This window comes from Citrus clementina, unplaced genomic scaffold (assembly GCF_000493195.1).
Source record: "Citrus clementina cultivar Clemenules unplaced genomic scaffold, Citrus_clementina_v1.0 scaffold_9, whole genome shotgun sequence".
NCBI classification, from domain to species: domain Eukaryota; kingdom Viridiplantae; phylum Streptophyta; class Magnoliopsida; order Sapindales; family Rutaceae; genus Citrus; species Citrus x clementina.
Window position 1 is genome coordinate 25,482,775 of NW_006261964.1, and position 72,089 is coordinate 25,554,863.

At 32.5% G+C, this 72,089-nt stretch overlaps 4 protein-coding genes across 5 annotated transcripts; 3 read left to right on the top strand and 1 right to left on the bottom strand.

The window, feature by feature from the left end:
* The first annotated feature begins 10,546 nt into the window (after positions 1–10,546).
* Positions 10,547–17,599, top strand: LOC18031756 (1-acyl-sn-glycerol-3-phosphate acyltransferase 2). 2 transcript variants are annotated; one of them, XM_006421390.2, is made up of 11 exons: positions 10,547–10,968; positions 11,488–11,610; positions 12,237–12,276; positions 12,393–12,466; positions 12,614–12,673; positions 13,271–13,348; positions 13,509–13,667; positions 15,202–15,327; positions 16,462–16,554; positions 16,815–16,901; positions 17,005–17,599. In XM_006421390.2, the coding sequence occupies exons 1-11, from the start codon at positions 10,888–10,890 to the stop codon at positions 17,245–17,247; spliced, it is 1,164 nt and encodes a 387-aa protein (XP_006421453.1). In that variant the 5' UTR covers positions 10,547–10,887; the 3' UTR covers positions 17,248–17,599. The 2 variants fall into 2 exon arrangements, with proteins under 2 accessions (XP_006421453.1, XP_024036961.1); XM_024181193.1 differs by lacking the exons at positions 12,237–12,276; positions 12,393–12,466; positions 12,614–12,673.
* A 1,586-nt stretch (positions 17,600–19,185) lies between these two features.
* Positions 19,186–36,133, top strand: LOC18031377 (DNA-directed RNA polymerase I subunit 1). The gene is made up of 21 exons (XM_006421391.2): positions 19,186–19,374; positions 19,643–19,812; positions 20,130–20,289; positions 20,396–20,716; positions 20,989–21,246; positions 21,344–21,514; positions 22,587–22,752; positions 24,468–24,652; positions 25,613–25,876; positions 26,844–26,932; positions 27,014–27,161; positions 27,287–27,505; positions 27,856–28,284; positions 28,377–28,521; positions 30,381–30,589; positions 31,608–31,810; positions 32,048–32,246; positions 32,466–32,713; positions 33,759–33,899; positions 34,053–34,860; positions 35,317–36,133. The coding sequence occupies exons 1-21, from the start codon at positions 19,357–19,359 to the stop codon at positions 35,911–35,913; spliced, it is 5,148 nt and encodes a 1,715-aa protein (XP_006421454.1). The 5' UTR covers positions 19,186–19,356; the 3' UTR covers positions 35,914–36,133.
* Positions 36,134–36,252: 119 nt separating this feature from the next.
* LOC18032016 (protein LST8 homolog) lies at positions 36,253–40,776 on the bottom strand. The gene is made up of 12 exons (XM_006421393.2): positions 40,676–40,776; positions 40,486–40,602; positions 40,277–40,396; positions 39,829–39,930; positions 39,614–39,726; positions 39,434–39,503; positions 38,339–38,416; positions 37,665–37,781; positions 37,482–37,576; positions 37,306–37,385; positions 37,145–37,204; positions 36,253–36,638 (listed from the first exon to the last, which is right to left on the bottom strand). Exons 3-12 carry the CDS (start codon positions 40,382–40,384, stop codon positions 36,511–36,513), a joined length of 951 nt encoding a protein of 316 aa, XP_006421456.1. The 5' UTR covers positions 40,385–40,396; positions 40,486–40,602; positions 40,676–40,776; the 3' UTR covers positions 36,253–36,510.
* A 20,032-nt stretch (positions 40,777–60,808) lies between these two features.
* LOC18031431 (zinc finger protein WIP2) lies at positions 60,809–62,887 on the top strand. The gene is made up of 2 exons (XM_006421394.2): positions 60,809–61,588; positions 62,267–62,887. Exons 1-2 carry the CDS (start codon positions 60,899–60,901, stop codon positions 62,702–62,704), a joined length of 1,128 nt encoding a protein of 375 aa, XP_006421457.1. The 5' UTR covers positions 60,809–60,898; the 3' UTR covers positions 62,705–62,887.
* Positions 62,888–72,089: the final 9,202 nt, after the last annotated feature.

A 72,089-nucleotide genomic window follows, 5' to 3' on the forward strand; every position in this document is an offset into this window, starting at 1 on the left:
AGCATTATTTATTTATATATTTGTCATTTCCTTTTCATTATGATTAATAAATACTCAATTCACATAATAATATTTTTGTTCTATTGTTTGTCATTTTCATTTAGGTTTATACATGTGATGTGTCCACACACTGCTGAGGCACTTTCTGATAATTTAATGGAGTGCTTATTAGATTGGAATATTGATGGAAAATGTGTTCTTTAACAGTTGATAAATGCCACTACTAACGATGCTATGGTTGACATCCTCTTAGACAAACTTTCTAATTCATTGTTATTAAATGGGAGGTTGTTTCATATGTGTTGTTGTGCACACATCTTGAATTTGATAGTGAATGATGGGCTAGATGTCATTAGTGAAAGTATTGAGAGAATTCATAGTAGTGTTTCTTATTGGAAAATGACACCCAAAAGGCATGAAAAATTTATGAAGGGTGTTCGTGAATTAAAAATTTCAAGCACCAAGCAATTGATTCTTGATTGCAAAACGAGGTGGAACTCTACCTATTATATGCTTGACACTGGTTTAGTTTATAAAGACGTGTTCTCTCGTTTAAAACCACGAGAACCTCAATATAAATCATTGCCTAGTGAAGAAGATTGGGAGTTTGCAAAAGAAATTTGTTGTAGGCTTGAATTATTTGATGAAGTTACAAAATTGTTTTCTGGCACGAAATATCCTACAATGAATTTGTACTTTTATTATACTTGTGAGATTAGAATATCTATTTATGAGTGGATAGGTTCTAATAATGATAAAATAAGGATAATGGCAAAGAAAATGTTAGAAAAATATGACAAATATTGGAGTGTGGTTAATGAGTTAATGGCAGTGGCAACTGTTTTGGATCCTAGATATAAGATGAAACTAGTAGAATACTATTTTCCTATGCTTTATGGATATGATTGTGAACATAGAATTGGGAGTGTCCGTAATTATTGTTATGATTTAGTGAAAGAATATCAGTTAAAGTCAAAATCATATGGACACGTTTATCAATCTAATGAGCCTTTGATTACTCAATCCCCAATGGAGGCATTTCATTTAGGAACGGAACAACGTCGAGCTAGTTTTGAGACATTTATTAGTCAAAGTACTAGTACTGACCATGTGAAGTTTGAGCTAGATTATTATTTGGAGGAATCTGTCCTGCCTCGAACTGATACCTTTGACATATTGGGTTGGTGGAAGGTGAATGGATCTAAATATCCTACTTTGTGCAATGTTGCTAGAGATATTTTGGCTATTCCTGTATCCACAGTTGCATTTGAATCTGCATTTAGTACCAGTGGTAGATTTATGACACCACATCGCAGTAAACTCCGTCCAAATACATTAGAGGCTTTAATGTGTTGTCAAGATTGGTTGTTGGCTAAAGATGTTGGTACGAATTTTTATAATTGAATTATTTATTTTATGTTAACTATTTTTTGTCTAACTAATTTAATTTTTGTGCTCAGAATCAGATTCATTTTCTTCAACACATACTAGATTGATATATTCAGAAGATGTGGACATGGATGAGGTACAATTAACTATATCATTCCTATATTTAGTTAAATATAGTCATAATAAAAATGATAAAGTATTAAATATAAATCATATTTAACTTATATGACATTATCTAATGTTGTAGGAATGATGGTGGCTGTGCTGTGATATCAAAACGATGGAGACAAGAATATTATATTGATCTTACTCTTGCATTTTTTTATTACCTTTCTTATTTTCTTGTTTTGCTGTAAAAACATAAAATACAATATTTATTAAACTTTTTAGACAAATTATATAATTTAATCGTTATCAATACATTTTAGTCTTTAATTTTCATTCCAAAAAATAAATGCTCTTTTATTGTAAAGTTTTAGAATTCATGATGGATTTAGAGCAGATTTGGATTTTAATTTTTTTTCTGGATTTGGAGCGGATATATATATTTATTTATTTATTTGGATTCGGATATGGAGCGAAAAACATGGGTCTTTGATGGATCTGGAGCAGATATGGATCTTAATTTTTATTATAGATCTGGATTTAGAGCAAAGTAGATCCAATCCATATCTGCCCCATTGTCATCCCTATCTACGAGTCATACGTGTGGTTTAGAAATTTTTTGTCTTATTTCACATTTAGTTGGAATTTAGGTTATGTAGTTTAGGTCAATTGGCTCAACTTAAATCTAATGTGAAAATGGTTAAAGAGTTGGATTATTGGCATTTTATGATTTAGATAGAATAATATAAGGGTGGGCATAAGTTGAGTTTGATAGGGTTAGTGAAATTTTAACATGGTCTACTTTTTAATGAGTTGAGATAAAATCCATCCAACTTTACTAAATAAACTTATTTAATCCAATTCTACACAAACCTTATATCGTCTGGTTAAGTTGATTAGGTTGAAGGTCAAATCAAAATTTTAAATTGAACAGTGAAAATGATATGAAACTTGAAATGAAACTTATTAAAATCAAGTATAAATCTTTTATAACATGAAATTTTCATTCACTATCTAGTGTACGATAAAGAAAATTAATAAATTAACTATCTTTAAATTAAGAAAATTTCCACAAGAAGCATATAGACTTTATTTCTCATGCATCTCCTTTTCCAATTCCAAATTTAGACTTTTTAGATAATTAGCTAGCATCATATACAAAAATAAAATGAAAGTGATATATAATTATGTGTCGTTAAGTATTCACTAAAAAATAAAAAGAAATTAAAACCAACTTACTTTTATATTAATCCTATAAAATAATAAATTTACTTATAAGAGAGTGTGATTTTGGTTTTGGAATTGTAGTCTAGAGCAGCAAATGCAAGAATGAAATAACCTCTTCTATTAAAAGATTAAAAAGAATAAAAAATTAGATAAGCCATTTAAGTCTTTATAATTTTGCAATTGAAAAGAATAACACATGTTAAAATATTTATACAAATTGTAGTCTTGAATTACTATTCAATTAGGCCTTATCCAAAAGGCCTTACCCCAAAATTTTTGTTTTAAAAATTAAAAATGTATTAGTTATTTGAGGTTTTTTAGGATCAAAAACCCTCGGGGATCCCTTTTTATTATTTGGAGAGGAAATTGGGATCCATTTACGCAATTTTGATAGGGATGGGGAGGGGATGGGGACATATGCAAAATATCGGGAATGTGTACGGGGTGTTAGTCCCCTCCCCTACCCTCCCCATTGCCTTCCCTAATTTAATTCTTATATTTTGATTTTAAGTGGTTGTTTATTATTTATATTTTGAAAAAAATCCCAAGATGCTCCTACAATTAAATTAATAATAAAATAAAAAATAAAGTAAATTCTTTATTAGTATTTTATGTTTGGGGTTAATTTGATAACTTAAATGCTTTAAAGATAATTATTAGCTAGACATTAAGGTATTAAGTATAACTTTAAGTTGACTGTTATTAATTAATTTATAAATAATTATCAAAAAGATTAGTACGCAAAAATACTAATTCTTTTAGATTGATAATTATTGGTCAATTTGTTAATTAACTTTGTTTATTGATAAATTCATTAATACTTTCAAGATTGTAGCAAAGTATTATTATTGTAACAGCAAAGAAAAATAAAGGTAAGAGTGTTACATATTTAATAGTAGGTGTGTTTTAAGATATCTTTCAAACTATAAGGATTAAACATATATTTAAATCAAAATATAATAATTAAACAAATATTTATCATGTTATTTATCTATAAGAGAAGTATTTTTCGTGAGACAGCTTTCACTAAATTTTTTTGATTTATTTGTCAGCTAAGTATTTTAAATATTGTAATTAATAATTATTAGATAAGAAATAATATATTTGATAATTTAATCTTGGCTATACACTATTATAAATGGTTGCATGATAAAAGATTAGCACAACTCACCTCAAAATTAGATCCAAATTCACTCTCGCCATATCTCTATTATATAATTATTTAATCACGCACTATTATATCTAATTAAGGAGTCTCAATTTGAGTTTCAGTTAGAGATGGCCAACGAGATGTGCCATGCCAGCCTGGCCCATCAAAGGAAGCCCAGTGTGCTCGTGCTCGTGCCGTGTCATGCCCACTATGTGTTTCGTGTCGTACCGTACCTAATTGTTTTTACTTAGGCCCGGCCCAATACATGTGCCATGCCCACTCGTGCCGTGCCGTGCCTAGAAAAAAAAGTCCACTAAGCATTTTTTCTTGTTTTAAGAGCACATGCCAAATTATTGTCTTATTTTTTTAAGCCTATGTACTTTTTTTGGATCCATGTGCCTTTATTCAAATTTAATAGAATCAAAAATTCAAAACTCAAGTCCATATTTAATAATAATAAATTAATAATAATAATAATAGGAGAATATAATATTAGTTACTAAATTTGACTCTATGGTATTAGAATTATTTTTTAGTACTTAACAATAACAACAATAATAATTTTTTAAGGGTTAACTTAATTGTTAACTTGGAATTACGTAGAGTCATATATCATAGTTTATAATAATATTAATACATATTTATAAAATCATGATATTTATAATTGTATTTATTAAAATCATGATATCAATTATTTATTTAATAAATTATAAACATAAATCAATTATTATTTTTTAAACTAAGAATTAAATAAATTTTAAAAAAAAACTTAAGCTAATAAAATATATTAAAAGATTCAATTTCAAGTTATTTATAAAATCATAAAATTTTAAATTTATTTTTATTAAAAAATGAAACGTGCTTATTACGTGCTTTTTCGTGTACTGTACTTTGTCTCATCTCTAATCGTGTCGTACTTTTAAAGCCCACGTGCCTAAAATTCTAAGACCAGCCCAGCCCACCCACGTGCCATGTTGTACTGCGTGTTCTACCAAAACGTGCTCCTGCCGTGCCGTGCCTCGTGTGGTCTGGCTCATTGACCGCCTCTAGTTTCAGCTGAGATAGAATTCATCTATTAGATAGTAAAATACAGTATCGCTTTATCAATAACCAAGTTTATTTAAGTTTTTACTAATTCAATTACATGGGAGGTGAAGAGTGACGAGTCAAGCGACTATCCTCCAAAGCTATGACCAAGATAATGTTAAATAATTAATTCTAGAGCATTTTTTATAATGCAGAGATAATGTAACGTGACCAAAGATAATGCGGTTGGAATTTATATTATATTCTAATTTTTTATAGCCCATCCCTTTGGCACGATTGGGTAACTACATAATTTCTCATCTTGTTTGCTCAATGGGTTTCATCCTCTAACTAAACCCCAATGAACAAATAAGAATATCTTGTTATTTCTTTTGACACCTACGTAACTTACAGAAATAGCTTTTATTCACACTTCCGGAACAAATCCCTTCTAAAAAGTTTTTCTTGAACTCTTCACTGTACTAAAAACTTAGGCCTGATTAGTTTCATATTGTTAGATTTATTGATTTTCTTGAACTGTTCTAAAAAATGAAGTCTATTCACTTAGGTTTGTTGAATGATCCACGGTGGATTTGTGATAGGCCATCATGAATGTCCAACTATGAGATACAAATAAGCTGATGGGCTTTTATGAATATTATTGAATTGTGATTAAAGTGGTTTATGTTCAAGAAAGTAGTTATTTAAATTTTAGATTGCTTTGAATCAATTATGGAAGATTAATTTTCATGTCAATAGAAAGAGAGATTAATGAATTCTACCGATGTATATATAAATTATGGTGTAGAAGAGTGTGGGTTTGCTACGGGAAGAAATTATATGCCTTTCAAATGAGGGATACGATTGTAAATTAATTGAGGGGTGTAAAAAGATAGCTGAGGGGTGGTAATAGCTCAGAGCGACAAATAGATATATAAGCCCAATAGAAACAACTTATAATTAAAGCCCAATAACACATCTGTTTCGTAATGGGTGTGGGCAAAATACCCGACGAATTGCATCTAAAAACCGAACTAAACCGGATTGATAATTTCAGTTCGATTTTAAATTTGAAAAAAAAAATCAATCAGTTTAGTCTATAAACACCCCCCCCCCCTCTAAAAAAAAACGACAAATACAAATGATTTAAATAGAAAAAATCGAACCAAATTGAGTTTGGTCCGGTTTAAATTTTTGAATAACTTAATTCAATTCAACCGGATTCAATAAAAAAATTGAACCAACCGTGCCTATCCTTAATTTCTTATATGCGTCCCTCTATAAGAACTTCATTTTTATTAATCAAATTGAATTATTTATTAAATAGCCTTGATAATTGCGATCCAAGCATACTGAGAATTACTCTTTTGTTCATTCTCACGGTGACTATAGAAGAATTATCATTAGATTTGTTATCTCATCTATGTTCTTTGGGCTTCATCTTATGTTTACAAACCTTAATTCTCTTTGTTTGAGGAGATAAATTTTTGTGAGCTCATGTTTCTTGTTGAAGTTAATTTAACATTAAAACAAAAATCCAGAGCAGGATGATGGTGTCATTTTTATAACTTCAAATATTAGCTATACAAAATCAATGGACCTCCTTTACTCTAGTGGGAGAATCCTTACGCACACTGGCCCTCTAAGGTTTAAAAATTACCTCAATAGTATGTCAGTATTAAAATATATATTAGCTATCTAAGGAAAAATATATGTTTTAGCACATGAAAATGAATTATTTGAATTTAATGAATTAAATTTTACAACTTATTTCTACCCATAGTGTTTTCAAATGTTGAAAAACCATAAAATATTTTATTTTGATGGGATATCAAATATATTGTGCTTTAAATTTAATTGACGGAGACGGTAATAATAATTTTTTTTTCAATTAGTGGGATACAATTGAGTTTAAATGTAACTAAAAATGTCCTTGTGAGTTTGAAACCAAACCTCTTGTTTTTTTTTTTTTTTACATAAGAAAATTTACCAAATCAACTAGTTAGCAGAGCTAAAAAAAATTAATAATTTAAATTTCATGAATTAAATTTATATTTCCCTTTGACCTTCGTGAATTAAATTTATATTTTTCTTTAATATATATATATATATATAAATGTACAAAATTTGAAATCTATTAAGACTCTAGATACAGACACTTGTAGTATAGTCTAGACGTTTGCTAAATATTTAACTCAAAAATCTACTCTCACTAATTTTCAAAGGTAAATCTACTATTGGCCAAAAGGAATGAATATAGACGCGAGCTCATTAGTTCAACTTATGTTAAAGGCATGAGTATAACTCTTTCGGCTACAAGCCCAAATGGCCATTTGACGTATAACTTTTGCATTTCAATTGTTGAATAACTATAAAATATTTTATTTTACGATAGCTTTGTTGTGCCCGAAATTTACTCAATCCATGTAGTAGAGTTTAAAATGTATTTTTATTTTTATTTTTCCTGAAAAATACAAGAGATACCACATATTGACCCATTGATTTGCCATTTCAATGGAACATGATGTGATTTCAATTGACTTTGGAGTGAACAAGGCCGTTGGAGAAGGTTAGAAATTAATTGCCAAATATAATAATAATAATATCCACCATAACCTTTTTCCACAACCATCTTAACTAAGTGACCGAAAAAATGGTTGGCCAACTCATAAAAATTCCGCATAGAAAAGAGTGCACACTGCACACATCACTTACAATAAACAATTAAATTTGTAGTCGAAGCAGGTGCATTGCTTCTAGTTATAACCAGCTTACTAAATATTAATGCACTGTGGATAACACCATGTGTGTGTATATATTATATAATAGTTTTCTGTTCAGAAATTTTAAAGTGTCGAAAAGTTTGAAAAAATTTTAAAAACTCACGGTTTTTAAGTAATTAATATTATAAAATTGCAGAGTTTATCAAATTTTTTTAAACTTTTCCACACGCTAAAATCTTGAATTGAAAAATTATATATATATAGTGCTATTTACACGTCTATCCTTACTTTAAACTTATTTTTTATTTGTTTATCTTTTACAAAGTCAAGTTAATTCACTACCCTTATGAATAAATTAACACAATTCTATTATCTGCCTATCTTCATAAGAAATTCTAGAATGCCTTTGATATATTATAATGAATTGATGCATGCATGACATGTATAATTGAATTTAATATAACCACCATTTACATTATGATTTTTAAAAATAAATACGCACATGTCACAACATTATTAACTTGTTATATGCCTAACATGGTTTCTATGATATATTCTAAATTTTCTCTTGGATAAAGATACATGGTGTTTTGTCTCTTAATACATTAAATTTTATATTTTTATATCTTTTAGTTTGATCCTCACAAATTAAATACCCGAAACATCCAACGCAATCCTATTACTTTGTGTGAATAATATTATTGAAGTTGTGAATTAATTAAACAACTCGTAGCGTCATTCACCATAAGCTGAAAATCTATCCCCCCACATGATTTTCTATTGATATGGATTAGTAACATAATTTCTATAATTTTGTTGTTAATCTATTGATTAATCTAATGCTGTCTCGGTCACCAATGACCAATCCAACTCAAGGCACGAAAAATCTTACAATGAAAATGACAACAATTTTTGTCAAAACCAACACGGAAAGTCGAAACACGCCAATTCCACTAACTGCTTCTTGTACTTTGTACACGTGGCTTCACGCCAAATAGGGGTATCATAGTGTCGTCACACAATAATAATAATAATAATAATGTAAGTAACTTATTTGTTAGGTTGTTTGTTTGCCTAATCCAATATTCCAATGCCTTAATTTTTCTAGAAGCAAAGCATTAAAACTGATATGGGTAAGGGTAGATTTTCTTTAAATTTATTTAAAGTTGATTTCCCTGATTTTCAAGTCAGATTTTTTTAAAATTGAGAAAAGGTGTTAGATTGTATCTTGGAACAACGACGCGCAATTAATTTTGAGTTTATCAAATGGTGACGTATTTATCGAATAATAACATATCATTTATTACATTACTTTATAAATAAATTAAGTATTTAAATTGAATGAGTATAAAATTAGTGAAAAGTAAAAAATGAAAACAAAAAAAATTAGCGATTGGATTTGATGTTTGCTGATTGAACAAAGGTTTTATCTTCATTGTTGTTGGCTCGCTCGTTCAAATTCCCAACAAACAATACCTGTCCAATTTTAAGCTGGCCATGCAATTGCGTATTTATTTATTCTATATATTATATTTTATTATTATTATTGTCTTTTGTTCTTCTTATTCGATTCTGACCTTTGGGGTTTTGCCACAGAGGTAAGAGGTTGAGATTGATTTGACAACCCAATCAAACTAAAGTTCAAGTTTATTTTTTTCCAAAAGGAGATATTATTATTTTATTGCAACACAATTAGGGGTTAATTGTTTTTTTTATACTTAAAGTATGAATTTTAATTATTTTCAAATATTTAAAGTTTTTAATCTGTTTGTTTTTTTAATATATTGTAAGATGATTATGTTTGAATAAAAAAAGTTAAATATTCTGATTTTTATCTTAATAGCGAAACATCTGAATGAACTTTAATATTTTCTCAATAATACCCCTATAAAATATAATTATTTCCTACCATATAAATTATTCTTGTATTTCTTATTTATCTATTTTCTTTGTACCTAAAATTTTAGGGGAAAAAAAACACTACTGTCATCTTAACACATTTTATTGCTAGTTTATTATTTGAATTAATCCTCGTTGTATGTCATCTCATGCTGATAATAATAACAAACTCGCACATAATGCGTTTATGAGCCATGTGAATTGCCTATCTAACAACCACTTCCTAATATAATTTTAAAAAAAATTACATAATGATATTACTATATAATGTCCCATAATATAAAAAAAAAAAACAAATTTGATAAGGGCATAAAATTTGGTTTGAGCTTCAAGAGTGATGTCACTCATTACAAAACCTATCCTAAGATTTCGTTCTAAACAATGTAGCATCTATTGTGCGGACAATAGAATTTTATAAAAGTTACAATAATTTACTAGACAATTTTCATTTATTTGCATATTAAATATCACATAACTTAAGTTAGAAGATATTATTTAAAAATAATAATTTTCAGTGTTTATTCAGAATGAAAAAATAATAATTTTTTTAACTCCTTATATCTTTTAAGATTCAAACTTGGGTAGTTAGTTGAATAAAACTGTTTAAAAATTACTTGGTTAAGCTCTTAGAAAAAAAACTTTAGTCTTAGTTGTTTCAATCTCATTAATATATAAAGATTATATTAGGAAAAAAAAGTGTAATAACATTTAAACTCTTAAGGTTTATCTCAATAAATAGCTAGACCTTACTAGTTAGAAAAAGACATCAACACCTAATTCTGTTAGTAAATTTTATCTATTTGTATAGATATAACTCATTGTAGCATACACATTAATTTTGGTTTGAGCTTTTATCTCCATCCAAATTCAAAATAGACAAAATTCACCAAATGGGAATTGGGAAGGGATTTAGATGTACATTTCCAAAACGGTGGGCCCCAATTATTAATTAAAATAAAAATTTGGGGGTCTAGACGTTAATATGAAAAATATCTTTAGGAACAAACATGAAAGAATTCCCAAACCCAGATCTGATCCGACCCGACCCGCTGCCGTCTAATAAATGATGGCTGTTCTGCAAAACGAGAGGCTAAATCTGATATCCATTTCTCGAAATGTGAAAACTCGCCTTTAAAGCTCAAACACCGTCTTCTTCGTGACCTCTATCTCCCCAAATTTATTATAAATATTACAATAAAAACGATAATAAATGATCTCATCAATTAATTTCAATTTCAGCATCTTATTTAAAATCTCAGATTTATTATAATCTCTTCTTGTTTTGCAAAGCGAACCCTCATTCTCTCTCTACAAATCAGAATCACAACACAAAAAAGAAAAAAAGAAAGGAAAAGAATAGCAGAGGCCATGGCGATAGCAGCGGCAGCTGTCATCGTCCCATTGGGCCTTCTCTTCTTCATTTCAGGCCTCGTTGTCAATCTCATTCAGGTAGTGTTTTTTTTTTTTTGAAATAAACATACTGATCGAAATTTGTTTTTTTAAAGTTAATTTTTTTATTTATCTTGTTATTCGTTACAGATTTCATTTTATTAAGCATTTCACTACAATTTTTTAAGAGATTTAGTTATCTATTTGATAGGCTTAGAGATTTGTTGTATTATAAACTGTGTGACTTTTGTTTGTTTCTTTAGAAAATGCGGTGGTAGAAAATTTGTGGAGCTTAGCGGTTTTGTTATGTGGGGCCAAATTGAGATGCTTATTATAATTATACTGCTAGTTAATTGAACTCAATCATCCTAGGATTTCCTATTTCGCATTTAACATAATTTCTCTAAATTTTGTAGTGATTAAGCTGAATTTTAGTTATATGTTATTGTTATTAAATTATTTCTGTCTCCATGGATGTGAAGGCTTATGGCCTTTTCATGAATTCATTTACAATAATTTCTCATTTTGGGGTTATGATTGTTATGAACTTATTGGATTGGTGAACTCAACTTGTTTCAGGCAGTTTGCTTTGTGACTATTCGCCCTCTATCGAAGAACACGTACAGGAGAATCAATAGATGGGTAGCGGAATTGTTATGGCTGGAACTTGTATGGATAGTTGATTGGTGGGCTGGAGTTAAGGTGCTAACTAATTCCCATATCATAGTAACAATTTATTCATATGCTTTTCAGATTTTTTTTTTTTTTTTTTTGGGTTCATTTTGTTATACAATGATCAATGTCTGTCAATTGTGAACTTTGTACTTTGTTTTCTGCATTGCATCTTCTAGATCACATAACTTCCACTTTCAATCTTTACCTCGTTAGCATTTATAAATGATTGAATGTCTGAGCAACCACCTGGTTATAAGCAGGGAGAATTTTTCTATTATGTTCTTTTATTAGTCTGTTGCATTCTTGCCATTGTGAAGAGAAAACTATGCGATAGAATGGTTGGCATGGCTGATGGCAGATATTAGTTTATGTTGATATTAGTAATAATCCTGCAAGATTTCTTGGGAAATCTTGATTACACAAGGATTGGCAAACTTTCTTAGCAAAAGGGGGAGGATGAAGAAGAAAAAGAATATGGGCATACTTCAGCCTTATTTTTAAAGCTTTCATCCTTCTTGATCCAAGACATTGATAGTTTGACGAGTCAGTATTCGATTACACCTTTTATAACATATAAATGGAATTGTTACCTTGCAAGGCTAGCTTACATGTCCTCTAGAAATTAGTTTCTGATTCTATGCTTCTGGCTGCAGATCAAACTTTTCGTAGACCGTGAAACGTATCGATTAATGGGTAAGGCTAAAGTTTCCATTGACAATACATGTTGTATTTGTGTTTACCAAGTGCAATGTAAAGTTGTACTAAATAACTTATTTATTAGCTTATGTTGGAATTATTAAATATCCCAGGTAAAGAACATGCACTTGTTGTTTCCAATCACAAAAGTGACATTGACTGGCTTGTTGGGTGGGTTTTGGCTCAGGTACATAATTTATCTGTTGCAATGTTGTTCTTGTGTGTACACCCACATGCAAACATTTTTCACATGCTGATGCATGGACAAACATTTGATCTCATAATGTGTTACAAGGTTACTGTGCTGAGCTCTTGTTAATTTTACTTATGGCAGCGGTCAGGTTGTCTTGGTAGCACATTGGCCGTTATGAAGAAATCATCAAAATTTCTTCCGGTATGTTCTCATCTGACACAGATTAAGAGTTGGTTGGATTTTCTTGTGTTTCATTCTCTAACCTAATGGCATTCTAAAAATTATGGACTGGAATAGAATCTTTAAGTTGATAATCTATTTTGGTAGATTCGGTTCTAGACTTGTGGTACAAGGCCTCTACATACTATTCAATTTTCAAGTCACTATACTTTTTAAATGGAAGGAGAAGCACTTTCAAACGTATTCATTGTTTTGTCCTGGAAGCAAGACAGAATGTAAATATTTTGTCAAAGTGTTATTGCTTTTTTACTACACATGAATACCATCCTGCTTAACTGGAAAATGAAGCGGCAAATATTGTTTTGCCTTGGCAATTAGTACTTGTTCGTCAAACCTATGTGTTGAATCTTCTCCATGACATGTGAAATGATGAAAATCTGGGTATATTTTGCTTAGTTGTCTTATAATTCTATTATCCCGTCCCTGCTTACTTGTCATTTAGCCAAACGTTTTCACTTATGCCCTTTTTTTTTTTTCTTTCTTTTACCTTTTTTGTATTCCTGAGTGTTTTTATAGGATTTATAATAATATAACATGTATTTCATGTTATACGTGCAGGTCATAGGTTGGTCAATGTGGTTTTCTGAATATCTCTTTCTGGAAAGAAACTGGGCAAAGGATGAGAGCACATTAAAGGTATGCTTTTCAGTAAGTTTGCCACAGATTTATGGTTGCATATTATTTTCCATACTCCCCCCCCCCCCCAAACACACTTTTTTAATCTATCTTATAAGCGTGTCTAGTTTTGGACCTCCACTATTTCCTTCCTTTGAATCTTGTGGTACTATTTCTGCAGTCAGGTCTCCAACGTCTAAGAGACTATCCTCAACCCTTTTGGTTAGCTCTCTTTGTAGAAGGAACTCGATTTACACAGGCTAAGCTTTTAGCAGCTCAGGAATATGCTGCTTCAACAGGATTGCCTATTCCTAGAAATGTTTTAATTCCTCGTACTAAGGTTGATCTCACCTCTTTTTTATTATCTTTGAATATATTTTCTGGCTACTTTCTCCATATTCCAGTAGACAGCAAAATTGAAATAAAATATTCTGTTAAATCATAGTCCTCTATTTGGCATTACAGTGTTTGTGCTATTGTGCAATCCGTCTGAATTGTATTTTGTTGCTAAATTGTGAGGGATAATTTTCCCAGATGATTGACCTAGAAGTATTGTGAATATAAAAATTATACATTTCAATTGTCTTGCCTGAAATTGATTATTGAAAAGTTTGCTGCCTTCCAACTGGTTCAAGACTAAAAGTCTTGTTAACAGAGATCATCCATGCTATATTTGAGTACCGTGGAATTGATTTTGTCTTTCTCTTTGATGACAATGATGAGATTGGACAATTTTCTCTAATATTAGAACTATTTAGGCCAAGGTTAAAACGGTAGTCCATTATGTTTTCCCTATATTATGATGCATCCTATTTGAACTCTATGATTTATTATACATGAGCTGTGGTAAATCCTAAGCAATTTCTGGATTGATTTCCCTGGGAGCACTTTTATTTTGTTGAAGGCGAAGCTATAATCTCTATGAGGTCGTTGGCTTTTATAATTTACTCTTTAAGCTAATATATAGAAAGTAGTATCAGTAACTTGTAATACTATTGCTTGTCGGAAGCATTTATAAATTATCAGTTGATGCTGATTAATCATTACCCAAAAAAAAAAATGTTCACTAAAAAGGGTGATAAAGTATTTAAATTGTGATCGGCCCCTTCAGGAGCTTTTTTTGGAATTTAGTGCCACAAATTTTGAGTACTACTACTGTGGAAAATTAAAGGCTGTAATTTTGCTGTTTTTAACATGTGATTAAGATGTTGAAGGTGGCTGTATGGTGGATTAAACCTGTACTTTTAATAGGGTCTTCCATATCCTCTGAGTTTCAATATTTTGATGTTATTGATTTGTTTCCAAATTGAATTTTGAAATGCTACTTCAAGGAACAAGAATGCACAGACATCTTTTACTGCTGAAATTATTTTCTTTGTTGCTTTATCTCCAAAAAGATGTTTTGTTACTTGGCAGAAGATAACTTGCAAGTTTTACTGCTATTAGGTAAAAAGTTCTGTGTGATTCGGTTTGAATTTTGCAATGGTGCGTTCAATTTATACCATTTCTGTCCTTACAGAATCAGTTGCCTAGTTTCACAGATTAAATTCTGAACTTCTATTTATATGGATATTCACCTACATTTTTGCTCACAGAACAACCTCATGTTGTGTCCAACACACAAAAAGGCCAAATTCTGAATTGTCTAACCAGGATTTTATTTTCTTCTTTTTCATTTAATATTCTTCTTCATCTATCTTAAAACAAAATTGGTTAAATGGAGTGAGTATTTTAGTTAATTGTCAATCGTTGTTGCTTCTTGTAAGATGGAACTCTTGTCAGTCCTCAACCTTGCTGCTGTATTTGCATGGCATTCATCCTAAGTATCTGATTATTGCATGATGAAATTTTAATCTAATATGTGTGGTTTTCAGGGATTTGTTTCAGCAGTGAGTCATATGCGCTCATTTGTCCCAGCCATTTATGATGTAACAGTAGCCATTCCCAAAAGTTCACCTGCACCTACAATGATCAGACTCTTCAAGGGCCAGTCTTCTGTGGTAAGCTATCTGAGATCGAGAAGTAACATTGTAATGCATATCACATATTTCTTTGAGATTTCTTATGGTTCTGCCTTTGAAATTTAAGCTGTTTCACATGATTTCATATTGCACATGACTAAGCTGCTGATTTTACCCATTGGTTTAATAAGCATTTTACTTGGTCACTTATGATCGTGGGTTTTTATGTCCCCATGTGCTTTAAAAGGCACATCACTGGATTCTTTCATGTGTAGATTGTTATTCCTGTTTCTTCTCATCTTTTAGCGGTACACGACATCATGCCTACAATAACAGATCTTTTAGGGATACTTGGCAACATGCCTATGATAATAGATCTTATTCTCATGCAAATGGCTTATTTTTTATGAGGCATAAAATGTAGTCACCAATTTCACTGCTGATGAGAATTGAGAAATGGTGGCAGTTTTAGGGGTCTAATGCATTGTTATTTTGCATAAACTTCCCAGTGAAGTGAATGTTGATTGGTTGAAGTTGAAGTTTGTCGACTATTGTTCGTGGTCATATGATGGCTTAAGTGTTTCTTGAGTCATTCAATGCAAGGATTAGAGTATTAGAAAGAATATTGGGTACAGGTTCAACAAGTTGAATACCCGATGACAAGACATAGATTACTTTCAAGTTTATTGTTGTTGGCATAGGGATGTTATTGGGTTAAAAAAACAGAGAGTTTTACCAAAGCTCTATCCTCTCCTATGTCTATGCAATTCATTTTGATATTGCATTGAAAATACTGATGGGTCAGAGGATTGGGTTATTGGTATTGTCAAGAGAAAATAACATCCTATTTGTTAGCTGAAGCCATAAGGTGGTTTCTTTTCTGCAGATCAATTAATCCATCAAAGTTATTGTAACTGATTAAAACTTTTGAAGTGGATTAGTTGGTCTGAATGAATTCGATTAGACTTTAAATGGTTCTTTCTTTGGTTTTTTTTTTTTTTTTTTTGGGTGTGGTGCTGCGGGGCATAATAGAAAGTCATTCGGAATTTCTCTATGCTTAATTTCTTGCTTATCATTAACTCAAAAATTTGAAATAGTTAGTCATTGTAAATCATATGCAATTATATTGGTATTTCACTTTAGTGAAGCTAATGCCCTGTTTATCTGCTGCAGATGCACGTGCACCTCAAAAGGCATTTGATGAAGGAATTGCCTGAAACGGATGATGCTGTTGCACAATGGTGTAGAGATACGTTCGTGGCCAAGGTGAGTATTATAGAAATAGTCCAGATCCCCTCTGGGATGGCAGTGTTTGTGTAGGTTCTGCTATTCCATGTTTTCTTTAATTGTCTAATGAACCAAATGGCGTAACTGATGTATACTTGATGCAGTTGAATACTCCTTGATGCTTGCTTGTTCAGTTTATTCTACACAGCCTCTATACTCTTGCTTCGTGTGCCTAAATCTTATCATCTGCTTGGTTTGGTAAGCTTTATTTTCAGTCTCCCTGATTTTTTTGCACGTAGGATGCACTTTTGGACAAACATAATGCAGAAGACACATTTAGTGACCAAGAGTTGCAGGAAATTCCCCGGCCAAAAAAATCACTTCTGGTCAGTTACTAATCTCATAAACGAAGGCAATTTCTGATGCGAGTGTATTCCTAGCTAGGTTGGAAATTGACAGGAAATAATTATTATATTCTATTGCAAACAGGTCGTTATCTCCTGGGCATCTCTGGTAATATTTGGGGTTCTGAAGTTTCTTCAGTGGTCTTCACTTTTATCCTCATGGAAGGGCATTGCATTTTCGGCATTTGGCTTGGGTATTGTCACCGTTCTGATGCAGATCTTAATTCGCTTTTCCCAGTCAGAGCGTTCTACCCCTGCCAAGGTCGTCCCATCAAAGCCCAAGAACAGCAAAGAGCCGGAGCAGACCACACAAGACAAACAACGGTAAATCAGTGCTTGATACTCAAGTTTTTGGTGCAAGAGGAAACTCATAGACAACTATATTTTTGCGAACTTATGATACATGTAGGTTACGAGATCTACTTCGAGTAACTTAGTCGTGCATTTCTGTTTCAAATTCATGTCTAGCTATGGCTTTGATACCGGTGTGACGCAGTTTGTAAAGCACATCAATTCATTATTTGCTGGTTAATCAGGGTAATTTTGTATAGACTGTATTTAAAACTGGCTGTTCTAGCAGTGCTCCGATTAGCTAGACCTCATGATACTTTTAGTTGTCGTTTGACCATTTTTACTTCACCGGAGCATTGAAATTCTAAGATGCTGCTTTCGTTGCCTAAGATGCTGCTTTCGTTGCGCGACTTTGCTGTCTTGCGAATGGACTTCAGTTTGTTCAAGAATTTTTGTTAAATGTAGATTTTGTCATTCTTGGAATGTTGAATATATCATCAATACGTTGGAAACTCAAAATAGAGAATGAGGATCGTATACGCGGACAATAGTACATAAATTAACAGATTTTTGGGACGTTCGGTCAACTGGTTGGGTATTGTAGCATCAAAAGTTATGCAGTTTTACAATCAGAAGTGTATTAATATTACTTGGATTAAGCTTATTATGAATTTTGACAACCAGACTTCTGGCATAAATCAGCGAACGAGATACTTGTCTATATCCATTTTTTTTAGAAATTCTAGAATAAATTAGAGGTATTATATTAGTTATATAATAAGTAAATAATGTTATGACATGTGTGTATTTAGTTTGAAAGATCATAATCAAAGTTGTGGTTATATTAAATTCAAATACACACGGTATGTATGTATCAATTAGTTGTAATACATCATAGGTATTCTATAATTTTTTTCCATTTTTTTACCCACTTATAATTGCAACAGGCATTTCAAATAAATGATTATTTGACAATCTAATACCAAAATGTGTTTGGTAAACATTTTTAAAAATAAATTATTTCAAAATGTGGTGATTGAATAATTTATTTTTGTACTAACTTCTAAAAGTTTACAAAAGTGGCTTTTGAAAAATCTATTTTTTTAAGAATATGATTTTATAATATTTCAAACCTAAATTATCCTTTAATTATATATTTTTAAAATAATCCCGAAGTTGAAAAAATATAACTAATTATTATTACTAATAATTTTTAAATTTAACAAAACCAAAAAAAAAAACATTTTTTCATGTTAAAATGTGCAATTTGCATATGATAGCACCCATCACATGCAGATTTTTTCCCTATGTAAATTTTATGAAATAATGTCTCTAATTGGAAATTCTCACTTTAACTAAAGTGTGGGATTTTTCATTGGAACCTATCCATATATATAACTGTATATATAGTTATTATTTAATAAAAGATCTCTCTCTTTTTTTTTTTATTAAAGTCGGGATAAATTAGAAACAAGAAAAATTCACATTTGAATACAATATATTTTATTTTATAATACATTAAAGTACATATTTTTATTGTCTTTTAAGAGATCTCTTATTTTGATAAAGTATGAGATTCCTCGTTTATATATAATTGGTTTAAATGAAAAAGTTATTACACCATATGATGTAATAACATAATAACAATACATTATTACAGCATATGGTGTAATTTTTTTTTTTTGAACTAATGGCAAGAATTAAGCACAAGTCAAAAGTTTTACGGATAGGGACTCACAGGATAAATCTTAGAAAAGAAAATAAATTGGTACATTTGATTGCATAAACGTATGATGATATTCAAATAAACACATGGTACAATTAGAATTTAGAACTCTTTTCCGTCGAAGACAAAACACTTTGCATTGGCTTTAACTAAAGAAGGGAAGGGTAATATCGACATTTCAAAAAAAGGGCAGACCTATATAAAGCTCTATCATTCGACCAACCGGACAGTTAAACCCTGCCTCGTTGGCCCCGGTTTAAAGTTGAAAGGGCGCCCACGCCACAAACCTCTCTTAAACCTCGAACTGTCTCCTCTACCCTACTCCACTCCGCTCTTTAACGTCGCCGTTTCCGCCGCCGATCATTTCTCTGTCTTTCTGTTCAACTAACATCACCGCCGGTCACCCTAGCTCCCGTCAACATGAATCAAACGACAGAGGTCTCTCCCTTTCTCGCATTGCTTTGGTTTTCGTTTTTTTTTTCTTTTTGGCGCTTCGCATTCTTTATCTTCACATGAAATTTATAAAATTAATGCTTATGTTTTTATGAAGCTCAAGTTGCTGAGTAGTAAATGTTGAAATTCGTTTGTTTTAAGTTAATTTAATTGATTTTGAAATTTATTTATTTATTTATTTTCTTTTTAGCCAGTTGAATTTTGAATTCAGTTTTTAGTGTATTATTTGTCTTGAATACGAGCTTTGTTACAGGTTACGACCGAGTCTGTGAAGGCGGTTTGGTTCAGTTTCTTAACAGATGAAGAAGTTCGAAAGCAAAGTTTTCTTAAGCTTACGGAACCTCTATTGCTAGACCGAGTCAGTAGACCCTTGCCCGGAGGATTGTATGATCCAATATTAGGTCCTCTAGATGAGACTTCATCGTAAGTTTCCTCTTCAATTGTACAGTATCCCACTATGCTTGATTTACTTGTACTTGTCTTTAAAATAATCTTAATTTTCCTACAAATTGATTGTATTGTTTTGAACTAAGCCTTATGTTTGTGAGTGTTGTGCCTCTACTTAATTTTTTGGTAAAAACCCAATTTTACTTGGCAACTAATGTTCACAACCGGCTCTGAATTCATTTCTTGATAATTTTGAAGTATATATATATTTTTTCTGAGATAGTGGTTAATATTTTTATGAGTGATACTTTGTAAATTTGTTTGATGCAGATTATTCTTCTTTTTTAATGCAGTTGCAAAACCTGCGGCCAACGTCAGTTTCTTTGTCCAGGTCATTTTGGTCATATCGATCTTGTCGTTTCGGTTTATAATCCCTTGCTGTTCAATCTTCTTTACACTCTTCTCAAGAGGATCTGCTTCTTTTGCCATCATTTTAAAGCGAGCAGGAGAGAGGTAATTTCACTTCAAAGGTGAATAACGGAGTACTTTTTCTTTCCCTTTATATTGTTGCTAACGCCTTCTTTCTATATTCTTTTCTCTCTCTAAATGTTGGTTTAAGGTTGAGAAATGTGTGCGGAAATTGGAACTCATCATAAAGGGTGATATTATTGCTGCCAAAAGTTTAGACTTAGACTTACCTAGTGAATCCTCAAATCCAGAGGACAGTGATGTTAGCAATAAATCCTCGTGTTCTATGGTTACCCCAAGAGGAAATTACGACAATGTTAGAAATTTAAAGCCTCAAGAATGGACTTCTCTTCAGTTTGCTGAGGCAAAGCTGGCTTTACTTCAGTTTTTGAAGATTGAGACTACAAAGTGTGGGAACTGTAAAGCAAAGAATCCGAGAATCAGCAAGCCAACTTTTGGATGGATTCACATGGTATATCTTTTCATATCAGTAATGCTTGGTATTGTTCTAAGAAATTGGGAATTGTGAGTGCTGTTTTATGCTTTTATGGTATCTTTTAGCCTGAAATTTTGTGTACCTTTTGTCTGTGTCAACAAAAGTAAGTGTTTTGTCTTTCTTATGAATATTACAAGAATCATATGTTCTATGTGGTGTTGACTGATCATTTGTTATCTCTTTCCTGCTAATAAGCTTTCTGGACATTGGTAACCAATATTTTTTCCTGTGCAAATTGATGGCTGCAGAATGGTATGCCACATGCTGATATTAGAGCAAATTTAATTAGAGGATGCAACCTAGGGGAGACATTTTCTGGTGGAGAAGAAGAGAAGGATTTAGGAACTTCTAGTGATGTTGATGCCCCTGAAACTCATTCATTTAATGGCGCCTTCCCTGGAACTCAAGATACCGCCGCTAGAAGGCATCAGAAAGGTTCAGGAGCAGTGCCTTCTGGTTTCAAAAAGCAAAAAGATCTATTTTCTGGACCTTTGTTGCCATCCGATGTATGTTCCTTCTTGCCATTAGCCTCCTGACTGTCATAATTGCCTACTTTAATTTTAGTTGTGCATGAATTTGAAATCCATTTTACGTTTCTTGTAGGTTAAAGATATTATCGAGAAATTGTGGGAAAATGAGTTTGAACTCTGCTCATTCATCAGTGATATGCAGCAGCAAGGATTTGGAAAAAAAGCAGGTCACTCTATATTTTTCTTAGGGGTCGTTCTGGTACCTCCGATAAAATTCCGCCTTCCATCGAAAGGAGGTGATTCTGTAAGTACTATTCGACTTGCAAGAGAGGAGATTGTATAATTCAAATCTGTATCACAATCCTGTGTTTCCTCTTCTCGCATTCTCTTTGTTTGCTTTGATTGTGTCTCTATTTAGATCAAATCAATGCAAGTAGTTACTGGTTAATCTAGCATGGTCTTCAGTTACATGGCAACATGAGGTTACTCCACACACAGTTTTCTTGTAGACTGTCAAATCTCTTTAACATCAGATGGATATACAGGTTCCCTTAGTTATTTTTCTATAAAGGGAGGACTCTTATTTATAAATTACTCAACGTTACTTAGGTTAAAGCAGCATGTCTGTGACTTAGGCAAAGTCCAAGCATGTTAAAAGTGGCAGTGCCCTAGATCAGGCTGATGAATGATTATGTGAATTTGTTAAAGAAAATTTGACAGCAAGAGCAGAAAGTGAGTTTGTGTAATTTTAGGAAGAAGAGGTTGTTTCATGCAAGTTTATCAATTGTGTACAGAATTTAGTACCTCAACAATATAATTTAGGAAATTTGTCTGTGCTCTAAAGCAACTGTATGGATGCCATTCCCCTTGTTATGCATATTATGTTGCATATGATCTTTATACCCATCATTTGTGTTTTAATTGGTTGGGGCATCTTAATCATGCATTTACAAACTCTCTTTCACTTTGATGGCTTTTATGTTTTTGCCCCTTTCTTCACTTCGGTTTTTTTATAACCCATCATACTTGCTTTAATTTAGAGCTATATAGAAGCGATAAATCTTAAGTTGTGCTTATTTAGAGCCTGTGGTGGATAAATCTTTCGAGAATTAAAAGTTGAAAAGACGAGATTATCATTACTCATGCTTGATGGTGGCTCCTTTTTTCTAGATTAGCATCATCTTTAAATTTTGTTGGGATTTTCTTCACATGTCAATATTTGTTGGTGTTGCTTCTGAATATGTTTGGTTATTACTGTGTCAGATGCAATTAGCTTTTATCCTTTCTTTACATTGTACTGTTGGGCATTGTGCTCTTTCTTCAGGGATACTTTTTAAATAGCTTCATTTGCTATTGTTGTTTGATTCTTGTTGTAGGTGATGGAGCATCCTCAAACTGTTTTGCTTAGTAAGGTGCTGCAGGCCAATATATATCTGGCAAATGCTTATGTTAACCAGCCAGATAATGCGAAGGTAATTGTTGCTCGATGGATGAATCTTCAGCAGTCTGTCAATGTGCTTTTTGATGGCAAAAATGCTGCTGGTAAGTGTTTTAATCATATTGATTCCAAATATCAGCCAACTTTTTGTCTGATAAGACTTTTGTAGTTGTAGATGTTAGCATTGATGTTGGTTGAGATTTGGCTATATGGAGATGAAAATTATTTTTGATTGAGTGATGAAAGCTGTTTTATTATTTCTGTTTTGTGGATCAAACATAATTAGCCACAGAGTGAGTATTTTTTACTATGTTTGGATTGAGATTTGGCTATGTGGAGATGAAAATTAGTTTAGACTGAGTGATAAAAGTTGTTCTATTATTTTCTGTTTTGTGGATCGAACATGATTAGCCGCAGAGTGAGTATTTTTGACAATGTTTTGTGATAAATAATGGCATTTCCCCATTTTAAATTTTACTTTGAGATTACATCAGCCTCTTCTGTCAATAGACATGGTTAGAAATAAAAAGAAAAAGAAAAAGATGAGCAATCGCTTCTTTAACATGCAAAATCCTTTCTTCAACCAACTTTGCGAAACCTTAAGAAATATTATCATTCTCTTAATCATCTATGACTTTGCAATTGAAAAGTTCCATCTCCTGCCTTGTACAATATTTTGTAGACAGTAGATGCACATAGTTTCCAATCAATAATATGCTGATGGACTTAAAGATTGAGATTGCATATTAGACTAAGCGGGGTTGTCTGATTGACAATACACTAATTTATTCTAGGTTTTTATTATTTTTCATGACAGTATTGGACTAAAGATCTATAAATTGCTTGTAGGAAATTTCTTTAAGGGTAATTATCAGCCAACTACCCAACTTATGGCGAAAGTATTTGAACTTAGTTATTATCATGTGACCACCTAACTTATTGAATAATGACATACAGCTACTCTTCCATTCAAATTTGTTAGGCTTCATTATAGAATCTTAGTAGATTTACTAAAATGACTCCAGGCATCTCAAAATGTATGATATAATGTTTACAATCTTTTACATGCTAGCAATCATGTTAAGAGTACAAAAATAGCTTTTGAGTACGAGTAAAACCTATGAGCTTCTATACAAACCACATTTAGTTTTAAGTAATAATTTTGTAAAATCATATCCCTTACTTTACTAAAATGAGGACCAAGTTAAGAGATATAAAATCTCGAATTCCAATATGCTAAAGGACGAAAAAAACACTCACACACACACACAATAAGATATATTAATTTTTCCTAATTTATAGTAATTCAAATAAATTCATCGTGAATTAATAAAAAAAATTATTTCAAATAATTATTCGAATTCATCACTGTAAAGAAATAAAATATTAAAAATTTATTTTCATACATTTTGATATGCTTACGATCATTCTACTAAGATTCCTTAACGAAGCCTAACGATGTGGATGTAAAAATAGCATTGTTTCATTATTCAATAAGTGAGGTAGTTGCATGAAAAAAATTAAAGTTCAAATAGTTGTGTGCTCGTTTGCCATAAGTTAGGAAATTAGTTGATAATTACTCTTTCATTTTGCCAGCAATTACATAAAAGAACTATTTTTGGTTTTCTTGCATTGATTGTATTTGTGTAAATAGTACGGTCATTTCAACATTGTGTGATAGTGTATCATCCTAGGCACAGCTATACTGTTGTATCTGAGCTATACTGAATGATTCGGTAAATTTTTCTTGTTAATAAATTGAAGACTTTTTACCTTATCAGCTGAGCGGTAACCTCTTTGTTATTAATGGTTGTTTAAGGTCAGAGAGATGTGGCTTCGGGAATTTGTCAGTTGCTAGAGAAAAAGGAAGGATTGTTCCGTCAGAAGTTGATGGGAAAGAGAGTTAATTATGCTTGTCGATCTGTCATTTCACCTGATCCCTATCTTGCTGTGAATGAGATTGGAATTCCTCCCTATTTTGCACTAAGGCTAACCTATCCTGAGGTAAGGGTTGTATATGCTTCTTGATTGCAAAATAAACTGTGTTATTTCTACTTGTTTTTCTATTATGGCAGTATATTTTGAGGAAAGTATTGAAGTATCTCTAATCACCATTATTAGAGATGTGTACGCAAATTTAACTACCTTTGCATACACATATACTTGGAAGAAACTTTTCGATCAAATAGTTAATAATTACATTTGCTCCAGGGGCTTTAATCTGTCACAATTTAGGCTGAATTTGTAGGCAGAAAAAAAAAAGGAAAATTCCTCATACTTCTTTGCATGTTGGTGCTACCTAATTTGTGAAAAAACTCTTGAAGACAGACAAATATTGAGATGAGATGTTAGTTTGGTTGGTGTGTGAGGTTCACTTAATTTTTGAGGTCAAGAGTGCTAGCTTTCTTTGAATCCATGTTTCTTTTAGGCTCTGTCCTGATTGCATGTGTTTGTAGTTAATTTTCACTTGTTACCATTTGATATGACACTACATGGTGCATAATGTCTCCCTCATGCTTCCATATGTCTTCTGAGTCTGTAGCTTGAAACATGTTTGCTCTTTACCTCAAAGTTTGTCTGGAAGATTTAAATAGTCACAGCTTTGACATCCATTCTTTTCCTCTACGTTATATCACAATTACGTATGTTGCCTAGGTTGACATTGTTGTAGCCCAGGAAGTTAAGAATCTACGCGTCAGGAATTGCGTCAGGAATCTGTTAGTTTTTGTTCTTGCCGGGGAGGAGAGCAAGCTAAAGGATCCTTTTTTCAAAAACCCTTTTCAAATAACTGGTGGTTGATTTTGTTGACCTTGATTGTCAACATGTGTATGTTTTGCATGATGTTTTGGAACTTACAATCTCATTTTATTGCACTTTCAACGAGTGCGATAACCATGAGCACTTAAACATCTGACTCTGGTAATTTCTTGCTTCTTTGTTGCTTTGTAATTTTTATGCTTGCAGAGAGTTACTCCTTGGAATGTCGTAAAGTTAAGGGATTCGATCATTAATGGTGCTGAAATTCATCCCGGAGCTACGCACTATCTTGATAAGTTGTCCACTATGAGACTGCCGCCAAACAAAAAAATGCGAATTTCCATAGGAAGAAAACTAGATACATCAAGAGGAGCAATTGTGCAGCCTGGAAAGGATTCTGATAATGAATTTGAAGGCAAGATGGTGTATCGGCACCTACAGGATGGAGATGTTGTGCTTGTCAATCGGCAGGTATTTCACAACTTAAACTGACAATATCTGAACTTCATACTTGTGTGGATACGTTTAATATATTCAAGTCTTGGGCCTCCTTAGGCAAGATAATAGTAATTGCTGGGAGAACCATCAAGTGCTAAATATGTGTGCCTACTGCCTGACTGTTCATAAAAGATTGTAATTTCAGTTCTCAAGTGAAAGTTAAATGCAATTTTTTAGATTTAATCAGGGCCTTACATCTTTTTTTATCTTTCTCTTAAGCTTCAAATTGTAAAGTCTATTTGACAGAGATGTCTTGTTTTCAAATCCCAAAATCCTTCGAATGTTAAATTGAATAGTGGTACTGTATTTGTATGTTGTATTGACACATTTATTTGTATGTTTTTGGATCAACAGGGCATTTGTATTAGTTAAATTATGCCTTGCATGTGAGTGTGTTAGAGTTTCTATTGCTTAAGCCTTTGGGATTCAGTAAGCTTATAGTGTTGGGATCCCAACTCATGTAGCCGATGATGTGCCATTTTCTCTTAGGGTCAGATGATAATTAGTTACTAAGTCTTTTCATTTCTCATCCAAATGGTGAATTTGTATTGGTGCCACATGAGTTGGAATTCAAACTTCGCATATGAACTTTGAAAGTGTTTCAGTACTCTTTGGTAGTTGTGGTTAATGAATTTGATAGAGAAAGTACAAGGCTGTTTCTTAATCACTTGCATTTTATTGGATTTGAGAATTTGTATTTTTGCAATTTTTTTTGGATGTTAGGATTTAGTATTTTCTTTTCCACTCTATCTTTTATTTTATAAAGTATGCTATGCATGTTAATTTGAATTAGATGTCTCTATTTGACCCACACAGGTGCTCCCCTGCCCCTTGCATCACCTCCAACAACAACCCCCCCCCCCCCCCCAAAAAAAAAGCCAAGAAAACCTCTCTCTCCTCCTTGATGCTGTTCTAACTTAATAACATTTTTTTCTTGCAGCCTACGCTTCACAAACCGAGCATAATGGCGCATGTAGTTCGTGTGCTCAAGGGGGAGAAGACACTTCGAATGCACTATGCCAATTGCAGGTTGATTGTTTTACGCACACAAACTGATAACTAGCTTTTCTAGCATATGACCTACTAATTTAATAATTGTTTTAATTCCAGCACATATAATGCTGATTTTGATGGTGATGAAATGAATGTTCACTTCCCGCAAGATGAAGTTTCTCGCGCTGAAGCTTACAATATTGTTAATGCAAATAATCAGTATGTCAGACCTTCCAATGGTGATCCGCTTAGATCATTAATCCAGGTTCAGTGTATTGTATCATGATTATACTTTACTGCTACCTTGATTTTTGTTTGTTCCCTAGTTCTTCACGATACGACCATAAGGGTTGCCAATAATTTATCATTATTTTCTTTTAAATTCTCCAGGATCATATTGTCAGTGCAGCACTTCTGACAAAAAAGGATACTTTCTTAAACCGTGACGAGTTCTGTCAGCTTCTATATAGTTCTGGTGTTTCCAGTAGTGGGCTAGGTTCTTTCACTGGCAAGCCAGGCCAGAGAGTATTAATTTCAAGATCAGAACAAGAGGTGTTGCCCCTTCTTCCTGCAATATGGAAGCCAGAGCCTCTTTGGACAGGAAAGCAGGTTAGTGCTTGATAAACTGTTGAAATGAGTCAAAAGCTGGAAATACTGATCAGTGCTCAGTAGCTTTCATAAGTATATATTTGATGCTTCTGAAGCTTAGGATGTTAAACTTCTGTAACTGTTTGGTTGCTTATTTCTCAAGCAGCAGTGTTTGGTGATTTTCTGTGTAAGCTAGTACTTGACACACTTTGGAAGTAAAATATCTTTTTCCCCCTGGTTTCTGAAAATATGTGTAAAGTTGCTGGAGCTCAGAAAGTGTTCTGAATGTTTCCATTTTTACTAAACATTCTTATTTGGGAATATATTACTGATGGCTTTATTTGTGTTCTCATGTACTTCTGACTTCCTAGGTCATTACTGCTGTGCTGAATCATATTACCAGGGGGCGCCCACCATTTATTGTTGAAAGAGGTGGAAAACTCCCACAAGACTTTTTTAAGACGAGATTTAACGCAGATAAACAGAGTGGTAGAAAGAAGAATGATAAAGGAAAATTGAGCAAAACAAATAAGATGCACAAAGATAAATCAGGCAAAAAAAAAGAGGTTGTTGAAGGTAAACCCGGTGAAGAAAAGGAGGCTGAAAAGAATAAATCAAAGGAAAAGGAGCTTAGTGAAGAAAAGCTTTTGATCTACAAAAATGATTTGGTGCGGGGTGTAATTGACAAGGCTCAGTTTGCTGACTATGGCTTGGTTCATACAGTTCAGGAGCTCTATGGCTCCAATACTGCAGGCACTCTGCTTTCTGCATTGAGCCGTTTATTTACTGTTTTTCTGCAGGTTAGCTGGCTTAAATAGACTTGGATGTTATGATGATTTTGTAGCGAAGTGGGATTGTTTCATCAAACTTCTAATTCATGTTCATGGTTCAGATGCATGGCTTTACGTGTGGAGTGGACGATCTTTTGATATTGAAAGATAAAGAGAGAGAAAGGAAGAATCATCTTCACGGTTCTGAAGAGATTGGCAAAAGAGTTCATCTTGAAGCTCTTGAGCTTGAGGATGGTGCTGAGATAGGTATGTTCTCTTTTAAAACATTTGAAACATATATTGTCTGCAGCAGTTCAAATAGTATCTTGTATCTGTTGTTTTTGAGGACAGTGATAAAAGAGGGCAATGGATTGAAATATTTGAATCAGTTTGGTGCAAGTGCCAATATTAGAGTTATCTGGAGATCTTCTAGAAGTTCTTGAGCCTACTTTTTAGGACATTCAACCAAAATAAAAAGGGGAAACAAACCGAGTTCAGCTATCTTGACTAACTTTGATGTATTTAATGATGTAAATTGCCGTAGGACCTTTTAGGAGATTTTGGGATTTTAATTGTTTTAGAGATTTTTAATATTTTCTATTTTAATTCATGTCTTATTATGTGTTTTAGTCTTTTATTTCCAGTATAATTGTAAACTTTTGATTAAAAAAAGCTCTCTTTTACAATTTCCTTTGGATTATCAAAATCTCTTTTGTATGGTCATTTGGATTAGAGCATCATCTTATGTCGCTGTAAAGCGTTATCAAAATCTCATTGAGTCGTTTGGATTAAAACGAGATCTAATCATGCTTCGATTAGAGCGTAACCTAATTGCATCGGCTTGGTTTGGTCCTAGAACAATATCTAATATTTATTTATCCTATCAATTGCTTCGATTACCCTGCTGCATCATAAATTTTCTAAAATTTTTAGATAGCTCTTATTGTTTACTGCATGCCCTTGGTAAATGCATCTTTATTTTGAAGCTTTTTGTATATGATGTTGATACAGATTATCATCTATGATGTCTTGAGCCATTCTAGTTAACCAGGGGTTATATATATATATATATAGCGAGAGGCATTTGAACCAAACCTCACAACATCACAAAGATCTTACAAGTTGGTCTTCCTTTCTTTTAAATTTTGAAGTAGCGCGTAAGTGCCCCCCCCCCCCCCCCCCCCCCTTCCGCAGCCCTGGTGTGAGTAGCATTTGAACTCCAAATCTCTTGTGCCTCCAAAAAGATCTTATTGATTGAACAAACTAGTACGTATGTTAACCAAACTTAATGGTTTAGGGCATGTACATAAGAAATGCGATTCAGCTAGTTCAGCTTACTTGACCAGCAATATGCTGATTCAATTAATGGTGTAACTTGCTTAATATGTTTTTCAAGAAAACTGTTCTTGGCCATGACCAATTTATAGGATATGTCAAGGACTGCTAAGCTTTTTCATATATCAGTTATTTGAAAAGCAGGAAAAGATCCTTGCATTTCTTTCCTGCCAAATCATCTAAAGTAGCTAACATTATGCAATTCCATGAAACTTAAGCCATATCATCTTTGTCAAAGGCATGAAGCTATTTTGTGAAAAAAGTAGCTGCAAGAAGCCACAATCATCCACCCATTTTCGCTGCCTGAATTAGTTTATAGCACAAACAGAAAACAGCGTTACACAATACAAGAACAGATGATCAAGACTTTTCAAATTTCTTCAAAACATAATGTGGAGAAGGAGATAAATATATTTGGGATGTGTCTTTGAAGAACATCATCTATATTAGTTCTACCTGGAGTTGAAGCTCATGCAAAATATTAAACTTCAGATGGAACTTATGCTTTCCCAGTTGGTCAAATTGACGTCGTTCAGTAATTAGCCAATTAAAATAAAAGTTTTGCAAGAAGAAGCTGCCAGATGGATGAGGTCTTCTAATTGTTTTCTCATTTCTTTGGGTAGAAGGCCTCATTCTTGTTGCTTTTTAGCATCTTGTCCTAATCTGACAATTGCAGTATGTTTCGTATTTATCTGATCTTCATTATCTTCATTTTCCTTTTTTCTCTTTTTCTTGTTCATTTTGTACAACTTTTAATGGAATGGTACTCTTTTGATCTATCTGGTTTGCAGACCCTATAAAATTGAAATCAGAAATCGAGAAGGCTATGCGTGGTGGTGGAGATGCTGCTGTGGCATACTTTGATATGAAGATGACAAGTCAACTCAATAAGCACACAAGCTCTTCTGTCATTAATGATTTGTTATCTGAGGGATTACTAAAGCCTACTGGAAAGAACTGGATTTCCCTTATGACAACATCTGGGGCTAAAGGTAGCAAGGTGAGTTTTGCACTTTCATGATGCCTAGAGTATCAAAAATTTTTATTTTGTGATAGAAAGGCACCTTCATGATGCTTAGAGTATCAAATGTTTTTGATTTTGTACTAGAAAGTAATGATTACTGTCTGATTTTACCATCCGCTTGTACTTTGTTATATCCTGCATTCTCTCGTTCACACCTTAGCAGCTAGTCCAATTCAGTGGAATAACTTATATAGATGTTTCATACTTTTTCCTTGATACAAGTTTATTGGAGATTCATCACATCCATGGAGTGGCTGTTGTTGGCATGGTCATGTACCATGATAACACTATTTAATGAAAAAATGTGTTGATATTACTGCCTTTGATGAAAAGTTACAGAAGCATATAAATCATATAGAAGTTGCCATGCACTGCCAATTATGCTAAGATATGAATTGAACTTCACACTTTAGCCTTCCATATCAATATCAATAAAAAAAAAAGATTAACAAAGCTAAAACACTGAATTGTCTACATACAAAGATCTAACAACACACCTTGCATTCTGGAGGAACGGTAGACAACTTGTCTTTTGGAATTTTGTGGAGGATAGTTTTTCTGATCAATTCTATGTTATATAGGAATGCAACCGGTGATAGTTCTAAAAGTATTAACTGGTACAAGACTTCACTATCTTTGTCAATTGAAACTGTGTAGTGTATTTATTCTGTATAGTGTATTTAATTAGCCCCAATTTTACTTTGGCATGCATCATAGAGATTAATGGAAGCTAGATGTTTCCGGTGTTACTTTAAGGAAATTTGCCTCTGTTTATTATTTATTTTTTAGGGTGTCCTTATGATACATGTTGTAACAATAGGATATCAGATGGTTGGACTGGGTCACAATTTTCTTGTAAACCAGTTGAAACCTGAAAAGATATAGTACCAGGCCCCTCCACCACCACCACCTCCCCTCCCCCCGGGCGTCTCTTCCCCGATTGTCTGATTCTAAGGTATTAATAGCATTCATCATTTGCTCATGCTTTGATCAGGTTAATTTCCAGCAAATATCTTCTCATTTGGGTCAACAAGAACTAGAAGGCAAACGTGTCCCACGGATGGTTTCTGGAAAGACATTACCCAGTTTTCATCCATGGGATTGGGCCCCACGTGCCGGGGGCTTTATAATTGATCGATTCCTTACTGGCCTTCGCCCTCAAGAATATTACTTCCATTGCATGGCCGGCCGTGAAGGGTAAATTGATCTTCATTTTCTTGCCCTTCTTCACATCTTTCTGTGGGCTTTTGTATCTTTTGCCTGAAGTTATATGTTAAATTTATATCATGGTGTACATTCACCAATAGTATCCTAGGTCTGTATATTTCATGTCAAATGAAAGCATTTTATAGGAAGATACGATTTATGGATGTGTATTTATCACATAAATTTTTATCCTTCTTCTTTCGTTAACAAGGTCGTTCCATTTTATAGATTGGTCGATACAGCAGTCAAAACATCTCGCAGTGGATACCTTCAAAGATGCCTCATAAAAAATCTTGAATGCCTGAAAATCAGCTATGATTATAGCGTCCGTGATGCTGATGGTTCTATTGTTCAATTTTGCTATGGAGAAGATGGAGTGGATGTTCATCAAACAAGCTTTATCTCAAAATTTGATGCACTGGCAGCAGTAAGTAGTGTTGTTGATTTTTAGCCCGAAATAATATATATATATATATATGTATGCATATCTGTGTGTGTGTGTGTGTGTGTGTGTAGAGAGAGAGAGGGAGAGGGAGAGGGAGAAATAAATTTTGTGATAAGGGATCCCATACTTTTGTAATGGGTAGGGTGAGGATTTGTGTTACACTTCTAGCTTTTTATACCTCTTTCATACTTCTTTTTCCAGAATCAAGAGATGATTTACAAAAAATGCAGTGGTCAGCTTGATGCATCCAATGCTTATATCATGGAATTGCCAGATGCACTAAAGGACAATGCTGAGAAGTTCGCAGATAAATTCCTCTCAAATGAGATGGCAAAACAAGACTTCTTGAAATTAGTGAAGCACAAGTTTGTATTAAGTCTTGCTCAGCCAGGAGAACCAGTTGGCCTGCTTGCTGCTCAGTCTGTGGGAGAACCTTCAACCCAGATGACGTAAGATGCTTCTTTTTCCTTTCATTTTTTTCTCAATGGATGCTGCTTGATATTTTAGTATATATCTCTTCAAATTGTAAGTGAATTTGCAATTTTTTTTGAAATCATGATTGTAAGTTCATTTGCCATTAGGGTGATAATTAATCGTTGCTCGCAAATTTTGTAGACCTAAGATGATCAATGTTCTTCACTAGTTCACAGCGAACTCAATTTGTTGACCTTCATGTTTACCAGAATTTACTTCCAGTTTTTGGATGATATTATTTGTTGGGTAATAGTTTTAATTGTTCGAAGTTTTGTTAACACAGTGCTAACAAACTTTATTTGTCTAGGAGCTTTTGATATAGCTATTGGCTTTATGTAGTTTTCAAATAGTGGATTGCTCTTTTGACATAATTTATTCAATGAAAAGAATGAACATGTTTCAATTTCAATATACATATATTCTTCAGATTTGCTCTTTCAACAGAGGTAACCATGGCATTTACTTTGAGGTTCATTTCATTGGTAAACCATGAATCAGTTGATGCACTAGAAATTGACTTTAGAATCAGTAGTTATAATTTGACTTTTTGGTTTTGGAGATTGAGCATTCAAACATGAAGGATCGTTGAGGACTGAGCTCAATTTCGTTGACAATTCAGTGTCATTCGTGTCAACAATTATAATTGGAGCTGGACAAGATAATCGTGGCTACTAATAAAGTCTGTGCACATGCAGTTAAAAGATAGCATTTCGTGGGTGTTTTTACTCATTGCACAGTGTCTATGAAGGTCATGCTTGTTGGTGGCACTGTATGAATTAAGTTACGTTTAATTTTTCGGACTTTTCTATTTTTGATCTTTCCAATGTTCAACTAGAAGCGAATAGGCAACAAGCATTCATGGGCATTATCAGGGACTAAATAGAATGCCTTGTACACTGAAACATAGTATAATTCTTTTAAGCATTGCATACTTCAATCCTTTTAAGCATTCACTAAAGTCTGTTTAAATAGACTTGTTATTTTTCTTAAACTTATTTGATCATTGCTATCAATTGTCAGATTGAATACATTTCATCTTGCTGGGCGAGGTGAAATGAATGTCACCCTTGGAATTCCACGGCTACAAGAAATCCTGACCATTGCTTCAAAGGATATTAAGACTCCAGTTATTACATGCCCCTTGCTAGTAGGGAAAACAGAGTGAGTTGCTTACAGTTTGATTCCAACACTCTTGATTCTTCTTTCTATTTTTTCCTGGAGTAGGAGGTGTTTTTTTTATAAAAAAAAATTGAAGTAAAATATTTCTTATTTACCAATCTTAAACTCGTACTTTACCATATTTTCTTTGTGCAGGGATGATGCCAAGCGTCTTGCTGACAAGTTAAAGAAAATCACAGTTGCAGATATAGTGAAGAAAATTAGTGTAAAAGTAAGAGCGTTTACTTCTCATGATGGCCAGGCTTGTACTGTTTATGTGCTTACAATGGAGCTTTACAAACCTAAAAACTATCCTACATACACTGATATCACTTTGGAAGACTGGGAGGAAATATTAGAGGTTGTATTCGTCAGGGAGTTGGAGGATACTATACAGAATCATTTGCTTTTGCTCTCCAAGATTAACGGCATAAAAAATGTTGCATCAGGGTTAACACAAAAGGCTTCAAATGAGACGGATCAAGAAGGTTCAGGCAATGTTTCACAATGTAGGGGAGACGATGATGATGCAGACGATGCAGATGGTGAAGAGGCTGAGGATCTTGGCATGGACGCACACAAGCAAAAACAACGAGCTACAGATGAGAAGGACTATGAGGATGGTTCTGAAGGGGAAATGAATGATGGGGTTTCAGCGGCTGGATTCGGGAGTGAAATTGATCAGGCTGAGAGTGAGATTGATGATGATCAGGCAGAAACTGAGATTGAAGATGATCGGGCTACAAATGAGATTGAGAATAGCCAGGATCAAGCCTCTGAAAATCTAAAACCCTTTACACCAAAGTCAAGCAAGAAAAAGTCCAAGTCAAAAACCAAACGGAAGAAGGCCAGAGCAAAATTAGTTAAGAAGGACACGGATAGAGCAATCTATGTGGCTGCAAGGGGGATGCACTTTGAGGCTCATTTCAAATTTATTAATGAACCTAATATCTTACTGGCTCAGGTATGCTCACATTTCCTCTCTATAGACTTCATTGTAATTGTCTTATCCCAAAGTAAACTAAATGCTTTTTGAGAGATTCAGAATTTGTTAGTTTTCTAGGCTACTGCCTCTCTTTAGGTAAAGCACCATTCCTGCTTTGATCACAGTCTGCATTCTCTTTTGTTGCACTTTGTGCAAATTAAGATGCAGTTGTCATAATAAATGAGACAAAGATCTGTTTTGAAGTTATTTACTCCAATAAATATTTAGCAGGTGTCTTCTCTCTTACATTTTATGCTTGGTATTCAGCTTCCCTTTGTTCAAATAAAATTAAACTCAAATTGAGATGTTGACGAAAATAGATCCTGGAAGCCTTCTCCCTTAATGGTCATTTGTTATTTAGCATTTTGAATGTTCATACACATATACACTCTTCTGATCCTTATCTAAAGTTGCCAGTTTTGTTTTGTATTGTAGATTGCTCGGCATGTGGCAAAGAAGGTTTACATCCAAAGCTCTGGAAAGATTGATCAGTGTCAAGTGACTAACTGCAAAGAAAGTCAGGTGATTTACTATGGAAAAGATCCCAAGAAGAGGGAAGATATTAAGCCTGAAGAAAAAGAAAAGGTCCAGGCACTGCATACAACAGGAGTTGATTTTCATGCGTTTTGGCAATTGCAAGATTTTATTGATGTCAGGTACATTTATTCCAACAACATTCAAGCCATGCTAGAAACATATGGTGTGGAAGCCGCCAGAGAAACCATCATCAGGGAGATAAAGCATGTGTTTGGTTCTTATGGAATATCTGTCAATACCAGACACTTATCTCTGATTGCTGACTTTATGACCCATTCGGGTGGGTATCGTCCAATGAGCCGACTTGGGGGCATAGCAGAATCAGTATCACCTTTCAGTAAAATGACTTTTGAGATAGCATCCAAGTTCATTGTTGAAGCAGCATCTTATGGGCAGGTGGACAAGTTGGACACTCCATCTGCTCGGATTTGTCTAGGGTTGCCAGTAAAGATGGGCACTGGATCTTTTGATTTGATGCAGAAATTGGAGGTTTAATGTACTCGCAAATATATAGTCAAGATGAGCTTTCTAATTTATAATGTAAAAAGTTTTGGCCTACGTGTGTCAAATATTCTCGAAGGGAAATTTATAGTAAAAAGTTTTGAGCTTTTACATTATACCCATAATTTTGTTACTGTCACAGTATCACCAGCTTCCTTTTTGTTTCTGGCTCTACTTTTGAGCTACAAAGGTTTCTGGGAATGTTTGTATTAATCGTGATTTTGTTTAGGTTAACATAAATTTGCCTCGTGAGAGAGCTTGCTTCTGTTAATTACTGCAGTCCACCAAAGAATATAAAACACCATCAGTAACGGAAACCTGTTAGCATCTGCATTAAAATTTGTAACTACAAATGACATTTACAGTGGAAAAGGTGAATATTTTGAAGTCTAGATTCTAAAAACAATATCGGTCCAGATCTTTAAGTTATGGATAAAATATTCAGCACAAATTGTTATTATGCACTCACAATCACCAGAGAGCCAAAACAGAATCTAGGTTCAAGTCGTACAGATTCAGCTGCATCAGGGAGAGGATGATAAATGTTTGCATGGTGGTGCCCTTGATCCAAGCTGATGTCAGATTCTAGGTTCAAGAGGCAGAGGGTTCAGCTCCGTCATGGAGAGCGCAACAAATGGTTGCTTTGTGGTGTCCTTGATACACTCTGATGTCTTCACCGGTTGACATAGACCATAGTCTTGCTGTCGCATCAGAAGAGGCTGCATGGTATGGAAGTGAGAATTTCATTAAAACTACATATAACATAAAACAGGTTGAAGGTGGATCATTAATCTCCAAATCCAACCCCAGTGCTCTATTTTTATTTTTTCAGCTCAGGTTTACAGGGGTGAAACCAGATAATCATTTGATTTAATGAAAACTTAAAACACTAGGTAATGATGCCTCAAGTATTATACAGGTAATATCGGAGGACAGTGTAAGACTTGAGTGCTAACCCAAATAGTTTTAGAAAAGAATTGTTGGCTCGGTTGTGGCTAGACCCTTAGTTACTTGGTACTAATTCTGATGCAACCTCCTTTAACTGTATAAGTCTGTACTCAAGTTAAAAAATTTTCCATTTAGATTATATTTCAATAGCCAAGTACCTGTTATGAGATAGGCAAGTTACTTGGTATTAATTCTGATGCAACCTTCTTTAAATGAGTAAGTCTGTACTCAAAGTTAAAAAATTTTCCATTTAGATTATATTTCAGAAGCCAAGTACCTGTTATGAGATAGGCACCATCTACAGAGAAAACACAGTCCCATACCCATCGTTGATGTCCTGGAAAACATGAGAAACAAAAATCAAAAAATCAATTCTATGATTGTGTCAGCAGGAACTCAACAGGTAATCTGAGTGGAAAGCAATGACAATGAAAATACCTATCAAGGTTTTTTCTAATGTGAAACCATCAACATTCCAAATCTTGACAGTGTGGTCAGAAGATGCAGTGGCCAGATATCTAGAAGATACAACAAAGAAACTAATTACATTACACCTTGTCATAGCAGATTACTACGGAGGATAAAAAGGAATATATGCAGAACAAGGAAATAACCTGTGGGGTTCACAAAACTCCGGAGAAAGGAGACATTTCAGGATGTATCCATTATGTGCTTGTAGTTTATGAAGTGGCTCAAAGTTGGTCATAGTCTGCCAGGGACAAAAAAATGTGTGATGTCCAGGAGTCGCATCTGATTAACAGGGTAACATCACATAGTAAACATATGAAAAAAGCTACCTGAGTCCCACGCATCAAGCGCCAAACATAACATGTTCCATGGTTATTAGCAGCAACTACCAGGCTTCCGTCCCACATAACTGTTAAAGACCTAACAGCTGTATCTACCTCTGGCACCTAAGTTAACAGCATAAATTACAGTAAGAACTTTGCCCCAAAAAAAAAAAATAAATAATTTCCCAGAGTGAGATAGAGTACAATATTGTACAACATCACAGTATTCCTACAAGGCTACAACAGTAGGGATATAGAGTGGACATATAGTGAAAATGAAAAGCTAGAAATTTTAAAGACATTTTCTGGATAAGAGTGAGAGCCAAGAAGCCTCTTTATTTGGATTTGGGCAAAAAGGTTCTCCTCAATGGGAGTAAATATTGCTGTAAATCGAGATACATAACAACAGTACCAAATATGAATGCATCAGGCAAGCCCCCAAGTTCGATAATAGGATAAGCTGAATATTCAATCATTGTTTTCGCTATGTCATATCCTGATGATAAAAAAGAAATGTTCTCAATCCATATTGAAGCCCCTACAGATATTCTCAGAAAATCCTTAAGAACTAGCCTTCTAGAGATAATGATCTACCTTTTGTAAAATAATTCCTAAATGCTAAAAAGGTTTTACTTAAGATCTTAATAATTCTAAAACTAATAGAAGTGAGAAAAGAATACCAGTTCACAACTGCAAGAATTTGCTGTCAAATCCCACACACGAATATTCCCATTTTGGTCGCCAGATATCAGTTCAGTCTGCAAAACAACAGAAACACAATTATGACAAGATTAAACAACCAAGAGCAGTGTGAAAAACAGAAGAAAAGGAAAGAAATATATGTCAATGAGACTTATTTCACAACATGAAAAAAATATTTCAAGCTTTGATTGGGATGGAAAAAATTAAAGGAAATTTTGTACATCTCAATGCACAGAATTTTTTAAAGAGACAGAGACAGGGATCAGCGATGCTTCGAGATTAAGAACTTGCTATTCTATATATCTCTAGCCCCTGTCTCAACACTCTCTCTGTGGTAAAGAAACCTATTAAGTAATATATTCGAAGAAGAAAAGAATAACTAAACCATAAAAGAAAATTTAAAAATCTCAATGAGAATCACTTAACAATCAGAGAGACCAAAAATGTACTTGTTAGTCAATTTTTTCAAGCTAACAAATCAAATTACTGTTAAATCATCAAACTAAAATTCCTGTTAAACCATCAAACTATGGCAGTGAACAGCATTACTAAGTGAAATTTCTTTTAATGACAATCCCCATCAGATATGAAGGGGCTAACCAGGACTCTGCAAGGATGTACCAGCTAATTACACATGAACAATCTGTGAAAGCAGCTATATATATAAAATAGCTTCTTCAACAAACATTTAATGCACACATCTCCTCAATAATATAGAACAAAGATGTCAAGGATTTAATAGAAGCTAATATTTCTAATTTCCCACAACATTACTTAAATTGTGAGAAAGCAATTCAGCACAATAACTATCAAGGTCAATTAATGAATCCAACTATTAATCCAATTGCAAATGAGAATATTCTAAAGTCTAAGTCCTGTTAGATTGCAGGCAAGCCTGATGAAACAGAAAAGGATTAAAGAAAGTATAAACTAAAATCAGCCAATTCTATTCCTTAGTCAGGAATCTACATTTCCCAAAAAAATTATACTTCCCCACAACCTCCAAGCAGCTAATAGAAATCAACACATTCAATGGAAGATGCCCATGGCCGAAAGGTAATATAATACTTTACCTGATTTGGGTGCAATACAACAGTGTTAACAGCAGCACGACTTTCGTATTCCATTTGACAAACTGGGGCCCTGTATTTCACTTCAAATAAGAATGCCTAAAGAATTTCCAAAACTGGAATGTAATGATTAAGGCAACAAGAGATACATCATGACTTCCTGGATAAGGTTAAAAAGTTTACCTTAAATCCCAAATCTTTACCGTTCCATCCTCGGAACCTGAATACATCCAGTTTCCATCACACTGAAACCCCACTGCCATAACATTATTAGTATGCTGATCATAGCTCATCACCTGCCATTTGATTAAAAAAAGGTTCGCATCAAACAATGAAAAAAAAAAAGGCATTTCAATTTTGAAAACAAAATTACATCAAAAGACTAAGAAGATACGCACAGGCTGCGGGCTGCTTGAGGTAACATCAAACAAGCGAATATGTGGATTACCAGCAGCAGCCAGGTAGTGTTTATTTGGAGTTATCTCTAGCCGATTAACTTGCTGCACACATTATATTAAACATTGAATCATCCCACATTAACTCACCAATAATAAAACAACATAAAATCACTTCTTACAAGAGCTGCAAAGTTTAACACATCTACGCAGACAGGACTAACACAATGGAGGTTGACAACGTAAACAAAATGTATCTATATATTGTATTTCTAAACATTGCATGGACAATGTAAACTAATAAAGGTCAATACATTTCTCAATAAGTTAGTGACCGGTATGCATAATAACTCGCAAATTTAAACAAAAGATTAACGAACCAAAACGACATAAAATCATGAGAAATAGGCTACAAAGACCAGAAGAAAATCATACTAAGTGAAGGACGAACCGAATCAGGGTATTGAATGGTACGGTAGCAGCGACCGCTTTTGGCCTCCCAAAATTTGATTGTCTTATCATAACTAGCTGTCGCGAGTATCACTGATGGCTGTGCCATCTTATTCTACTCCTGGTCAACAGTTTAACAACTTGATCAGCAGATAATACTTTAACAACAATAACATTGAAAAAAAAACCCAGAAAAGGAAATCAAGTTACCAAATGCCGGATTCAATTCGTATATAGAAATGAGGATCAATGCTTTTTTTTGGGGTGGGGGGGCGGGCGCGGGGGGCGATCACATATAATGAACTAAGCGAAGTGAACCTCTAAATCCTGCGTAAAAATTAAATTTTTAAGAAAGAATAAAATGAAATACAATAAGAGAGCATTAGTAAGATTTGATTACCAGTAATTATGTGATCAGTGGAGATTCTCGAATTAAGGGTTTTGATTCTTTTGAAGGGTTTATGAGAATTCCAGGAAGGAAGTGTCATTTTTTTTTTTTTTTTGTATGGACTGCACGCATGATTCCACTCTAATTTCCGAAAAAAATATTAATTAATAACATTACAGTCCCTGTAATTTAACATTTTCTCAAATAAAGAAAGCTTAATCATTTACAGCAAATAGGTCCCTGCATCGTTTTAAATTACTGAAATACCCTTGTGATCTTGTACTACGATTATTTGATAAAACATTTGCAGCTACGACTTTTAAGAAACATTTGTTTGATATAAAAAATAATAATACTTTTTTCAATTAATCAACTATTTAAAAATAATTTTTACAATTATAACTTTTTTTTTCTTCATGATTTAAAAGTAACAGTACAATAATATTAGATAAACCGTATTTAAATTTTGGAGAGCACTTCAATCATTGGGTCAAACATCATAGAACCTATTTGATATAAATAAATAAATAAGTACCTTTTTGTGCTGAATATAAAAAATAAGGGTTTCAATTACATTATCGTATTTTAATAGGAAGATCATATTTCTACTCATCAAATTACATAAACACACGCCATTCCGAAAGGTAGTAACAATAGCTATTTAATACAAAGAAGAAAATTAAATAATTAACTAATTAAATTTCCATTAATTGTTTAAAGTTTAAACTTATGGGACAATGCACATATTTTAGACAAATTGGTCATTTTATGTTATATGGGTGAAATAGTTTGATTAAAATTATGAGTTTAGTGATCAACAGTAGTCAAGAAACTATACAAAGATAAGAATCTAATTGATTAGTTATTTAAATTTCTTTCTACATTTTAAATTTTATAAAAATAATGTGATTTTTTTGTTAATAATTTCTTGAAATGAAGTGGATTTACACATATTATGGAATAAAAATATTCCCATCTATTTTAGTATAGTAGATGAAGTTCTACCCAAAAATTCGTAGTTTTAATCTTAAAATACAAGTACAGACCCTAAACATATCATAAATGAACACATAAACTCTTTTGTAGGCCTCATTTGATATTGAAATTGAGTAGTTGTAGTTTAAAAACTATAGTATTAAAATGTTTGGTAAACCAAACTAACTGTTGTAACTTGGAAGTTAAGTTGATTTGACGAACTATTTTTATGATGAAAAACCTATAATATGTTTACTATTTTTGTCAAAATTATTATTTAAAATTTATGTTTATTACACATTATTAATTTTTATTTTATAATTATAACTTTTTTTATAGTGCCTGCAGCTTAAAAGTCACAGCACCTCAATACCAAACAAGATTTTAGTTTGGGCTGCCCCAGTAATGTCGAGTCTGCATATGGAGCTTTCCGTTATTTTTTTTTTTCTTTTCCTCCTTGCAAAACTAATTTAACTATCGATATATTTATTTGAAAATCAATTGCAATTGTAGTAATCCTAGAAATAATATAGAGAGAATATAAGGGATGGGGAATAATAATAATAATAATAATAATAATAATTTGAGATGAAATGCAACTTCATTAATCATATGGAGACTAAATTATCCAAAATTACAAAAATAAGCTACATTCGGCACCAATAGGGATAAAAAGGACTTTATGAAAGTAACTCAATCGTAAGTAAAGTTAAACATACGTATGCCTACTACTTTATAGGATGCACTTTCATTCTAAAATTTAAAGAGTCCTCTTACTCAAAAAGGGCAAAAAGGCTATTATTTACTACTTCTCTGCTAATATCTAATGATGTTAAACGAGGAAATTTTCAGGCCTACCTTGGTCTTGAAATAAACAAGTTCCTAGTTTTTAGCTTTAGAAAGCCATATAGAAAACATACACATGGAGAAAAAGTATAAAAGAAATGTTTCTCTGATAATTATTAAATTTTATGCCTTTTTTTGGATTAAATCATAAAATATTGGTGTTTACAAAGTTAAAAAAAAAATCTATCAAAACCTTCTACAAGACGTAGGATGACCCAAATCATGGAATAAAGTGATGATTTCCCTACCAAATTATGTTTCCGGTTATAAATTAAGTACAAATTCAGATAGATTCGAAAGAAACTATTTTTCATTTAAATGCTTGTGTCTTGGGCCTCAACTCAGTCGGTGGCCCAGGCAGTCCTTACCCTTTGAGCCGCCCAATGTAGTAAAATATATATATATATATTAAAGCATATAAACTATGGAATAACATTAAAAAAATGAAAACAAACTAAAACTATAAATATCATGTCATTAAAAAAATAATCCAAGTCAATTTACTAATTAAACAGGGATAATTAGCTGCATCGACATTATTATTAAAATTCCTATACTCTTATCTCAATTAGGATTTGTATATTAATGAATTCAAATAATTACCTAGAGTCAATTTTTTATCTGTGGTTTCTAGATTTCTTAAGAAATGATTTACATGATGTATTAATTGGGACTTTTAAAACATGCTTTGTGTTTTTTAGTCTAAACTTTTTGTTCAATAATTTGCTTTGTTATATATCACATTCACATACGTCAAATTGCCTTGCCATCCCATCCAATACTTTGACGCATATTCATAGCATTTTCCCAAATTTTTAAACATGCAATGCATGAACTTCATTGATTCAATTTCATACTTAGCTTTCAAGTGATAATCTGTCTCAAGTACAAAGGTTTACCAAATTATAGTCCCAATTTTGAAAAATTATTCTATAACTTTTTGTATGTCTAATCAAAACAATACATTATGGGTGTGTTTGGCACACTGTATTGTATTATTTTAATGCTGGTGTATTGTATTATGTTGTATTATATTAACATTGTATTCTAATAATGTTATACAATGTTTGGTGTCATACTGTACTGTATTAATTTTTTTGTGATTAACTTAAATTATATATTTAGAAAATAATATTTATTAGTACCTAGAATAATACAAAATATAGAAGTCTTAAATTTTATAAATTTAACATTATCTTTTAGTATAAATATTTAAAAAATAAATTTTCCATAAAGATTGAAGCTTATAGCCTTATAATCGACAGCATAACATTTATTTTAAATTAATATTATTTAAATTTATTCATATATAAATATTTTTATTAGTTATATTAAATTTTTATATATTAATTACAATAATATAATTAAATAATGTAATATCAAGTTATATTCTTATTTTTATATATTATTTAAGTACTTATTAATCAATTTGATATATTAATTATTATATAATTAAATAATACATTATTTAGTAATATTTTTAATATAATAAAAATTAAAATATGAATAATAAATTATTAATTTATATTAATAATTCTGATATAAAAATAAAAGAAAAAAATATTATATTATATTATATTAAAAAGTTATATTATTTATTATTATTAAAAAAAAGCAAAAGCAAAAGTAAAAAAAAAAAAAAAGAAGCAGCAAATTCAAAAGCACAAAAGCTAATGCGGCAAATTGCCACATTAGCTTTTCCCGACTCCCAGTCGGGTTTAGCTAATGCGGCAGTTTGCAGCATTAGCATACCCCTTAATCCCTTATAAAATTTTGCCAAACATGATATTGGTATTAAATTAATGTGAACAGTATTTTAATACCCCCTTAATACTATAACCAAACATACCCTATATGTATTACTTCCAATTTCCATATACGGTATGTAGTTTTAAGTCTCTGCATTGCTAAGAATTCCCAAGGCATGTCAATGACATTGCTTGAATTGTCTCTTTCATGTCTTGCATGGTAATCAATTTTATAAATTGTGAATTATTTTTTACCATATTGTCAATGAGTAAGAAGCTCAGTTACAATTTTGTCGGCAACTTTGGGCCCAAGTCTTTTCAATAGTTTTTGACTTTGTTCCTGATGTTATTTCTTTCTCACTTAGAAGGTCTTATAACCTTTTTATATTATTACTTATTATGACACACAGGGGAAAAACAAAGTTTGTTACCTTTCTCTCAATTAGATGTTCTATAAACTATTGCAGCAATCACAGCTTGTTAATATATATATATATATATATATTGAGGTGTAATTACTCCCTTAATCCTTAAGATTTGAGTTAATTATAAAATTAGTTCACATATTTTTTTAAAATTACGCATCGATTTTAATATTAATGCTTGAATGAACCCTAATCTAATAGATAAAAATTCATGTCTAAAAGTATATTTAAAAATATGTCCATTAAATCTATTCCTTTTTTAATTTCTCTATAGAGATTATCAGATTAATTTGTCCAAATCCGATGGACTAGAGTGGAGATTGTCCGTTTATGCATTATTTAATTTGCATACTTTAATCGACTAGGTTTTTATGTGTCAAATTCTTCTTTTTGATATCCTCTTTAGCTTTCCTAACTAGCAAAACGACAATTAGTCATTATTAGTAATTAGCTATCGATCATTCAATATTTAGTGGTGATTTTGATTGCTGCCAATCATTTTTATCTCTTAAGTGGTAAGCCCAAAAGGATAATTCATCAATTCAACTTGAGAGACAAGAGTGAATGGTGAATCTTTTACGGATATGTTAGCCACTTCCAATTTAATTTGGCGTCATATGAGAGAAAAAGGGTAAATTTTTTATTAGTGTCTATATTTTAAAAAATTACTCAAGAGACCCTTATAATTAAATATATTTTACAATGATAAAGTTAGTAATATTTTTTTTTGGAGTGTGCTGGATTTTTTTTCTAATTAAATGCTTTTCTATTGTACAAGAGAATTTATTAATAAGAAATTAAAAATACACCTGATAAGGAATGCAATAAATCTTTCTTCTCAAAACTGTTTATTCTATACAAACGAAGTTATTGAAATTTTGTAATTGCTCTTCTATTTCATTTTTAAAAGCTTAAACTTTGATAAAGAGGCGTGAAAACAAAAGAGTTTGAAGTTGAAAGAAGGATAAACTCTAACAAGAATTTGACGATAATTGAAGAGGTGGCATAACTAATTATTATAGAATTCTTATATAGATTCCGTTAAGGACATTTTTTAAATTAATAAAAAAAATTAGAATGCCCTTACTTTTCATTTGCTTTACAATAAATCTCTTGTAACAATATTTTTGGGATATTAATTAATTTATCTATAAAAAAATAAAATAACAAATTAATCCTAATAATAAAATAAAAATAAATGTAATTTTTATTATTTTACTTTTAGAATTAATTTGGTAAATTAATCTATGTTAAGATAGTGAAATAAAATTTATGTTTAATTAACTTTAATAGTCAAAGAAACCTAAGTAAGAAAAAATAATAGGATTTAACTAATTAATTATATATTTTTTTATTCTATTAAAAATAATATGAACTTGTTGTAAATATTTTAAGAAGTGTTGTAGATTTACAGAAAAATTGGAGTAGAAATATCTCCACCATTACAAAATAATCACAAGTTTCAAATGATAAATTAGATCAAGGGATAATATTGGAATTTAAGGAACAATGACCCCTCTCTCAATCAGAGTTTTTTTTTTTTTAAAAGAGGAATTTCATTAAGCAGCCAAGGAATTACATAACCAGGGAGGAGGAACAAAACTCCACTCTCCCGCACCTGACAAAGAACTCCCCACTCGAGCAACAGTGTGGGCAGCGGAGTTTGCAGATCTACGAACAAAAGAGAACGCCACTTCTCCTAAGGATTGAGCCAAGGCTCTACAATCGGCAATAACAGAGCTAAAACCATTTGGATAGTCAAGCTTATCATGTAAAGCATTAAAGACTAGTAAACTATCCATTTCTAACACAACAGACTTAAAAGAGAAGTTCTTTAGCCAGCTGAGAGCTTCTTTAACACCAAGAGCTTCAGCTTCCCGAGGATCAAAACTACCCGGCAAGATGTTACATTTTGCCGCAATAAACTCACCCCCAGCTGACCGAATTACAGCCCCAAAGCTAATCAACCCTCTTGGCCTAACTAGAGCAGCATCAACATTGCATTTGTACCATCCAGCGCCAGGCTTTTCCCAACAAACAGAACCATGAGCTGAAGAAACAGGCATTGGAGGGGGAAAAGAGTCACTCCTTCGAGCTTGCTGCCAAAAAAATAAGCTCTGACCAGCCACATTCAGCACCGACTGGACCCTCCCATTGACACCTTTCCAAACCTTGTTGTTTCGATTCAACCATAAACCTCAACAAATCATAGCAGCCAAACTACAATCATTTAGAGTACAACGGCCAAACAAATCCTCCATCCATTGAACAAAAGTCAAGCAAGTCCCATTGAAACCAATAACAGAAGAAATCCAGCAGGATTTAGCAAAATGGCAAGTCACCAGGTTATGAAGAATAGATTCTGAAGAAGAGTGGCAAATGAGGCATAGAGTTTGTACCTCAACTCGACGCTGCAACAAGTTGTCTGAAGTTGGGATGACATTTTCCATAGCTCTCCAGAGGAAGTTTTTTACTTTAGCAAGGACAGGGAGCTGCCATAATTTGCGCGAAGCGCTGCTGCTGGAGGGAGGGAGCAATGAGTCTAGCATTCTATAGCAGCTTCTAACCGTGTACAGGCCTTTGGAGTCAGGCAACCAAAACCAAGTATCATGGTCTCGCCTTGAGCCGAGAGGGATGCAGAAAATAAGGTCACGATCCCTGCTGTTGAAGATGTCTTTCACCACATCATAGTCCTATTTTCGCTGGTTAGGCACCATGAGACTGTCAACTGTTACAGCTGTGATGTTTGCTGGAATGGTCGATGAGATGAAGCCGTTGTCCTTGTCTGGTAACCAAGGGGCACTGCCAATAACAGTTTGCCGACCCCCTCCAATTTGGATACGGCTACCTCGAATAATGGCCGGATGAGCAGTCAAAATAGAGTGCCACACATAGCTAGGATTGCTTCCCAGCCGAGCCTCCGCAAACGAAGTGTTAGGGTAGTATCGAGCCTTGAAAAGGCGAGCTACCAGAATATTGGGGTTGGTTAGGAGACGCCAACCTTGTTTACCGAGCATTGCAACGTTGAACATATGCAATCTTTTAAAACCTATGCCCCCATGAGTCTTTGGTTTACACATCCTATCCCATTTCATCCATATAATACCCCCACTGCCAGGCCCTTTTCTACCCCACCAAAAGGAATTCATCATCCGCTCTATCTCTCTACAAAGCTCCATGAGCAAAAGATAAGTGTTCATCGCATAGATGGGTAGCGCTTGCGCCACGGTTTTAAGAAGAATTTATTTGCCTGCTCGAGACAGCAGCTTTTGGTTCCACCCCTGCAGCCGCTTCCAAACTCTCTCTCGGATGTAACGAAAAACAGCTGACTTACTTCGACCAATAAAGGAGGGAAGCCCTAGATAGTTGCCATGGTTAACTGTGCCCCGAACCCCCAAGAGACTGCAGATTGAATGCTTAACCTCTTTGTTAGTATTAGCACTAAAAGAGATAGAGGATTTGTCGAAATTTACTCGCTGACCCGAAGCAGCCCCATACAAAGTTAAGGCAGCCTTCATTACACTGGCTTCTTTGTCACTAGCTTTGAAAAAGAGGAAACAATCATCAGCAAAAAAAAGGTGAGTTAAGCAAGGAGCCCCTCGAGCAATTCTGATCCCATGAAGCAGGCCTGCTCGCTCGTAGTGATTGATAAGAGAACTAAGACATTGAGCACAAATGATAAAGAGATAAGGCGATAACGGATCCCCTTGCCGAAGACCACGATTAGGGGCAATGGGGCCTATTTCCAGCCCATCGCGAGGGATTTTATAAGTGACGGTGGACACACATAACATAATCAGTTTTACAAAATCAGAACTGAAACCTATCTTGAGCATAATAGAAGACAAAAAATTCCACTCAATTCTATCATAAGCTTTTGACATGTCAATTTTAAGAGCTGCAACCCCTTCCCTACCCTGTCTTTTCCTTTTTAAGTAATGCATAACCTCAGCCGAAATCATAACATTATCAGTGATAGATCTACCCGGAATGAAAGCACTTTAAGACTCCGAAATAATAGACCCCAAGACCAACTTAAGCCGATTAGCTAACATTTTAGCAACAATTTTGTAGATAACATTACATAAAGCTATAGGCCGAAACTCAGTAATATGATTCGGGTTGGGGGTTTTGGGAATCAAGATCAGGAGGGTCTCATTCAAGCCAACAGGAAATTCACAATGTTGAATAAATTTCAAGCACGTAGCAGATACATCATCACCAACAATATGCCAAAATTTTTTAAAAAAGGCGGGGTTCATACCATCGGGACCAGGAGACTTATCTGGATGCATGCTGAAAATGGCTTCTCGAACATCAGCTGTACTGAAGTTCTCCAGGAGAGTGAGGTTTTGCTCAGCTGAAATCGAAGGCTCCACCCACTTGAGGGCCTCATCACATAAGCCACCTTCAGCAGAGAAAATCTGAGTGAAGTGATTTGCGATTATCTCATTGATGCCTTCCGGATTCGTGCACCACTGTCCCTGGCTATTTCGAAGCTTTCCAATTGCATTTTGCTTCTTCCGAGCTGAAGCCATGGCATGAAAGTATCTCGAGTTCGAATCCCCTTCTCTAAGCCTAGTGGATTTTGCCCTCTGTTTCCAAAAGGTTTCATGGCTGTGGAGTAATTCGTTGTAGCGTTTCCTAGCTTCAAAAAAACAATCCACGCTAGCTGAGTCACGCTTACCCCGCAACAAGACCATTTTCTTCTTGCAATCCAGCAAGCGAGCACGAAAATCCCGAGAGAAATGGTTGCCCCAACGAAGAAGAGCAGAACCACAAGCCTCAATTTGACTTTGAATGGGTATCCCAACCGACGAACTCCAGCTACCCTTCACAATCTCAATACAATCAGCCTCACGGAGCCAAGTATTCTCAAAACGGAACTTCTTAATCCTCGGAGAGTTCACCACCGGATTTGGGTCAAGAAAAATTGGAAGATGATCAGAGCAAGACGCTTCCAAACTACTAACCTTAGCTTTCGGGAAGAGATGAAGCCAGGAATTTGAAGCAAGGGCTCGGTCGAGCCTCTCCTCAACCCAATCTTCAGAACCCCTCGAACGCTCCCAAGTGAATTGATACCCACTCATGCCCAAGTCAAAAAGCCCTGAATCCGTTACTGCTTTCCGAAAACCATGCATCTTCCAATTCGGGTGACCATGCTTCCCCTGTTTCTCACTTGAGTGGAGGAGATCATTGAAGTCCCCAAGACACACCCAGGGTAGAGAGGAAGAAGAGGCAAGCGAACGCATCAAGTTCCAAGATTCACGGCGACGGGAAGATTCAGGGAAGCCGTAGAAACCCGTAACCCGCCATTGCTTCCCCTCTGTATTCGCAACAGACACATCAATAAAAGTTTTCCCAAACTTAAGTAACTGAACCTTATAATTGGGCTTCCAAAATAAAGCAAGCCCACCACTCCTACCAACCATTTCCACTACAAACAAGCCAATGTAACCCAACTGGATTTTCAGCTGATCTAACTTCTCCCTATTGCACAACGTTTCCATTAGAAAAATAAAAGAAGGATTATGATGCTTGGCCAACTCTACAAGAACCTGAACTGTGCGTGGGTGGCCTAAACCACGACAGTTCCAGCTAAGGCAACTCATTTTTCTCGGTGGGCCTGGTTCGCAGGTCCCACCGCTGGTCCATTTTTTGGGGCATTTACATTCTCCAATTGGGTCGGATTATCCACTTCTTCTTGACCCACTATTAAAAGTGATCCATGATTTGATCTCCTGCGCTTCGCCTCAGAGATGATTAATTGTGAATCGTAGCTATTTTCAATTGATTTTATTGAAACCATGCCCCTAGCAGAGTCACCCATATCCTTGCCATTAATTCCCATTTGGTTACAAGTTATGTCAGACTTAGCTATTTCCAAATCCATAGGCCCATAGCTGTTCAGTTTCTCTTTCCCACGAAGTTTGCTCCCATACTTCGCAGATGTTGTGGTCCCATCCTCACCCACTATCGTACCAACTCCAGATTGTGACCAGTTACCAAGCTTGTCTTCCTCCACCCTTGGTGGCTCTGATCTCAGCCACCGCTCACCGGAGTTTATCATGCCACGCCTAGGGGGAGCTTTCATCCAAGTACCATATGGTCTCTCAGCATTGCTTTCCATGGAATCATACAACGTAGGGCAGTTACGCTCGGTGTGGCCTAGAATGCCGCAAATGAAGCAAAACACATTGAGTCGTTCGTATTTAAAATCCACCCAAAACCACTCTCCTCCTGTTCGTTTCAGCCGCATTCGACGTTTGAGAGGCTTCCTCACATCGAGCGAGACCCTCAGACGCATGTAATTTCGCCAAACACCTTTGAGATTATTCTCATCGGACTCTAAAAACGAACCTATGTAGTTGCCAATACTTTGTAAAATTCTTTCAGACTGAAAACCCAGAGGCATGTTATAGACTTGGATCCAGAATGTGGTGTGGAACAGAGGAACATTATGGGGTTGCTCATCAGCCCCTAATCTGTGGACAAGCAAAATGTGTTGATCAAAGGTCCACGGTCCTGTATTGAGGATCCTCCTTACATCGACTTCATGAAAGAATTGAAACAAGAAAAGTGTCGGAGATAGGTCCTTTATGCAGACACCCTTTCCCGGCCTCCATAAGGCTGCCATGGTGTTCTTCATGGCAGCAAAGTTGATCACTTTACCTGTTAAGAAACGTCCCACAAGGCAAAACCGTGAGTCAACTTTATTTTGGCCATTATCTTCGTCCTCTTCTCCAGCCACCTCAAGTCCTCCCTCCTCCTCCTCATCAAGTTGCAATCGTGCACATTCACTCTGTAAATCAGTAACTCCTCTACTGCTTGAACCAGCCATAGAAAGGCAAAGACAGCACCGGTAGCAGAATGGGAGGGGCACTACGAGCGAGTTCCAAGCTACTTGTCAGAAAGACAAGACGAAAAAACTTGCCACAAGACAAGAAAAATGACGAAAAAACTTTGATATTTTTGAAAACTCGTTGTTCTACAATCTAATCTAGCATGAACGATCTGTGTAACGAAAATTTGTTGTTTAGAATTAGAGAATTAAGAGTCCTCTCAATCAGAGTTATACACCGCGCTTTTCTTGAAATCTTGTGTCACTTGTGCACATATGACACTGTATAGTTAAGATTTAAATTTTTTTTTTCCAAAAGAAAAAGACTTAGCTATTCTAACATTCAATTATAATCCAATAACAATCCATCACATTCATGTATTCAATTGAAAAAAAAAACTCACATTAGGGGATAATCATAAAATTTGGGTAAAAGCTTATTTAGTCCCCGTATTTTAAGATTAGTGTCCATTTAGTCCTCGTATTTTTAAAAATACCTCAAAACATTCCTGCCGTTAAAGTATTGATATCCCTACTATTAGTTTTTATTTCTTTTGGCTTACTTTTATAATATTACTCTTTTATAATAATTTTTTTGTTTGGACATTAATAGAAATAAAATAATTAAATTACCAATTTAACCCTAAAAATAAAAAAAATTATATTAATTTTTTTGCAAGCACCATTTGCACACTTGATAGTTTGCATACAATTTTTGACAATTAAAAATTAATATATTTTTTAGGGTTAAATTAGTAATTTAATTATTTTATTTTTATTAATGTCCAAAAATAATAATTATAAAAGGGTAATATTGTAAAAGTAAGGTAAAAGAAATACAAAGTAACGGTATGGGTATCAATACTTTAACGGCAGGAATGTTTCGAGGTATTTTTAAAAATACGAGAACTAAATGGACATTAATCTTAAAATATATGGATTAAATAAGTTTTTATCCCATAAAATTTAGGTGACTTTAGCATCTTAAAAGAACAAATTCCCATTCTTTTGACCCTAATTTACGAGAATCTTTTCTTTAACGTTTATATATTCCCAATAAAATTTTTAAGAAGGTTATAACTCATTTTAAAGGTTGCATTGTATAATCATCTTATAAGCACCGATTGATGAAAAAAAATCGTATAATCATCTTATTAGCACCGATTAATGAAAAAACCAACAACTAGTATTTTAGTCAAGTCTTTTGAGTACTTCACCTTTATTTAAAAAGAAAAAGAAAAAGAAAAATTACTGCTGATTCTGGGGATTTGCAATGGCAGAGGCAGAGATGTTTGAAAATCTAAGAGCAAAGACATATACATGGAAACTCGAAGTGGTCTTATTCACACAATAAACACACACACTCACTCGTGCTGTCTTGGAAACATAACAGTATAAAAGCAGCAGCATGGGATTTCTAGTCAACACACACTGAACCGAGGACTTTCTGCTCATGCATTCATTTTCGATTTTGTTAATTACCAATATTTTATTTTTATAATATTATTTTTTTAATCCTCTTATCTCATGATCATATTATTAAACTAGGGTTTTTAATACATGCAATCTCTGTACAGCCGTATAAGAAAAAATTACATATCCACATGCAAATGTTATAGTGCTTCCCCCACTCCATGTTCTCCATGTACTGAAAATTTGCTGGCATGTTTGGAATTTGCTTACAGAAAATGCCAATCTAATTGTCCTTTGCTAAGCACAAGAAAATTTTTTAAGCATAAAGCCGTAGGGACTTTGAGCTTATTGAGGAGATTTTGAGAAAGAGAGAGACAGAAAGTGTTTAATTTGGTCGTGCTAATCCATAACATTTTTAGCCATCTTAATTTTCTCCATCTACCCCACAAGAAAATAGCAAGGAAGTTAAGAGGACCACTAATATATCTTACTTAACAGTAATTCCTTTTCTGTTAAGGGGCGTTGAATTGTTTCCTGCCTGATCCAAACATGATTTTTTAAGATGTTCAAGTACAATTTAGAGTTTTGGGAGCAAGATTGGATGAGTATTGCCCCGTGTAAAGAAACTTTTATTGTCCCAAAATTTTGTAATAATTAACTTTTAAGAGTGCATTTTTAAAAGCTGTTTTTGGAAACGTTATTCAATTTTTCTTATAATCTTTTATTTCTTTATTCCTTTACGGCCATTATATAAATCCTCAAGTTTAACAGGAAAAATAAGCACTTATTTAACTAGAGTTTCCTTTTCTACTTTTTTTTTTTTACCTCCAATCTCGTACATTTAACACAACTAGAAAGTTTGCAGAAGAAAATTTAGAGTGCTTCCGCACATCCTCACTCCCATTAGATACTTGCCATATACATATTCTAATCATTTAAGAGTAAGGGAAAATTTGATAATGTTGTACGTTTTAAAATAAATATTTTTAACTATGCTGTAAATATAATTAGGTGTGAAGAAAATCAGTTAAATGTTTGGTGAAATTTATCTTTAAAAGTATTGTGAGTTTTAAAAGCAATTATAAGTATTTAGTAAATCTTAGTGTTAAATTATTTTGAAAATGTAAACGACTGAATTGAACATAATGTTAAATAAAATTAATTTACACATTTATAAATATGTACATGAAATATTTTTTTTATTGTATATATATAATAATTGATAACTAAAATAAATATTTTATTTATTAATTTTATTTCTATTTTATTATCTCAATATAGTTAGTAATAATAATAATAATAATCTCTTCAGAGCTAATGATTTTATTTCCTAATTAATAAGGATAATTTTGGATTCTCATATATATATATATATATATGAGGATGTATATTGGAATTGTCTTAAGTTAAAATTTGATTTTTAAATTTTGATTTTAAAAAAAATTCTCTTTCTATGTAGAATGGGGCAATTTTACAACAACTGATTTCTAAAAAAAATGTACTAAACACCAAAATTAGTTTTTTAGTTTTTCAAAGTCATTTTTTAACCTGTAAAAAACAATCTCAAATAAATCTTAAATACAAGTACGATAATAATCTAATTTATAAAAGGAATATACATTGAAAGCACCCAAAAGCATATAATATTTTAATAAGAAAATTAAAATTTGATTAGGCAAATTAAGTATATGATATTGAATAAAAATTCAATGTTAAGCTAAGTTTATGCTAATCGGCATTGTATGATCATGAATTGAGTGCTGAACACTCATATTCCGAATATTGAAATTCTTATTGTTGACTCAATCCTTAACAAAAACTTAGCTGAGTGCTAACTCCTTACTCTATGATGTTACGTATCGAATAGAAATCAAATAAGGCCATATATAACAACCAAAAAATCCTTTTTCCTTTTTTGCTTTTGAGGAAAAGTAAAAAGTGAAATTTGCTGTCAAGCTTTAATTTATGCTCCAAACAATCTATGCTAGCTAGCTAGATGTAAGGTGAATCCCTTCTTTATGATGGCCACAAATTTGAGGGGAAAAACATGAGTGATGCAGCAAAATGTCCCCTCATCAATACATGCCTTTTGCCCACATTGCCATCAGCCCATCTCTTACCCTAAAAACCAAGTGACAAACATGGTCCCCGCAACATAATCAAAACATTGAATCTCTCTCTCTCTCTCTCTCTCTCTCTCTCTCTCTCTCTCTCTCTCTCCCTCTCGCTCTCTCTCGCTCTCTCTTTCTCTCGCGCGCGTCTCCAAATGAGGGTTTTAATGGGCAATCTGTGGAGCTGATCAGCTTTGCAGCTAGAATTTTTTTTTTCTTTTCTTTTGGGAACATTTGCAGCTAGATTTTGGCCAGTATATTTATGTCTTGTGTTGTACTTGTTTCTGTGAATTCATTCTATACCATTTGCTTCTCTCACCTCCATTGTTAATTTCTTTTCAAGTCATTATATTCTATAAATTCTCAATAAATGCCATCTATGGGTAAAAGTATAATTGTCTCTCTTAGGTTGTTGTGTTTGAGATTGAGATTGGTCAACTGTATTTTAAAAGTTATATTATTAAATCGTTTGGTAAACACTAAGGTGGCGTTTGTTTTTTTGTCTGAAATCTGAATAAACCTGAATTAATTTGAATTCTGAATAAATTTGAATGTCTGAATCTGAATAATATGTTTGTTTTTTCGTTTGAATCTCGGAAAATAAGTATTAAGTTTTTTTTTTCAACTTAAAAAGTTAAAAATATGTACTTTTATATTTGTATCCTTATTAAATTTGAATGTCAAATAAATAATATATTAAATACCACAATATTTTAACATTTATAAGTAAAACTATTTTCAAGTGAATACATAATTATTTTAGAAATTTAATATATAAAATACCATAAATTTTAAATTTTATCGTATATAATATAAGAAAGAAAAAACATGAATATTTTTATGTGGGGTAAATGTCTATGGGTGACTTTTGGGATAGAAATGAAAAATAAATTATAAAGTAAGGATATTTTTTACATTAGCAAGTGATTGGCTTAATTCAGATTTCTCCATTAAGTAAAAAGCCAAAAAATTTGGCTTATTTTATTAAGTCAAAATTATCTAAAAAGTCTCATTAAGTAATAAAAATAAACACCTCTAATTAACTTAATTAATTAAGTTAAGTCACTTTAAGTTATTAAGTTAAAAAAACAAACGCCACCTAAGTATTGTACCTTAAAAGTTATGTTGATATGATTTTTCACTTATTTGATGGAAAATCTATTATATCTTTAATAATTTTATCAAAATTATTATTTAAAATTTATATTTACTACATATTATTAACTTTTGTTTCGTAGTTACAGTTTTTTTTCCTACAAACACCTCAATTCCAAACAGAACGTTAATTTTGCAAATGACCTAATTTTACAAAATACAAACTTGAATAGGGGTCTTAACAAAAATAACGTTGTAGCTAATGCTGCGGAAACAACGTAGCTATAAATTAAACCAAGTCCTAATTTTTTATGGTGCAAACGTATATATGCATTGGGGACTCTATTATGTACGTATCAAGTTATGTTACATACGAGTTAGATTACGATACTTTGGTTCCATGATCAAGACGTCACAGCAAATTTTTCGTTGCAAATTTTCAGTTATATTACAAATATAAAGTGTTCGATTACGTTCCCTATTTTTTTTTTTCATTAAATATCTTATATTTTAATAGAGTTGAAAAATCTAACTCATAACTTAAGATAGGTAATGGCAAATTGGAAAAAATATAGCAAAAAGCTTAGTGCAATGTATTGATGGAGCCGAATTAGCAAAAGCACCGTATTTTTCTCGAATTTTTGAAATACGATGATCGCCTACAAATATATTTTTTTTTTCTTTTTTTATCAGTAATATTTAATAATAAATTTAATTTGAGTCGTCAAAATAGATGTTCTTTCCTATCTATGTCCAAGTGTCTCCGATACAAATGAAAGGAGACAGAACAAAAAAGCATATCAGTAAATCAGTATTTTAAGTTATAGGCAATAAGGGCTCGTAGACATACTTTGAATTTGTCCTATTAGTTAGATTTACTTTAAAAGCAAACTATTAATGCAGTCACACTGTTCATGGCCACTGTACGATGTGCAAGCAGCTAAGATATGCTTCTGTTGAAAGTGAAATATCGAACTAAAGGGAACCTATATCACTATAAAAAAAAATAAAAAATAAAACAAGAATAAAGTAAAAAAAAAAAAAGTACATTTTTGTGTAGGCAAAATGGCATTTTCCCTATTGCCAATTAACTTTTATCTATCATTTACTAATTTTGATTTCAATTATGTATGAAGAAGACAAAGTGAAAAAAAAACGCATCGTACTAAATGCATCTCAACTTTCACCTAAAACACTGAGGATATTATTAGGTCGCAGTACTGGCTGCTATTTCTCTTTCAAGGATGTAATTAAGAGTAAAAAAAATTATAGCTGTTTTGCATTTTCCTTTCTCGATCGTTCTCCATTTTATAGCTGTTTTACTCCTGGGTAAATTTCTCTTTAGCACTCCAAGTTAGGTATTACTTCTCAGTCGATCATCTTATTCTACAAAAATGACACGAAATTATAAAGACTATAATGTTTAGTTTTTACCATCTCGAGTTTAAATAGCATTTAACAATGACATGAATTGATAGTTTGAATCATTAATTCCTAAAAGTACGGTGACCGACTGAGAATTTATACATACCTAAAAAAAGTGATTATATATTATCTTATTAATGTCAAATATGAGATTTAGACCTATAGAGTATAACCAACATCAAAAGAATTGATTACCTTCATGTCACTGCATAAAATTATATGTCTCTTACCGCATTTGCTTTTATTTCAAAAGCTTGGTACTAACAGCTAAAATAATGAAATTATTTGCAAAATGCAAATATGAGTCCTTAATTTTTAATCACTTGACATAAAAATTTATGTTATAATGTAAAATTTAGCATCAGAATTAAGAAGAATTGTGGGGTTTTTTTTTTCTTCTTAAAAAAGATTAGAAAGTTGAACCCTTGTATCGTATTATTATTGTGTTAAATTCAATGTGTACGTGACTATATGTATAGACGCAAAATTCATGCAAGAATTCGATGGAAGCTTGTCAAAGCCGACAGGTATGAGCAATCCAATGGATCTGTTGGGCTACGCTGAAACTGTAATTGTTTTCTGTATGTACAAGTAATTAATTTAAAACTACATTATATATATATTGGAATAGGGAGCAGATTAACGTATGCACGCACATTATTTAATAATGTTATAGACACACATTCATTGGGATGGGAGCCAATCTCAAATTATCAAAGATGATATATCTTTTGGTAATTATCAATTCAGAGATGAATTTGAATAGCCTTTGTTACCTTAAACGGCTCTCGAGATTTTAGGGGAAATTATTAGTTTTTTCAGAGAAGATTATTATAGAAATTTCATAAACGCTACCAAAAATTGCTTCCATTCAAACCATTGCATGTTCCTCTTTTTTTTTCTTTTTTACTTTTTCTAATTTTTTTATTGTAACAACTCTATTTGATGACATATGTTGTGGGTATGTCATTTGTGACATCTAAATTATTAATAATTGAATTTTACCCCAAAAAAAAAAAATTAGGATGGTTCGTTGCATAACATAATTCTCCATAGATGAGGGAAGACTAAAGACCCAATTTGATAATACTGTAATTTTTAAAATAATTGTTATAAAACTAATTAACGACAAAAAAAAATCAGTTAAATATTTGTTTTTTTTTTCAAGTATTGTGGATTTTGAAAGCAGTCATATGTGTTTGGTAAATCTTACTAAAACTAATGTAAGAATGAAAATAGCTAAATTTGACATAATGTTAAATAAAATTTATTTATACATTTACAAACATGCATATAAAATATTTTTTATTATGTATATATAATAATTGATAAATAAAATAGGTATTTTAATTTTATTAATTTTATTTCTTTATTTTGTTATCTCAATATATTTGGTAATAATAATAATCTCTTTAAATTTAATGAATTTATTTCCTAATTAATAAGATAATTTTAGATTTTTATAATATATATGAGGATATATATGAAATTATATTAAATATAAAATTGATTTTCGAAATTAGATTTTGAAAAATTATTTATTACTTACTTCTCAAAATCAGTAGTAAGATGCAATAATTTTGCGAAAAGTGCAAGGCCAACTCTAGAATATTGTTGGCCTTGGACGAAATTTTTTTATGAGATTTCCTTACTTTCACTAGCCTAAACACTTAAAGAAACATTAAAGAATCAAAATTCAATCACTTTTTTTTAACATATTTTAAATATCAATAATCAACAAGATAATAAGAAATTTCAAAAAAATAAAAGTAATCAATAAGATATCTTTTTTACTTCCTTTGGAATTATTAATTGAAGATTTTTTTTTACTTCCAAATTGAATAAATAAATGTAATAATTTTCTTCATAGAAAAGAGCGCAAGAAATTTTATAATGTTAAAAAATTTAAGGGTTTTTTTTTTTGAAATAGATAAATAATTCAATTAGGAAAACTAATAATGAATTAATGATTAAACAATATTATTAATTATAGCTCTTTAACCTGGAGATTATCAAATATAGAATTTGTTAAATTTTTTTATTGTAAGATAATTATTAATTAAAGAGAGCCTAAAAAATAGGCTTTCGTATTATAAGTAATTTAAAAAATCTATTAATTTGAATATGTTAAAGAATTGAAAAAAAAAAAAAAAGAGTCTTCTTAATGGGGTTTAGGTGACCACAATGAGGCATTCTAGATACATGGAGCTATAGGTAACTACCTAATTGCCTAATTCGCATATACTTAAAGCCATTTTTGATAAAGTGATTTCTAAAAAAAATCAAACACCATAATTAGTTTTTAGTTTTTCAAAATCACTTTCAACCTCCCAAAATCAATCTCAAATGGACCCTAATAAACTCTTGAGAGAAATGTGATTCTCTAACTAATTTTACAAGATCTTTAAAGAAAAATTTTCCAGTTGAAATCCTTTTTTCGTTTCTCTATCTCAGTTGTATAAACACATTTTTCTATATTATTATTATTATTATTATGTGTTTTCTTTGTAGTTCTAGTCTTAGATCTTGACAATTACAAATAGTAGCTGAATATTCTTCATTTGAATTAGTTGATATGGTCTGTTCAAGTGGCGGAGGATAATGTGAAAGAGTTGAAAGAGTGTTGCTCATAGAGATTGAATTTACTATGTCCACATTTGGTGAGGATGGTATACAAAGAGATTTGTTAATGCATTAAGTTTTCTCTTTACACATCAATAAGATCTTATTAATTAGTTTGTCCTGTTGGGTACTGCGGTAGATTCTTTATATAAAATACCCCCCATTAGAAAATTGGGCGAGAGCAAGTATAAGGAGCCAACCTCCGTAGAATAAAGCCCTTCTTATTAAGCATTTTTCTTTTAAACCCCTAAGCATTTGTTGAATTCGTGTAAAGGTAGTACCAGCTGGAGGGAGAAAAAAGTCATTAGGAAAAGATGTGAGTGCATTTTAGTCAATATGCTAACCATAATTAATGCATCAAATACGCATATAAAGACTCCATAAATAAAAACCACCATTAACGGTATTTTCCTAAGATTCTATACAAAACTCTTTCTACACAAATTTATTTTCTTTCGAAAAAAAAAAGTCAGATTCTTCTACTGTAATACATAATATATAATAATCAATATAAATAATTAATTAATTTCTTTCACTAGGTAAATTTTATTATTTATCTTCCTTTTTTTTCTTCCTCTCCTTTGTTGCCTTTACTTCTTTTTAATCAACTCTCTCCACCATTCACACACTCTTCAGTCATCTTGTACTCTCTCTCTTTCTCTCTCTATAAAAGCAAAGCAGCACTATTCTTCTCTCTCACAAATCTTCATCATATCATATCATATCATATCACCATGGCTGACCCTTACTCAAATTTCTTCTCTGGTTTGCTCAAGTTCAATAATTCTCCCAACCAAAATTACCAACACTACCCCGCTTCACAACAACGACACTTTGCTCAAACAAACACCTTCGCCTTCAACCAAAACCAAAGTCACCACCCTTATTATTTTCAATATCAAAGCTCACCTCCGTCTCCTCCTCTAAGAGAAGCCCTACCCCTTTTAAGTTTGAGCCCCAGAAGGCATGAAGAAGAAGCTGAAGAAGAAGAAGAGGAAGAGGAAGAGCATCATCAACATTCTTGCAACATTGCTGAAGCTGCCGCAGCCATGGATGTGGACAAGAACAAAGGCAAATTAGTGGAGGAAAGTAATTTGTTTTTCAGTAGTACAAGTTCTACTGCTACTGCTGCTCTTCATCATGAAGATGATGATGAAACAACAGCTGTTACAGTTGCACTTCACATAGGGCTTCCAAGCCCTAGTGCTTCTGAAATGGCTTCTTTGTTATCTTCGTCATCTGAAATCAGTGGTCATGATCATAATGGAGATCATGGTGGTGATGATTCTTCTGCAGGGTACCCCTTCAACAGACTCAACAAGGGTCAGTACTGGATCCCTACTCCTTCTCAGATTCTTATTGGCCCTACTCAATTTTCTTGCCCTGTGTGTTGCAAGACCTTCAACAGATACAACAACATGCAGGTAACCTTTTTTTTTTTTTTCCTGCATGGTTTTGTACATAATGATATCTTTTCTGATCGAAACTGAGACCAAGACTAGTACCTTCTATTTATTTGATTGAACAACACACGGGGCAATATCGTTCCTTATTATGTTTTTGTTGGTACTTTAAAGTCTGTGCTTCCACTGATTCTGCAGGCGTGTGTGTGTGTTGAGTACAACTGAAATTTTTTTGCAGATTTTTTCAGGAGATCTTAATGAAGAGGAACAAGTTTTATCTGTGTAATCAGATTTGTGAACCACCAAAAGTCTGTAACAAAACAATTAATTTAAAGACATCAAAACCCTATAATCAGCTGGATATACCCAAAGAAATTAACCTAAAAATTATTAATTTTTCCATAAATTATTTAAGTGCCTTAAAAACGACATCCTTTCTGTAATATCGCTTCCTCACTGAAGTAAATACTGCATAGGTAGTTCATGTTATCAGATGTAACCAACTAATAGCTTTTGGGAAAAATTGAGGCCGTTTTCACTAATAAATCTCCTTGAGCTCACAAAGAAATCGATTCTTTTAAGTGCCATAACTTAGGCCTTAATATGTGTGCTTGTAATTAATATCCCTTTTGCTGTTTCTGGATCTTTTTTTTTTGTAATCCTTGTGAATCTTTGAATGAATGAATTGTGTTTTTGTAGATGCATATGTGGGGGCATGGATCTCAGTATAGAAAAGGCCCTGAATCTCTAAGAGGGACTCAACCGACCGGCATGCTTAGGCTTCCTTGTTATTGCTGTGCCCCAGGGTGCAGAAACAACATTGATCATCCAAGAGCAAAGCCTCTCAAAGATTTTAGAACCCTGCAAACACATTACAAGAGGAAGCACGGGATTAAGCCTTTCATGTGCAGGAAATGCGGCAAGGCTTTTGCGGTGAGGGGAGATTGGAGGACTCATGAGAAGAATTGTGGGAAGCTTTGGTACTGCATTTGTGGTTCTGATTTCAAGCACAAGAGATCTCTTAAAGACCATATTAAGGCTTTTGGCAATGGCCATGCAGCTTATGGCATCGATGGTTTCGAAGAAGAAGATGAGCCTGCATCTGAAGTAGAACAAGATAATGAGTCCATGCAGTGACATAGATCAAATAGGCGGTACAATTATAATTAATTAAAGTTAGTTTAATTAGAATATTCAGTAATTTGTGAGCTTGATCTTGATCTGTTGGGATTGACATAGCCCTCGGCTCTCCAAGTAAGAACCTATATATATAAGCATCAATTTACTTGGAGAGACACCTTTTTTTTTTTTTTCAATTGTATCTTTTCAGTTCTTAGCTTTCCTAAGAATTCTAGAGTACTAGAGACATATATGCCAGGCTAGGTAATTAAGTTCTTGTAAATTGCTCACTTTCTTTTCAACTAATTTGGATGGCTTCTTTTCTTGTTCTTATTGAGCTTTTCCAGTTTGATCGTCTATTCTGGTAACCACTTATTTATTGAAAAAGATGCAAAAATGGGAAGTGAAACCTAGATATATGAACTTCTATGTATTCATGCCAATTAGGCTGGAGATTCTAAAGACGTTTGATAATTGGTTTGTGAGGAAAGAGGGTGAATGTTAGTGAAACTAACACAGCATTTCCTAATAGAAAGGATTTTAATCAGGCTTCTATTAAAGAGAATTGTATTAAATAATATCAATGAAACTATTTGACCTAAAAAGTTAAGATTATTTATAAGGATGAGAATCATTTGATGATATGATTATATCTGAATTTTAAAGGATTTGTCAATACATATGAATTTATTATTAATATGTATGATTTATTTATAATTATTCTATTTTCATTTATTAATTACCAATCATGTAAATATGTTTGTTTAGATAACATATCAGATTAAAAGTGAATCCTTATCTTATTTTTTAAAAATATTAAAAATATATTTTAATGTAGAGAGATCAGACGAGTGGAAGTTCAAATATGAAATTTCAACTCTACTACTATATTACTAAACTGTTTAACCTCAAAATTTAAACTAATATGCACAGTCTTTTAACAATGAGAAATCAATGCTCTTAATAATCGAGGAATTACAATAGAGAACATTAATTAAAGAAGCGAGTATAGGAAATTTTTCAAGGAAGATTTTTGACTTATAAGCTCATTTTTTCCACAGACCATAAACTTACATGAATTGAAAATCCTGATCAGATATGCTGTCCATCTTTGCTCAACTTGTCATTGAATCTTGCCAACACGAGTGGCTGAAAAAGAATATATAAATAGATCCAGGAAGACATGACATCGAAACCAGAATGCATCCTTTGAAATTAATAATTAATAAGATCAACTGATCTTGAAATTTTTATGGCTAATATATAAGTGGGGTTTTGATCAGCCTTTTACTTTAATAATTCATTTCTTTTAAGATATCCTCATATCAGAGTCTTCACCAAATGCACAAATGGGTGGTGAAGCATGAACGTAAAGCGAGGTAGCAAACTCTCACTGGAAAACAAGACAGGTGATCGGTATATTTTGTTCCAAATGTAGTTGAGAGAGGCTTTTCATCCTGCAAATATATCAGCTTTTTATGATGCCCTTTTGCTTTGGTTAGTGGAGAGACATATGTTTGTTGATGGATGGAACATATACCATTTAAGATTCACTATAACTTGGAAAATTCAAAGCAAATGATTAGCTTTAAGGGAAAGAAAGAGGAAAAAAAAAGACTAGGGTAAATATCAATACCGTTACTAGCTAGCTACACAAACAAGAAGTTTAATGGTATATCCCTATATGGGATTAAACAGTAATGTATGTATTTATTCTGGAATTTAGATCTAGTGTTGATCTTATTTGTGTGTTAATTTTTTCACACAGTTAAAATTAATTATTATCAGATAAAAATAATTAAATCTTGACTATATATAATTACAAATGCAAAGGAGTATAAAATCTTTAAAAATAAACATTATTTAAATCATAACTGTGATCCAAATTTCGGATTCAGAGCATTAGGCATTGAGAGAAAATTAGCAAGCAAGTATGGGCATAGTGCAGGCTAAAGACCGCAACAGAGTGGAGCCCAAACACTGTTGGTTGGGCAAAAATGCAACAAAAATTGCTGCAGATACTGATGCCTCCTACAATGCATACACATCTTGTTCTGATGGATAAACTGTAGAATGAAAGGACATTTCAATGGGTCTTTGACCAAGCTTTCTTTCTCTTTCTCTTTCCCTCTCACTAACACAACCTTGAAATACATAGCCTGCCATTGCTGTTAAATAGTGATGAATTATGTGTGTATGCAAGTTGTTGTGTTCAAGAAACAATAATTACAATGAGGAATACTATGAGCAAAATTCAAAGAGACAAAATTTAATGAATTTTTTTTTTCAATTTATGTAGTCCTTTCTCAGTCTCTTATTTTTCACAATATCAGCCCCATTAGACTGTCAGTTGAAAGCATGTGGGGTTACTAATACCTTTGTATACTGTTCTGCAATATTACATGCAATCTAGATCAAACCAACAGTTACAACTTACAACTAAGAAATATTGATCAGAACTTCACTGCGCACAGCATTTATTGACAATCAATATCTTACCCCTTTGTAGGGGAGATCAACCCTTCAAGAATTGACCCTCTTGGGGGCCACCTCTTTTTCTCCCATTAGCAATAAATATTACTCTCTCTCCAAAGTTCAATCACCCTTTTGTTTTTTTCTCTATATCCCATTGATTGTATTTGTACTCTACATAAAGTATAGTCACTTTCTTGGCAAACAATCTGATTTATAATTAGGGTACAAATTAATGTGTGTATGATCTTAAATGCTTCAGCTGCTCTCGAAATTGTATAAATATATGTCTGTACGTATTTATAATTTCATGCATGTAGACACCACTCATTTCTACATATTAATAATACTGAATGATTACAATACGTATATATGATCAGTTATAATCTTCTGCATTTTTTGTTGTCAACCTTAAGTTCTTGATTATATTCAATTTTTTGTTTTTATCTCCTAATTAAGTTATGATATAATAGTTATTTTAGATGAAAATTTAAGTTAAGCGGAGAGTGGAGAATTGTATCCTGATAATTGATGTACTTGCAGGCATTGCCTTAAGAATAGGTACAACTACAAACAGATCTAATTAAGAACAGCAAAATCTTTGGCATTTTAGCTGAATAGGAGAGAGTTGTAATAGCAGATTAGAAAACATGCATATGCAGGTTAACATAACCAGTATTCCTGTCCCGCCTAACAGTTGAACATACACAGGCTTTAATCCTTGTTTAAAATCCCAAGATCCTTTAATCTTTGTTTTCAAGCTTAATTTTATCATGATCTACATTATTTTTTTTTAATTAGTTGTATAATTTCAGTATGCTTTTTCCAATGACCTTGTCAAGGAGACCAATCTTCCTACATAAGAGAATATGTATACGATTTTATTTTTCCCCTTGTATTCAAATTCCAATACAAAGGGGGGACAGCTTTGTCTCCCTTTCTCTCTCGAATCTCTAAATTCGTATAAAAAATATACATCTTTATCTATATATTTCTCTGTGCCCTTAATTTTAGTAAATAAAATATCCTCTTTTCTCTCTGGATTGAGTAGCAATGTAGCCACATGCAGTTATAAGAAAAATACAATGTAACTAACTTAAACCAATCTTTAGAATTATATATAGACCCAAAATATTATGTACAAGCTTTCAACTCAGCCATGATGGATCGACACATTAAAGTTTGATAGATGTGAAATATGAACATGATCTATATAAAAGCTGGGGCTCCTAAGGATCATAATTTTTTTATTATTATTATAAAAAGAAAAAAACACTTGATTTTCAGTGAAATGATGATCAAGCACTGCCTCACGTACCTACAATAATGTGATCATCAAAGTTGATGGCCCTAACTATAAAAACGCCAATTTTAGGTAGCTTTGATCCTCAAAGTATATGAGACAACTTTCTTTGAGAGGTCCCAATGAACAAAAGGAAAAGTGAAAAAGGCAAAAAAAAAAAAAAAAATCTTGACCCATAATTACGTACCCTTTGAAAAGAAAAGAAAATTTGCATAAATTAATGAAAAAATTATTTAAAACAAAAGCAAACAAAAATCCCTCTTTTGGACTATAATTAGAGAGGTTTTTTTTTGCCCATGATCATTATCCGTGCCATAAGCTTTATTTGATAAAAAATGTTTGTTGTGGTAAAGTTGCCTTGCTTTGGTGCACGGAGATTCTCCAAGTTGTATGCAAATAATGGGTAGATCTTTGTATAGAGAATATTATAATACACAGAAAGATTAAGCAAAAACTTAAAAGAGAAGAAATAGAGCTAGCATACTCACAACAAAGATGCATGGCATAAATATCTAGGCTTTTCTCTCTGCTCAAAGTCAGGAACAAAAGTTGTTATTGACGTTTATTCGATCATGGCAATCAAATCAAATAGGTATATATAATTTCAATTTTTTAAAGGACCATTAGACAATCATGTCTCTACTTGCTGATGAAGATCCTATAAATTTAAAAAGGAAAGGAAAGAAAAGAAAGAACTAAAGCAAAAAGAAACCCATATCGAAGAGCATTGATGTTAAGTATATAATCAAAATCCCCCCACGGGAAAAAGCTCAATAAGTACATCGAAGGATTATTGAGATCGGAGATTCCTTGCAATTTCAACTTGGTAGCAGAATATATAGCAATAATACCTCTGCCCTTTTATTTGACGAAAAATCATAATGACTTGGTCTTGGATATTTTCGGAGTCTAATGATCTCCCCCACGCTTTTTTCTTTCTTTTTTTAACAAAGACAGGAGGGTGGTAAATCATTTCTTTAGTCTCGTATCTCACACAAGATTTTAACTCAAATGATCAGCTGAAAAAAAAGTGCTCGGCCAAGCCTTGGGGCATGACGCTTTTTGTAGAGACTCCAAATCTCTATTCTTAATCCTAGTGAAACTCTCAAATGGCTGAAATTAAGTGGGCATTGGTCTCTCATTTTGTTGTGTCGGATGTTTATTTCTTTCCAATTTCCTTTTTGTTTTATTGCTCTCTATACTAAAGAAATAATGATGTTATTTTAACTCAGTATTAATGTTTGTCCCCATAAACCATTTTTTTCCCTTTTTTTCATTAATGAACCTCGGCTAGCTCGATGGTATTAAACCTAATTATTTAATTGACGTATGGATGCTATTAAACCTAATTGCTTCCAGCCACGTGCAAATGTCGATTAATGAGAAAGTTGTTATTTCTAACCAAGCGTGAATGCATGGCCACTCTTAAGAAACTGTGTATTTTGATGTACCTATTCGATTATATCACCTGCTTTTCTTGCAAGGAATCAGAAGGAAAAAAGTTGGATGTTCATAGTGTATTCACAAGAGATCGTTTCTGACACCGCCAATAATATTATTTCTGATTTTAGTTATCTTGTTTAATTAGTTCATTTAAGGATATGAAAGTTTCTATTTAGCTATTGATAACGTGCACAAGCATCACAAGCATTTTTCCTTCTTTCTTTTAAAAGTATATTACATGTCTACTAATATATTCTTATAGGGAATTTTTCCAAATCTTTACCTAAATATGACAGGTATTTGGGAATTTCTCGAAATCTTACCTAAATATGATTTAGTTTTAATGTATTTTAAAAATCAAAGCTTATTATCAATCATATCTATATGAGTTCATAGGCTTAATTAATACTCAAAAATTAATAACTAAGGGTTGCTCAAGTCTTATATAGTTAATCTCAGATCAAATTTTCAACTAATGTCTAACTATCTCTTTAACATATTCTCATCACATACAAACCAATCTTTTTGTCTGGTTCATATCACATGTATCATATTATTTAAAAGTCCATAGACCTGACTCAGTCAAAGATTAATTGATCAATTATTAGTCGATGTGGCATTATTTCCTTAATAATATCTATACTTGCAAAAAAAAAATTTTTAAAAAAAAAAAGAAATTGCATAGCCCTTATCTCTCTTACGATACGAACTCAAATGCCTGATCAAAAATTTATTTAAAAACTACTTGTCGAAGTCTTGGGCCCAAGGTGAAGAGATGTTACCATAAGCAATTAACCTAATATTACAAGGGATAATTATGATGGTTAGCAATAGTCTGATCAAGACATCAAATATTGATCGAGAAATCACATGGTCTGGATCAATGCTTTTGTGGGCCACTCTTAGATATGGACTGTGAAGGATAGGACCCATTGAAGATTGATACTCTGAGGAATGTATCGTAACATTATTTTTCAATTTGAATTAAAAAAGAAAAGAACAAATAGGGGGAAAAATTAAAAGACAGTAAGATCTTTTTCTTTTAAAAAGAGCACTTTCACCAGCTTCCTAGAAGGATCCTATCCTTGGAATTAATACTATTCAAAAGTAGAAAAGGATGGGTTAAAGGGGAAAATTAGACTTATTTTTTATTTGATTTATTTATGCATGAGAAGGGAAATATATTATTTATAAGATGATATAAAAAGAGAGAATATCATAAAAGCAAATGCGTGGAATTATTATAGCCAAAAATGGAGGGGAAAAAAATTCTTTAGTGATCATAATAAGTTAGTAGATAAAATTTTTTTAATCATGAAATAATCTATATATCTACTTAATCTTCCTTTTAGTTAAATATCAAAATAATATTTTTATATTATTTAGGAAAACAGTCCTTAATTTATTGTACGTCTACATTACAAGATATATGAAATTCTATGAATCAACACCAGTAACCAAATTAATTGGTGGTTAGGTTGTATAACTCCAATAGCAGTAAACAAATAAGATAGCGTTTACTTTTTATATTAGAGTGTATATCCTAAGGAGTTGGAATTCTGAAATTAGGATTGTGAAGTGGGATTAAGAGCATGTTGTTTACTTACACTGAAATAAGAGTATGAAAAAAGAATCAAAATCTCATTTATATGTTTATTTTGTCTTGAATTAAGAGTGAATTGTTTTAAATTATAGTTTTACCCTTATTTAAAGAAGGTAGTTTTTAATTACAAAGAAAAAATACAAATTTTCTAAAAAACTCATGTTGTTACTTAATTTCATAGCTAACTTTATCGGAACTGATTTTCTAAGGGCAAATAATATTTCTATCTAATATAACTTATAACCGAAGGAGGCTCATTCTATCATATTGAATAAAAATTTACAATTTGAGCCAATTACTTAGTTAGTATTGTATTTTAAAAATTATCCAAAAAACACATATTGTTACTTAATTTCAAAGCTGACTTTGTTGGAATTGATATTCTAAGGGTAAAATAGTACTTCTATTTAATATAACTTAAATTTCAAACAAATCTAACAAGCAATATGTAGAAAATAGATGGGAAATAAATTGAGTTTTTTTTAATGGAAGCAAATATGTAACAAGGATCTTTTTGAGTAGTTTTTAAATAGAGAATGACTTATTGAGTAATTGACTTACACATATAGACTAACGAAACATTTACCCAAAAATATGACAGAAAGAGATTTATTTATTTGTTAGATCGCTTGTTTAGCCATTTTTTTTTTCCCGAAATGATAAAATTGGATTGGTTTAAAGATCCTATGATTGAATCTTCCTTACATGTTAATTGTTATTATATAAGAAAGTTAAGAGAAACTACTTTCCAACGGTTTGTATATTACAGCCGTCCTTTGTCTTTTTTTATTTATTATTATTTACAAATGTTTTGTTTTGTCAACGGAAAAAATTGAAACATGTAATAAATAAATTGTAAAGTAAATGAAAACCTTTTGATTATGAAAAAATTATGATGATTCTAATAATTAACTACTTTAATTAACATATAAAAAATATTGGCAATCGTTATTTTTGTTAGAAGACGTGTGTTATATATGTAATTAGAAGAAATCTTTAATTTTTAAAATAATCATAGTTAATTGTGTTGTAAAAACAATCAGCTGTGATGTTAGCTATGTTGTAAAAACAATCAGTGTGAAAGTTTGGTAATATTGTAATTTTTAAAATAATTGTTCTTAGTTATGCACTTATGCTATAGAAAAATGTTAGCTTGCTGTAGAAACAATCAGCTGTGAAGAAAATCAATTAAATATTCGATAAAATTACTTTTAAAAGTACCATGAGTTTTAAAATCAGTCATATGTGTTTGGTAAATCTTGCTATTAAATTGTTATAAGAATCTAAATAACTAAATTGGACATAATTTTAAATAAAATTTGTTTAAACATTTATAAACATGTATATATATTTTTTATTGTGTACATATATAATTGATAACAAAAATAAATATTTTATATTTTTAACTTTATTTTAATGTTTGTCTCAATATATTTGGTAATGATAATAATCTCTTTAAAGTTAATGATTTTATTTTTTAATTAATGAGGATAATTTTAGATTTTTATAATAATATGTATGGAATTGGATTAAATATAAAAGTAATTTTTAAAATTAAATTTTGAAAAGTCATTCCTTTCATACTTTTTAAATCTGCTGTAAAATGGAGCGATTTTTCGTTTTGCCAAAAATAATGTATAAAAAACTTATTAAATACTAAAATTAGCTTTTAATTTTTCTAAATCACTTTTTAAGCTCTCAAAAACAATTTAAAACGGGCCGTGAAGTCTGATAAATTCCAAATCTACTCGATCTTATTTTAAGGAAATTGATTTACAATACTAAATTGAATGGGTCCTAATACATGACATATTTGACCTCCCAATAGAGCAGGTGATATCTCAGCATAGTGAAGTGACCCACGTATACAAGTTTTTATTCCCAAGCAAGACACTATGCCCAGCTAAGCATGTCCATATCAAATTATCAAGAGCCACGCTCGTGCAGAGGACAAATGCACATGCCTATTGGCTCTATGATGTTGATGCATTTATAGGTTCACGATATGGATTCAGAAATGCTTCTTAGAAGCTCCTTTAAGTAAGTCAACGACTTTCATGCTTAATGTTTTTTTTCAATATGCTATTGACTCTTTGAGTCATAAGTTCTCTTTTCATTGGAGATTTGGGCTATGATCATCCCCTTTAAATAGAGATATTCTACACAAGATTTATCGTATTATCAATATAAATTATAAGGTTTAATTAGAGTAACACAAGGATGCCATATCTCATATTATGACTACTGTTACCTTATCAAAAAATCGATGAAAATAAAGAATTTTTTTTTATCTTTTCAGAAATAATACTTACAAATGACATGAATAATAATATCGGACTGAATGTGGCGAGCTTTGAGATTTGCTTATAGGAAATAATTTTAACTAAAAACATAAGTGTTTGGTGCTTAAAGCGCTTGTCAATTGCATCTAATAAAAATACTACGATTGACTTTCTAATCCAAAAATACATAATAATTATTTTTTTTCCAAAAAAAAAAAAAGAATTTGAAGAATGTCAAAAACGACTCATAACACAACCTTGATGGAAACAAATTATAATGTTTGTTCCTTTTCAATATAT

Excerpts from the sequence above, each read along its gene's own strand:
- LOC18031756 (XM_006421390.2), top strand. The coding sequence starts at position 10,888 with ATGGCGATAGCAGCGGCAGCTGTCATCGTCCCATTGGGCCTTCTCTTC. Across the intron at positions 16,555-16,814 it reads GAGATACGTTCGTGGCCAAG|GATGCACTTTTGGACAAACA; the intron begins GTGAGTATTATA and ends TTTTGCACGTAG. Across the intron at positions 16,902-17,004 it reads GGCCAAAAAAATCACTTCTG|GTCGTTATCTCCTGGGCATC; the intron begins GTCAGTTACTAA and ends TATTGCAAACAG.
- LOC18031377 (XM_006421391.2), top strand. Across the intron at positions 20,717-20,988 it reads CTTTTGGATGGATTCACATG|AATGGTATGCCACATGCTGA; the intron begins GTATATCTTTTC and ends TGATGGCTGCAG. Across the intron at positions 24,653-25,612 it reads TAAGGCTAACCTATCCTGAG|AGAGTTACTCCTTGGAATGT; the intron begins GTAAGGGTTGTA and ends TTATGCTTGCAG.
- LOC18032016 (XM_006421393.2), bottom strand. The coding sequence starts at position 40,384 with ATGGCACAGCCATCAGTGATACTCGCGACAGCTAGTTATGATAAGACA. Across the intron at positions 37,782-38,338 it reads ATTCTTGCAGTTGTGAACTG|GTGCCAGAGGTAGATACAGC; the intron begins GTATTCTTTTCT and ends CTGTTAACTTAG. Across the intron at positions 36,639-37,144 it reads TGGTGCCTATCTCATAACAG|CCTCTTCTGATGCGACAGCA; the intron begins GTACTTGGCTTC and ends CATACCATGCAG.
- LOC18031431 (XM_006421394.2), top strand. The coding sequence starts at position 60,899 with ATGGCTGACCCTTACTCAAATTTCTTCTCTGGTTTGCTCAAGTTCAAT. Across the intron at positions 61,589-62,266 it reads ACAGATACAACAACATGCAG|ATGCATATGTGGGGGCATGG; the intron begins GTAACCTTTTTT and ends GTGTTTTTGTAG.